The sequence below is a fragment of the Chinchilla lanigera genome, unplaced genomic scaffold, assembly GCF_000276665.1.
Source record: "Chinchilla lanigera isolate Chin_1 unplaced genomic scaffold, ChiLan1.0 scaffold00025, whole genome shotgun sequence".
In the NCBI taxonomy this organism is placed as follows: Eukaryota; Metazoa; Chordata; class Mammalia; order Rodentia; family Chinchillidae; genus Chinchilla; species Chinchilla lanigera.
In genome coordinates, this window is record NW_004955426.1 from 14,368,599 (window position 1) to 14,440,687 (window position 72,089).

Sequence of the window (72,089 nt, forward strand, 5' to 3'; positions counted from 1 at the left end):
AATGAGTCTTTGGTTGACCAGTATTGCATGTCTATATCTGTTTTCTTGAGAAGCCACTTTGAAGATATCAATATGTAATACAACCACCATTGTTAATTCCCTACCACTTTGTTTGTAACTCTGTATTGTCTGTATTGTGCTTGTGATATGTTGCAAAATGTTGTATATCTGTTACTGTTTCCCTCCTTTTATCTTTAAAATAAAAAAAAGTGTGATGTTAGTTATCAATTTAAAACAATGATTCTCTCACATTCTATAAATTATATCTGAAATGTTCTCCCAGAATGTCCTGTAGCTGAAACCCTAATCCCCAGTCCATCGCATTATTGGGAGATGGTGCTACCATTGAGAGATGGAGCCTAATGAAAGGTATGAGACTACTGGGATGTGGCTGGGAAGCAGATGTGGCTCACAGGTCTTCCTCTCTCTCTATTTTTACCTCTCCAGATACCAGGAGTCAAGAAGCTTGCCCTACCATACATTCCTTTCTTTATCAAGATATCTCACCACAGGACCAGAAAGAATAACCAATTTGGAGTGAAGCACTGAGCCCTTCAAAAAAAAACTGTGAGCCAAAAAAAACTTTACAAGGGCTGGGGATTTAGCTCAGCGGCAAAGCGCCTGCCTGGCAAGCGCAAGGTCGTGAGTTCGGTTCCTGGTACTGGAGAAAAAAAACAAAAAAAAAAAAAAACCAAAAAAAACTTTACACATTTTAAATTGGTTGTCTCAGGTATTTGTTATAGTAACAGAAAACTGGCTAGCACATATACTGTGGTGGAAATACCCTAAACTGATGTTTACCCTCTTCTCTCCTGGTATCTCTACCTTTGTGGAATTTCATCTTCATAAGTACCGAAAACACTTGTCATTTTCTCATAACAAATCTCTCAATTAGGTTATGTTATAGGGCAAAGAAAATGGATACCTCCATTTTGTTTTCATCATGCTAAATGTTATCTCAGTAAAATGTAGTGGAGTATATTATTGACTAGATACATGAAGTAAACATTAATGTCATACAAGTTCATGGAAACAGAAATGAGGGTAACTTCTAGGAACACTGAGCAGGCTCTAGGATTTTAAGGTGTTCTCCAACTAAAAGCCTGTAAAAGCAGACTGTCATGCAGGCACTTGTAAATAAACTGCCAGAACTTTGAGGGTGGAAGTAGATTCTTTCCCACACAAGCCTAGAAATGACATTATAGCCCAAATGGCACCCCAACTGTAACCTTGTCAGGGCCTGAGCAAAGCTCTTGGACTCCATATCCACCAAGAGATAATAAATACATATTTTAAGATGCTAATTTTGGGTTGTGAGGATTATAGTTAATACTCAACTGTAAATATGTGAGTGCAATAATTATTTGAATGTCTGTGTCCCTTCCAAATTCACAAATTAAAATCTAACCACCACTGTGATTTTATCTTAGGCTACTATAAATTATAACTAGTTATCATAAACAAGAGAAATGTGTTCTCACCCTTTTACTGGCTGGGAAGTCCAAGGTTAGGTAGTGAGAATCATTATCTTCTTTAGAGGACCTGCTTCCTATTCTATAGAGAGTGCTCTTATTGCTATTTTCTCACAAGTGAGAAGAAAGAGAGAGAGAAAACTCTGGCATTTCCTTTATAAGGATTCTTATCCCACTCATAAGGTCTCTACTGTCACAATACCATCATCCCTCAAAACCTCATCTCTTGATATCATCCCACTGAGTATTAGATTTTAGTGTATGAATTGGGAGGAACACAAAGAGTGCTTGTTTGCCATGAGGGTAAAACCCTCGTGGATGGGATTAGCGCCCTTATAAAAGAGACCCCTGGAGAGTTGCTTGTTACTTCCACCAATTGAGGACACAAAGAAAAAGATCTATTAATGAACTGGGAAGGTACTTTTCACCATTCACTGACTATGCAAATGTTTTGATATTTGGCTTCCCAGACTCAAGAACTGTATGAGATTAATTTTTGTTACTTAAAAGCCTTCCAGTCTATGGGACGTTGTTACAGTGACCTGAATACACTAATGTATTGTGTTTGTGCATGTATGTGTATGCACACATAAAAGTGCCAGTACAAATATATAAATATGTAGACATACAAATATAAACATAATGATGTGGGATGCACTGAACTTATCAAATAAATACATTCAATTGTATACTTAACATAGTTTTCATATCTTTCTTGACAATTAGTGCCATAAAAATGGGTTTAAAAATATTTAGCTATTTTAGATATTTTAGGCATGAAATTAACTAGGTCACAAAAACTTCAGGTCATAAAATCATGTCTATAACCTTCTGTGTTCAAATATCCTGAACACTTATAAGTCCATTTGGTGAATAAAGCAAATGGTAGGCTAGGGTAAATATTATGATCAGGATGTAGAATAGCTCCCAAAGTGTAATGTGTTCAAAGCTTGGTCCCCAGTGCAGTAATGTTTACAGGTGGTGCTTCAAGGAATTGATTGGATCCTGAGGGCTCTAATCTCATCAATGGATTAATTCATTGAGAGGAACAAAATTTATGGGCTCTTGAAAAGTGATGGAAATTTAGGAAGCAAATCCTCATGCAGGAAGTTCGTCACTGTTTGTACTGCTCCCTCTCTGAAGCAAGATGCTACCCCTCACCACAGGGCCAGAAAGAATAGAGGCATTTGGCCATGGCCATTATCCTGTGAAATCATAAAGCAAAATAAATATTTCTTCCTTGGCATTGATTTTCTCAGGTATTTTGTTACAGTGACAAGAAGTTAATGCAGGATCTAATAAATATGGAGCAAATTTAAGAAGAGTTATCAGGAACATATCCGGTAGAAAACTCAGAATTTGCTTATATCTGCAAATTAGAATCCATTCCCATCCTACTGACCTCAAGGGTACTAACTTGGAAAATTTCTGTTTGAAAAATGCTCTGAAATGTCAAATTTTATGAAACTGTCTTCATTTTCTAAACTTAAATAGATCCATGTGAGTAAGTATAAGCTTATGTTTTAAAACTTATCAAAAACAAACAGTTGTAGACTGCTAATATTGAAAACCAACTTACACAAATTGATATACATTTTTTAAAACAGAAGACTATATTGATTTTAGCATGACATATTGAGATATTCAGATATATATCTTATAGATTCTAGTCTAGTTAACTTCAATAAATTTTGAATTGCAGAAATAGGTTGTGTAATAAATATGGTTGTTCTTCAAAACAACATATATTTTATATTATGCCAGGTTGATGAGGCAATGTCTAAAAAGGTTTCAGATTCTATATATACCACAGATGTACAATGTATTATTATAGTTAACCATTAAATGACCTTTAACAAATAGTGCAATTAGAAGTTTGAAATATACTAGGGTTCAATCAATTGTCAGTGGAATGTATTTAGCAGTTTCATTGTATATTTGGTACTGTAATTTCTTGAAAGAGAACAGAACAATTGGTGAAAGACTGAGAGGAGCACACGACAAGAAAGTCATGCTAAAAACATTGCTATCCATGGCAAATTCATTTTGACTATTTACAAGTTTGTAGTTTCTCCCCAGCACACCTGGAAGTACATTTATAAAATCTACATCTATACTGATTTGCTGTCTCACTGCACCTTTTTTTGAACCTTAAAAATGATGCCAAATAACTTGAAGTTTCCTGAGTTCATTCCTTCCTACTGATGGGAATGACAATCATTTGTATAGCATAGAGGACCTCCTGAAACCTACAGCTTTCCAGATACTCTCTAGCTAGGCATTCATTCTTGAAAAGCCACAAGATTTTTAAACAATTATTTTTTTATTTTACTTATTTAAATGTTAGCTCAATACATTAAGAAAGTTTGAAAGTAACAGACTAGTTGGAAGGTCTGCATATGTCTTTGATCTTAAGGAGTATAACACAAAAGTTACATAGATGTAGAATTTGTTTAAAAATAAGCATTCTAATACAGAGATTATATTGAAATGCACTGTGATGTAATTCCTTATGTATATGTGCATGATAATTTAAATTGATCAGTGAGAGATTTGCTGGCCACTTGTGCGTGTATTGTGGGAAAAAATCCAAATCCATTTATTTATTTATTTATTTTTTTGGTTTTTCTCCGGTACCGGGAACCGAACTCACGACCTTGCACTTCCCAGGCAGGCGCTTTTGCCGCTGAGCTAAATCCCCAGCCCTCCATTTATATAAATGAATTAGGTGATTCTTTCCCCAAGGAATCAAATTCTTGGTATTTTATGGTTTCTTTGATTCACAGAAGCTGTAAAATAACAAAACATTATGAAATAATAATCTTACAGTTTCTACCTACTCCCATATTTTAAAGATTTTTTTTGTGTGTATATATATATATATATATATATATATATATATAAAACCAAAATTTCTTTATTCACTGATCAATGAATACATATGTTGATTTCATAACTTGGCTATCTTGTATTCGCTACAGGGCAGATATTTCCACAGATATCTCTTTTATTTCTTTTGTGTATATTCTATGCAGAGAGATCGCCAGGTCATATGGTTATTTTATTTTTAATTGTTCACAAACCTTCATGTCATTTCCCATAATGGTTATATAACCTTGTCAATAACACACAACACTTTACTTTTCCTTACACCATTGTAAATACTTGTTTTTTTTTAAGTTTCAATAAATCTCTTTGAAAGTTCTTACTTTGATTTGTTTATGTTTGTGATACTGGTGTGCTGCTACTGTTCTATTTCTTTGTTTCTCATTTACTACTCTTCTTAAAATAAAAAAAAAAACTACTCTGATAGATGTGAAGTGATGTTTTGTCATGGTTTTGACTTATATTTTCCTCATAATTAGTTATGTTGGGCATATTTTCACCTAACTTTCGTCAATTTTAATGTCTTCTTGAGAAACAAAGGTCCATTTTCATTTAAAGAGTCATTTATTTTAATTCTTAAATTATATAAATTCCTTATTTATTTTGACATTAACCCCCTATGAAATATACAAAACCAAATTTGCTCTCAATGGGTAGGCTCTATTTTTATTTTATTTCCTTCGCTAACTAGTACTTTTTTAAATTTGAAAAGCAGGATTTTCACATCTTGGAGATAATTAAAAGAAAATACTTCTGAGTTTGAACTAAATGAAAGCAGTGTAGGGCTGGGGCTACAGCTCAGTGGCCTGGGGCCTTCTTGGCAAGTGCCAGGTCATGAGTTTGAGTCCCAGTACGAAAAATAAATAAATAAATAAATTTGGTGTAATGTACTAATTGAGTCTTTTCATACTAACTGATTCCAGGCAGTCTACCTTAAGTGTTGGTGTTTCTTCATCTCTAAAATGCAAATAATAAGACAACATTGCCAAGCTATCACTAGGATTGTATGAGAACATGATTATAAAGTGATTCTTCAGTGTTATAATCCTCAATAACTGAGAACTAACACAACTAATCACACAAAAAGTAAATGTGATAAAAATTGAGAATTGTGGGACTAGGCTTATAAAATAACATCCAACATGGCTAATTAGAATATATAAAGTTACATAGCACATAGATAATGTACTTTTGAAACTTGTTTACATATTTTCACATGTGTTAGTATTTGATATTGAGTGTAAATTTCTTGTATCTGTTTATATATCACACTTATCTGTGAATTGTCAATTATACACGACCTCTAGGGGTTGAAGATGTCTTGTATGAACCTTATTATCTACCTTACAATCATTTACTGTACTTGCCTTAAAGATTTTGAACATTAACAAATACAATTTGTGTGAGTTTACAGTATAGACAACTTACAATTTATCCTCAGTGATATATGGACACCATAGAATGAACAAATGTATATTTCTTTCTAATTGCTTCATGGGCTATTTGAATACATTTATTCATCATATATTTTCTATCTTGTATTGATCAACCAGCACTTGTCAAAAATCTAGACAAGCACAAATTTTTGTGCCATCTGTTTTTATAGAGAAAAATACAGTAAATAGGAATTCTGTTGGCAGGAGAAGTCGATCTTCCCTTTTAGTTTATATTTTAATATCAGAAGACTGGATAAAATGAACATATTCCTGCTTACTGTTAAAATTTGATTAATATCATTTTATTTATTTCCACTAGAACCTAATTTGTGCTCTTTGGACCTTAAACAAGATTCTAAAATGAGGTATTTTAAGTAAGCTCTTATCACTCAAAATTCTCTCTCTTTCTCTCTGTCTATATAATATATATATTATATATAATATAACATATATCTAATTTTGTCCATCCACAGCATAGTATTTATAATGAAAAATAAAACTTTTATTAGTCACTAATCTTAACAAAAGACATTAAAAGACATTTTTGTAAACTGATATTTGCAATCCAATTAGATTAGAGTTGTTATGGAACTACATATTAACGTGTAAAGTGATGTAGGAACACAGCAAGTGTGATAATTTGCTCTGATTTACTACAAAGGTTCGGTAGTAAGCTAGGATGGTGGCATCTGTAGTTTCAAAACACTTGAGGCGGGGTCTGGGGCAAGAGGATTACAACTTTGAGTCTAGCCTGGCCAAATTAGTGAGACCTTGTCTCAAAGTAAAAAATAAAAAATGGGCTTCAGATGTAACTCAGTGTGAAAACCCTGGACTCAATCATTAGTACCACAAATAAAAAGAATCTAAATAATGAACTTTAGGAAACAGAAGTAATATAGAATATAAAATTATGTAATATGATACAACATATAAAAATTGAATAGTCTATCCAGAGCTTTCTCAAAGAATGTTTTAGAAACCTATACATGTCTACTTATCACATTAAAGTTCTGGACCTAAACACATTATCAGGACTTTAAGAAAGTATATGCTTTCTCCAAATTACAAGGAGAAGTGACTATAAAGAAATAAATATTTTCAAAATGATTATTTGGGTATCTCCCTACATATAATGAAAATCACAGGAATGTTGAACTATAACAAGTTTTAAAAGTCATTTCTGAGACAGCAAACTTGTTTTACTCTCCCTTGAGCTATGGTCAGTGGGAAAAAAAGTATAATAATATGAGTTTATCATAGGGAGTTACTGTTGAACATTACCTATTGCAGTAATTTGAATAATTTACGTCCCTCCTCCCTTGTTTTTCATGTGAGTTTCAACTTTGAGGTAATTCAAGTGGTCTTCTAGTACTACTTTAAGGAATAAACAAACAAAATAAGAGCAGGCTTTCCTTTTCAGAGAAACAAGGACCAAAAAATAAATAGAGTCCATAGCATTGTAAAATTAAATACATGAACAAGATTGCCAGCAATGAAGAAAATTAATGTTATTATATACATTTTTGGGGAGTTCACTTTTAATATGCATTTTAACTACTTAACAATTGCAACTTCAAAATTTAAAATATTCAACCATAAATGTATCACTAAAGATAGAAAATGAATGTAATATGAACAGCTAGTAACTTGTATTATCCTGGCCATGTAAAAATGAAATTATAAATATTCAATTTTCTCCTACTTATATATCCCGTGATATGCAGCTGTTTCACGTCTTTCCCAAATGTGGTACAATTCTTCGACTGCTATGAAGAGCTAATAGATAGCATAAATTCAGGTTTATTGCCTTTATAATACTTTTCCTTTGGTTTAATCTTGAATTCATCAATAATTTAAAAAATTAGAGGGGGAGGATTATGTAGAATCAAAAAGACAGGGAGGATCAAAATATCTCAAAAAGAGAGGGGGGATCAAAATATCATAATAAGTGCTGTTTGAATTAATTTAGGAATAGTTTTTAGTTCATTCAAATAGGGTTCCTAAATGTCCTTGCAGTCAATCCAGTGAGAAATCAAATCTGCACCCTGGTGATAGGCTACTTACGGTTGGTAAGATAGACCTGCTGTAAGGTGCTACTGTGGGCTTCGCAAAGACAAACATGAAGGAAAGGACATATTTCTCATGTCATTCCTCCTTCCAGATCTGTGGTTGGATTAGATCATCCTTTGCATATGTAAACATATACATAAGCAAGAGAACAAAAAGAAAATAGGCTACACAGATTAGTGCTTCAGTTCTCTATCTGAAAGCCAAAAATAGTGTTAGAAAAGAAATGCATCCCCCCCCACCTTGTCACCATGTAAGAATTAATAGAAGACTATAAATCTTGAGGATGAGCAGAAGAGTCTCATTTTCATAGCAAAAATTGTCCTGGTGAGTTGAACAGCTTTGTAGGGTGAGGTTCACTGTATTATATAAAGGAGAAATACTTCCTTCTAAGCCATCAAAATCTGTGTTTCCTTACCCTGGTCACTGCTGCAGGGGATTATACTTAGTTATTTCCTTGAGGTCCTAGAATACTGGGAAGGGAGTTGGAGTTTAAATAATCAGATATGCGTACATTCACATTTTATATCTGTTTTAATGTGCTAGTTTTTCATCCTCAGACAATAAATTGCTGCTTCCTGTGGTCATTGGGCGAGGTTGTTGCATCTTTGAATTCAGATGTGTTGGTTTGTAATGGCAACAAGGAACAGCGCAATTTGACACTGATTTATGATCTCACAGTTCTGTAGCTCAGAAATCTGAGAAGGCTCAGTGGCTTCTCTGCATGGTGTCTTGCAGACGAGATAAAGGTAAAAGCCAAGTTGCTGGTATCTCAATTCTGAGGCAGAATCTACTTGCAATTCATGCTAGTTAATTGTCGAATTCACTTCTGTGAATTTATGAGACTGAGGCCAAGTGACTTGGTAGCTGTCAGGAGCCAACCTTACCTCTTGAAGAATGCTGCATTTAATAGCACATGAGCCCCTTCATCACAAGATAACAATAGTACTTCTATTTTTAATTTCATTTCTATCTCCAGCAAATGCAAATCCTCTAAGTGCTAAGGTGATTAATTCAGGACCATCTGAATAACGCAGTACAGTGTCAGTGTTTTGAAATACAGTGACTAGTAACCTTAATTATGTCTGCAACTTTTGTTGGCTATGAAACATGAATTATCCTAGGAATGCTATCTCATCATATGTACAGTGCCCTGCTCAAGATTAGCATGTGAAATCTTCAGGGGAGGTTGCATTTTTAGAACTGCCTGCCACAGAAGAATTTGAATCAATGTTCCCATACTCAGTCCTGTAAATTTTCTTTGTTTACAGGTTAGTTTTCTTTTCAATAGAACTGGGATTCTCCGGGTTTTGAAATATCAGCTTACTTTCCTGAGATGGTTCATTTCCAGAGACGTAGGTGTTTACTTTCTCAGTTCTGCTGCATCAGTTACTATGGTTTCACTTAATATTCACTCTAGAACATTAATGAGATCTACATCTACCTCTGCATTGCCTATGTTTCCATTTCCTTTGTTCTTTTGTATATTCTTGTGGTGCAGAGTACTTGGTCTCAAAATGGTGTCAGAGATGAAGACATTATTGAGTCCATTATATTGCAATAGATATCAGCATCATTTGTCCCAGTTCGCAGTGCATAATCAAAAAAGTATACAGACAATGGTGAACATAAAGTCAAATACATTTGCTTTTTTTACAGTCATCTTAATCCATTAGTATCTTTCAAAGAAATAACAATCTGGTGAAAATGTGTAAAATGTTCAGAGGTATTTGATATAGGATTACTGAAAGGAAGAGACTGAAGGTTTGAATCATACAACATGTATCAGTGAATTGCCAGACAGAAAGAAATAAAAAGGAAGGATAGAAAGTGTAGACCATATATCTCTTTGTCCTAGCTCATTCCACATCCTTGTACCTGTTCTACCTTTTTCTCCTGCCTTCCATCCTCTCTGCTTTTTCCAGCCTAGTCATAGGCCCAAATCATCCAAATATGCATCTTCCCAAAATAGGATCTATTCAGCTGTGCATATGTACTCTCATCATATCTCCTTTTTAATATTTTTCATTAAAATATCTCATTTAAAATTTTTGATGAAGCATATCTTTATCAAGATAGTATAATTTTACATTTTTAAAAAATTTAAAATCATCTTACCTAATGCATAAAAAACATGAAAATTTTCTCTTTTTAGGATACTATGTGATGATTTGATTACTTGTATATTTTGCAATGTTTAAATCAGAACATATTTGGATATCTGCATATGTATCTTCAATATTTATCATTTCTTGTGGTGAAAATAAAATAATCTTTCTTGAAACATGAAATGCATTATTATTAGACACAGGCACTGCTGTTACTTAAATCTTGAATGTTCTTAGAAGATCTTTGTGTTTAAGATTTGCTGCCAGATTGTGTCACAGTATTTGTGAATAGTGAAACCTTAGTGAGTTAGAAAGAAGTTAGGTCACGGGAGGTATTCATCTGAAGGGGATTGGATTTTAATACCACATTTATCGCTTTGCATCCCAGCTACATTAAGGTTAGCAGACATTCCTTACCAAAGACTCCCACCATGAAATATGGGTCACCACACACCCAAAGTAACAGGCCCAAGTGGCCATGGAGTGATGCTTCTGACACCATGACTAAAGTCAACCTATTCAATATTTATATTGATTATCCCAGGGTCTTTGTAACAGTGACAGCATGCTGACTAACATATCACCTTAATGTGTAGTAGCACAGCATCATGACTTACTCTTTTCTAACTATGATTCTTACCCATTAATGAGCTCTGTCCATCCTTTCCTGCTTCCACCCCCATCTTGCCAGCCTTTGGTAATCACTATTTTACTTTCAATTTCAAGGAGATCAAATGTTGTAGATTCCACACATAAGTGAGATCATACAGTACTGTCTCTTTCTGTCCCTGCGTAGGTCACTGCACACAGTGCTTTTTAGGTTTTTTTCTAGCTGTTTTCAAGAAAATCATTGGTACTTCTATGGATTACTTAAGCTCTGCAGATAATTTTGCATATTATTGATATTTAAAAGTACTCTTTCTTCCAATAAACGAAGACACATTATTATTCTGCTTCTTATGTCCTCTTCAATTTCTTTTATCAGTGTTTCATAGATCTCACTGAAGAAATTTTATTCCTTTCATTTAATTTTTTATCATTTATAGATGTATTGTGGGATTATATTGCTGATTGTTTCTCTCATTTGCTGTTGCCATATCCCACTGCTGAGTTTTGCATATTAATTTTTATATTCTATGACTGCTTGTTGATTACTCCTAAATTTTTCAGTACTATCTTTGAAATTTTGTATATAAAATCATGTCATTTGAAAATAGTGATATTTTGACAATCTCTATTCTAGTTTGAATATTCTTCATTTATTCCTTTTCCTTTTCTAATCGTTCTGGTTATGAATTCCAGAACTGAATAAAAGTGGTTAAAGTGAGCATTTATGTCTCATTCCAGAACCCAAAGAGAAAACTTTCAGAATGTTACCATTTAATATAATGCTCACTCCAGGCTCATTATAAGTGTCCTTTATTATATGGAGGTACATTCCTTCTGTACCTAATTTGTTAGGCATTTCTATAAAGAGATATTAATTTTTATCAAATTCTTCTTTGGCTATCAGGATGATTCTCTTTTTGTGATCATATTTATTGATTTCCATAAGTTGAACCATCTTGGCCTCCTATGGATAAATATCCTGGATCATGAAAAATAGAACTTTTAATATTGTTTTGTATTTAGGTTTCTTTTGAAACTTCATTAAGGATTTTTTGAATCAACATTCATTCAGGTTAGTAGGCATCCTTTGCATATGCTGACCTATATATTTCTTTTTTTGTGTCATTTAGATAATTCATTGTCATTTAAATAATTCTACTTTTAGTATATGAATTTGGAAGAACTCTCTCCTTTTCTTTTTTGTTGAATAACCTAAGAATTGATATTAGTTCATCTTTATTTGCATTGAAATTAGCAGGGAAGCCATCTGCTTTTAGACTGCTCATTGATGAGAGAGTTTTGTCAATCTCACTACTTGCTATTCATTGACTCAGGTGTCATTTTCAGAGTCTCTTCATTTTGGATCTTCTGCATTTGTGTATTCTCTCTTCCCCTTTTTCTGTCAAATTGTTTACATTTTTGTCCTTTTTGAAAAATTATTTCATTGATTTTTTAAGATTTATTTCATTAATTTCTATTATAATCCTCATTTTTTTTCTTCTACTAATTTTGTATTTGGTTCATTCTCATTTTTCTAGTTCCTTGAGATGCTCTGATAAGTTTTTTGATGAGTTCTATTTTTATGTATATACTGATTACTATTAATTTCAATTTGATAATTCGTTTTCCATACCACAAAGGATTTTCATAGGTGGCATCTCCAACCATTTTTATTTATTTTAATTATTATTTCCTTTTAATTTTCTTCCTAATTTCTCCCATGATTCTTTGGTTATTCAACAGTCTATTGTTAAATTTCCATACTATTATCGAGAGAGTTATTACACTTTGTGATAAAAGGAGAAAGCCAAGAAAGGAAACAAGCTTAAGATTTTGAAGTGACATCAGAAAGATAGCATGCTAAAATTATCTGATATACTCAAATGAGATAAATCTGTACCACATTTTCTTGGTAGCAAACATTATTCTAGGAATTTCTGAGGTGGTTTCCATAATCAATATTCCTCAGTATTCTCAGTCCATTTTCAAAATGAACCTTCCTTTCATCTTTCCAGGCTATTCCTCAGCCAAGACCCTCTATCAGTTTCCCCCACATTATCCAATTTATATCTGCTAAAAATGTTGCCACCTTGGGTTATATATCAACAGTTTAATTAAAAGAACAAATTAAATATGACAGACTAAAAATATGAAATTGACCTTCATAAAGCTACATCATATTGGTGCCAAATATTACTATATTTTTCTGCAACTGAATACCTATGACTTCATGTATCGTCTATGTAAGGTTTACAGAAATCAGAAATATTATTCCCAGTCATTAACAGTGCTTCCCTAAATAGGTTTCTTTATGAGTTTATTATTCCACTGTCTCATCTCTGGATCCAATATATACATATGAATATAAAACTTAAAGGAGAAAGAATTTAATTTGGCTTACTTTTCAGAAGGTTCAGTCCATGATAGTTAGCTCCAAAGCAGATCTTAGTGGAAGAGTACAATGGAACAAAGTTGCGTAGTTCGTGATGACTGGGAAGAAAAGCAGGGGAAAAATTCCAGAGCAGACTCAGAGACTAGAGAAGCACACAAGGTCATGATTCCATGATGCACACCCAGAAGTGTGCTCTAATAAGCCTCTAGGTTGTTCCTTAGCCAAATGAGTTGACCATCAAATTACTCATCAGAATGGCATTGACTGAGAAAGTCTCAGGAGGAGTTAACTCAACAGTTATTTCTTTTGCCTTTTGTGTAAATTCTTTAACAAATTTAGACTACAATTTTTAACTTCTCTCTCTCTCTCTCTCTCTCTTTTTTTTTTTTTTTTTCATCTTTTTGAGACAGGGTGTCACTATGTAGTTCTGACTGGCCTTGAGCTCACTTTGTAGCTCAGGCTGGTCTCCAACTCACAACAATCCTCCTGCTTCAGCCTCTTGAGTGATGAGATTACAGGCATGTGCCACCATACCCGGCATTTATCTTCTCTTAAGATTAATTTATTAGTATATATAGAATGTATTTACTGACATGTAGAAGTGGTGGATTTTTTTTTTATAGACTGTATGGACTTTGAAGGAATTATAGTAATGATAACATCAATAATAAGAGAAAAGCAATCTTTTCAGAAACCACTTATTATTATCAAATATGCTCCTGAGCATTTTACATGCATTTTGACAGTGTTTGGATTTTCACATTTCATGTTTTGATGAAACTGAGTTTACATAAATTCATCAATTGGTTAAAAGTTAAAATCCAGAGTGAGTTTGACGCTAACCTGGGTCCATCACAAAATTGATCTTCTTGGGTGATATAGTTTTCTGAAATATAGTCAGCCAAGTTAGCCATATTTATGAGTCTTTCACCATATGCTTAGAGTTCAATTTCATGTATAACTTAGGGAAACACTTAGAAAATGAGAAGAAAAGACACAGGATAAAGTATTACTTAAAAAACTATATGGTTTATCTACATTGTACTATTCAATAAAGCCTCTACATTTTTGAGAAAATCATGTATGTTAAGAATATACAATGGAATTGGGTAAGGTAGATTTTGGGTATATAATACATTTTAGCAGGTAAAAGGTCTGAATTGCCACAACAGAAATCTTTATGAAGAAGACATTTACCCAGTTGGGATGATGGGGTGTCAGTGGTAAAACAGTTTGGACGAGGGTGAAGGAATAATAGAATAATCTTGGATTCTACCAAATTTCTTGTAGTATATGTCATCTTAGTATCAATTATCTATTCTCATTCTGTATTGCTAATAGAACCATCTGTTAAAAGGTTACTTATATCTTCAGTTTCACTGAAAATCATGGATCATTAGATCAAGCAACCTTTTCCCCTTTCTAATGACTGACTGATTTTGCCAGAAGTACATTCCCTAAATCTTGACTTGAAGAAAACAAATCAGATATTTTGTGTGGATGTGCCCTCTGGGAAAGGGCTCTTTCTCCGGCAACACACAACATAAATTGGACCCTTCAATACCCAAAACTATTTTGAACCCTAGTGTGTGTCAGTCTAATGTAAAAACGAGAATGCAAAACATAAGAAAGCTGAAGTACTGCATCTTTAAGAATATTGTTGGAAGGCTCATGCGATTAGGCATATTTATTCCTTATTTCACCATATTCTAATGCACAATGCACTTCTTTCAATTTAAGCTGCTTATATTAGCATTACTTAAACTTGTGGCCACAACATGACATATGATACTTTTTTAATTTGTATTTGAACAGTTACAATATGAATATTCATCATGAGGTATTGGTACATTTACATATCACATCTTCATATTTTTCTTTCCCCTTCTCCTTACTCCCTTCTGTCTACTCACATCCACAGATACTCTTGCAAGTAAGTTTTCCCCAACTTAGATGTCTAAAATGCCAATGTGCTCTGTAATTTCAAGTAAAAATGTTATAAGTAACCGGATTTCTCAAAAAGAAACAAAAACACAAAGGTAGCCGGGAACGTGAGAGGAGCTGGAATGTGCTAACGTGACTGCTCTAACTCAACAATAGGTCCGCAATTAGCTGCTTACAGCATATGGATTTGCATAGCGAATTTATGAACTAGACTTTGCTGGTTAACCAAAGTTGCCTTTTAAGGTCTCAGTGATTTGTTCCTTTTCAAATTGGTTTTAAAGTAAATCAAAGAAGTAAGGACTAACCCCATTAAATACTTATCAATAAAAAAGAAGCAAGTGAAAGAACATTTCAATTCTTCTCTCCTATTCCCTGTGCCCTTTGATCTCTATTTTATTGACATGTTCCCTGTTTCCTTTGACTGAAACGGAGCTTATTAGATGTTCTTCTTTCATAGAATAAAAATAAACATTATGGGAATCAAAACCTTTTAGTACAAAATTGATAAGTTTTATTCCCTTGATTCAAGCTAAGCAAAGTTTAATCTAATGTTATTTCAATAGATACATTTGCATGAATTTTTGGTCACATTATGGATTCATCATATGACAAATATTAATTTCATATCTATTTTTATTCCAGGTAACCTTATATGTACTCAAAGTACTATTACCAGTAAAGAAAATTGGGGAAAGATATAACATTGAACTAATATCTGAAACAGGAGAAAACTTTTTAAGTAAATATATTAAGAATGAATTTAAGCAAAAAACAAAGAGAGAAAAGCATAAAAGAGAACTGGCTACATTTATGTAAACTGACACTGAAGGCTAACATTTTATAAATGAGGTCCAGAGAAGTCATCACTATTAAGGCGACAGAAATCATGTAACAGAAATCATGGAACAGAAATCATGTAAATACCTGTTCCAAGTCAATTCTAAGCAGCCAGATGCAATTGCTGAGGTCTTGATATAGAATTTATTTGACATAGCCTAACAGTGCCACCAAGGCTAAAATAAAATGAAACCTGCTATTTCCCAAGGGAATTTGATCATAGAGGTAGAAGTTCAGATGTTGTAGACTATTGTACACAACTTCAAAGATGTTGGTTTTTAATTAGAGACCAGAAACCATTTGATGGGTCTTAAGAAGTTTGACATATTTAAGAATAGAATTTCATAATGAGATTTGCGGCAGGATAATGCTTTGTTACAAGGAGCTCTCACAGCCTGGGTTCGCCAGCTTCCCCCCGCTGTGACAATGAATGACACCAACAAATATGTCTCCAAATTCTTGCCCCATATCATCAGGGAAGGACAAATCGCTCTAGTTAAAAACCAATACTGTGATAAGATCACACTGACTGCTTTAAGAGGAAAAACCCTTAGGAAAACTATAAAAGATCAAGGAAATTCAGTATCAGCTTTTGTTAATAATCAAAGAACATTCTGTTGGGTGCTGAGCCTTCTTAATAGTGGATACAGCAAAGAGTGGCTATGTTTTGGACACCTTTTAAAGACAGAAACTATAAGATTTGTTAATGTGGGACAAAAGAAGAAAAAAAAGAGTAAAATAATTTCACATTTCTGCTTCAGTACTAATAGCATAGGTGTAATTTATTAAGGTTGGAAAGGCAGAATTAAAATAGTTATGGGTTGTCTATGTAAATGAGCACTCCTGTTATGGACTTAATAAAATTAATATGCTTATCATTAATCATATTGTATTTATCATACTAAAACTAGGTTAGATTGATATGCTTATTATTAACCACATTAGATTATTAGATCTGCAAGCAGTGATGTTCAATAGGGACTTGTGTAAAGGAGTATAAATTTCAGTAGGGTATTTCATAATTGGAATCATACATTTGGAAGTCATCAATATAAATATTAAAACTTGTGACTGGATCAGATAAATCTTCAAATGAATGTGGCTAGCACTGAAGTCAGAAGTATTCAAGTACTAAGAACATAGAAAGACACAGAGAGAAAGTAGAGGAACAGAAGGAAAAACAGCCAGAAGGAATATGAGCAGACGAATCACAAATCTACTTGAAACCCGTGAAGAAGTTGTCAAAACACAACTATTTGCTGAGGAGAAACAATACTCATTCTATGGCGTGAAGATTATGTGTCATCCACAGAGCTGTTTCGGTAGGTTTCCATGATACTCATCCATGACAGTATTCTCCAAACAGAACATAAAGCGAGGTTAGACAAAGAGGATGTGATCCATTAATTTAAAAAGCTTTACCGTAAAAGGGTGATGGCAACTGAAGAGAAGCAGAAGAAAGAGCACCAGCCTTTGGGTATTTGTTTTGTTCACAAATGAGTGACATTAGAACTAGTTCGCAGGCTACAGTGATTCAGTTAGAAGTGCATAGTGTGTGTAAGAAAGACAGTTGTGGTAGTGATATACTTTCTTAAGCTGAAGGAAATCCAATCTGACGCTGGTAGGAAGTGCTGGCTAAGAGGCTGAGGAGTTCATCTCACTGATGAGAGGTAAAATGATGCCGGTTAGCTGATTAATGCAATTCAACAACTCCTGATGAATGGCAACCTTACTGGGGCCAGTGTGAGAACAAACCATTTTAAATAAAAGCTTTAAAGGCTTTGGTGACCCACTGAAAAGGGAGGAGGACGTAACGTGAGCAAGGATCAGTGATATTTCAAAAGTTGTATCTTAAAACTACTATTCACTAACTCATTAAATTAAACATGAAGTATTAATTAACATATTTAATTGAGCCATATAAAAATATGCATTGATTAATAGAAAGAATGATAAAAATAAGACAGATATTTCTTGGATACCTGGATACCTCTGAAATTTTAACACCTAGGTATGTGCAATATCAACTTCATAAACAAATATGTTGTGATGAGATGTTTAAAATTTTTATGCTATTTTTCATGAATTGATTTTAGTTGATCATTAGGAAAGATTAAAGCCCACATTTCCTTTACTCCTCCAGATTCTTCAATTTATAATTTTACTTAAGTATGTTATACTTTTTAATTTCTAAATCCCACAGTGCCATAGACTAAAAAAGAGCAGTTACTGAAGTAAAGCCTAGAGCATGCCAAGCTGTATTTTTCCTATTATCTCTACACTGACAGAGCCAAACTTTTTGAGTAGTAAATCCCTTATCTACGAGAGGGTTAGAGTCTGATCTGGCAGTTCATGTACTAAATCCAATAGCAGCAAATTAAATAAACTCAGAAAATTAAAAAATCACTTTACAATGAACATTCTTTATCATGAAGCATAGCCATGATAAATAACTAGCCATGTCTGTACGATTGTAAAGAATTACACATATTAAGTGGAGAAAATCAATTCCAATGAGACTCATGACTTCCTTTCCCCTGATGAGAGTAGTATAAACTGAAAAGCTTTTGGCAATAGTTGAATATTTTTAAATCACTGCACTAAATAGCATCAGATTCTATTTACATCTTTAAATCACTAACAACACTAACATTGCCAAAAAATAAATATGTTAGTGAGGATTTATTTCCTTATATATTTGCATGGAAACAGTCGGCTGCATGTTTTACCTTCCCAAACAGTCTAAGCTAAATTTGATTTAAGTTATAATCAGGATATGGTAGAACATTTGCTATAAAAATTCCTTTTCAAATAACAATAAAATAAAAAGGAAGACTTTTGATTATAACAATGAAATATAGTTTGCATTTTACTAACATTTTGTGCTAACAAATTTAATATTTTCCAGTACACAAAAAAATCAGTTTTTAAACCAACATAAAATAGAATGAGTTCTCTATTAGTCAGTTTCTAACCACGATGACAAACTATCTGAGATAACTTCAAAATAGGAAAGGTTTACTTTGTCTGAAGGTTTCAGAGGTTTTAGTCCATGGTTGGGTGATTCTGCTGTTTTTAAGCCTGTGGTGACACAAAATATCGTGACCAAAGGATATTGCGGGGGAAAGTCGCTCACTGTATGACAGCCAGGAAGCAGAGAGGGACAGAGCCAGGCAGAAAGGAGCCAGGGACTCGGATTGTCCAAAATTATACTTCCGCGGTGTCTTCCTCCACCAGGCACCACCTCCTTTTCCTACCACTTCTCAACAAGGCTCTCAAGTTATGATTTCAGTAGTGGATCGATGTAGTGCTGAAATCAGAGTCCTCATAATCCAGGCAGGTCCCAAAGCCCATCAGCTGGCCTTCGGAGAACAGCACAGACCAACGGACTGAGCTGAAACTAAGAATTGCTCCAGGAAGAAAAAAAAAAAAATTAATTTAAATCATATCAAATTTTTTTTCTGACAACCAAAGAAACTAAGATGCACATATACACACAGACACATACACAGGAACATGTACACATGAATGAGACTGCTCAGAACTGCTTAGGAAAAAGAATATTTGATTAATGTATTTTATCGCTTATTATCTATGTGCTCACTGCACTCAACTGATAATTATTAAAATTTAATGTTATTTATACATTGATGATTATATACTAGTATACTATTAGGCTTCTATTTTTATTTGTACAGCATGGTTTGATTTTCATATTTTGTTTTCAATGAATAGTCATAATTTCATTGGCAAAATTCAGATAAAAGGACAATGAAATTTAGAAAGCAACTCACATTCCCTTGGACTTGGAAATAGTTCTTCCTAATTGAACATGTTTCCAACATATGCATATGTTCTGAAAAACTGACTAGAAGTTTTTTTAATACCTGGGAAGGATACAGGAAATGCTCTAAAAATCTTTTCCTACACCATGCAATCGTGTTAACCATGGAATAGTTTATTGAGATGAGGCACTGAACATATCTTGGCTATGAATTGTGATTGCTCTGTGTGTGTGTGTGTGTGTGTGTGAGAGAGAGAGAGAGAGAGAGAGACAGAGAGAAACCGAGAGAGAGAGACAGAGAGAGAGAGACAGAGAGAGACAGAGAGGCAGTGAGAGACTGAGTTTCTACTTAAAGCTGGAAAATGTGAAATATAAAGCAATAGATATGAGTTAAAGACCTCATTATAGTCCAGGCTCAAAGTCAGGCGTGGTCGTGCATGCTTGTAACCCCAGCACTAGGGAGGCTGAGGCAGCAGGATTCTTGCAAGTTCGAGACCAGCCTGAGCTACAAAGTGAGCTCAAGGACAGCCTGAACTGCATAGTGAGAGCTTGTCTCAAAAACACACAAAAAGAAAAAGAAAAAAGAAAAAAATCCATACTCAATCACTCATATTTTCTTGCATATTAACTTCCTTGTCCCTGCAGAACCTCTAAAGTAATGGTCATAACATCGTGGAGTAAAGTAGTGTTTATATGCAGTCAAATTTTCTAACAGATTAACCATTCTATGGAAGTTCAGACATGAAATTTGGAAATTTGGAACTCTGATGTTAAAGCTTATTTTCAAATTGAAGTGCAGTTGTGGCAGGCTCATTAATAAAATACTAAATTACTATTGTTCTTGCTGAAGTTCTCTCTTCCTCATTTTCAAAAAGCAGTAATTTGTGTTCCTTTGTCTTCTAGGTTTGTGGAGGGATCCTGCCCACTGTTATAAAGCAATTGGAGAGAAGGAAGCAGAGGAACTGGGGCAGTTACTACAAGGAGAGAAATCTGACAATAAAAGCTATGGAAAGACTAAGAACAATAATTCCCAGCAGTTATGATGACAGAACTGTAACTTCTGTTGTACCTAAAAATTTGGTAAAGCGAGGAGTGGTGGTACATGCCTACAAACCCACCACTCGGGAGGCTGAGACAGGAGGATTTCCATGAGTTCAAGGGTAGCCTGGGCTACACAACGGAGTTCAGAGCCAGTCTGCACTACATAGTGAGACACTGTCTCAAAGAAACAAACACCCAAAACAAAACACAACAACAACAAACATGGTGAGAACTCAAATGGTTAAATGGTAAACCCAGGGATGTTGGACTCTAAACTCAGCCAGCCTTATTGGAAATATTTAAGTCTTTTTTATAACACTGAAACCAAAGAATAAACATGTAAATTTTTCCATAATAACTTGATGTAAAGCAAGAAAGAGGAAAATTGCAATAATATGGCATTACAATAAGTGGAACTTTTCAGTAGCTCAATATGAGGAATTTACTTTGACAAAGAATAGATGGGCAGCCGTAAAAAAGCAGAAAAATGACAAAGGAAAGATTCCAATATATTTTGCACCATGTAGCCTTAGAAGCAGATTTCTTCCCATAACATATTATTTAGTTTTAAACAATCAATAATGCTAAAGTATTTTGTCCTAATTAAGTGTGCATTTGCTTTTGTTCTTTTAAGGAACTTTTGTGTCTGTTCAATTGGTTTCATGTTTTGAAACAGACGTTTTAGTAGTATGAAATAAATCTGCCCCTAAATGCCCTCCCCATGACCATGATATTTCAAGTATGAACTGGAAGGCCAAACATCTATGGATTATCACATTTACCACACTAAAGTAGGGGACAAAAATAATTTATTTTCTGGTATAAATCCTTTCTGTCTCATTTTATTTTTCTTTCTCCTGCTTAGCATATTTTTGTCCCATTTCACAGATATCCATACTTTATTCTTGCATCGCACTACCTGCTGGGGAAGAAAGGATCATTTCTGCCTGGGAAGCAAAAATATCCCCTGCCTAAGGAAGAGGGCGGTTAGAGAGATGCAAAGTTAGTGGCTACAAAAGCTGTCCATTTTAATGTAATGAGGTAAGAATCAGAAATATGATGTACTACCTCATGAACTCTTTCAGACTAAGCATTTTATAAATATTAAGTATGAAAGTCACAAGGAAATTTTGTCAATACTGCTATAAGCAGAAGCCTATAGATTAGATGTGCTCTCAATTATGACTTTTTCTGAAATCTAGATTACTTACATATTTTTATTTGATAATTCTGCAAAAGAAAGAAATCAATTCCAGATTGTGTATGTTTATATAAGTGTCATCTACATATATATGCATTAATAGTATGCATATGCACAATCAAAAATTCACAGTTCATTCTTGTTATAGTTTTAGTCATTTTGGGCAAAAAGAAAGAATTTTATTTTGAAGAAATTGTCTCTCTGACTTCAAGTGACATACAAGAGAACTAATTAAGAATTAATTAGCTAAAAAGTATTTGAAACTTTCCCTTTATACTCTTTTTTTTAATCTATACATGACAGCTTTCAAAAACTTGAAAAGGCATTTGTAAGTAGGTAGGTCCCTCTCTTGCCAAAATAAGCAAGTGTTGTTTGCCAGCTAAAATTTCTTCTATGTTCCAGTTTTTTTTTAAGTGTGAGAGAAATCTTTGTTGAAAGAAGTTCCATTCTCATTTGCAGATCACAAACTATTTTCGCTCCTTGTCCATTCTCACATTTGGATAAAACCACTTTGTTTCTGAATGCATGCATGAGCCACCTGGCTTGCTTTCATCCTCAGCCTAATGGGTGAAGGGAATGAGGCTGCCGCAGCTTGAAGCAAATCTAGAAAGGGCTGTTCTGACAATTTCCAACTCCTGAAAATACCACGCTGCCTTTCTGATACTGAATTCAATTTATTTACTTTGTTGTGCTGAAGGAAATCATTTTTCCTTCCGTTGCTTTTCTGATGATTTTCAACTTCTTTTACTATTTGAATAGATTCACTGATTCTTGGATCCCCAATGCCCTCCTAAGTACAAATTTAAAAGTAGATTATTTTCCTAAAGATGAGGCTTTTAAAACTGTAACAAATCACACTTAATTCTACATACAATAATTATTAATATACATACCTGAAAACGTGGATATTTTTGCAACTGGAGAAACATTGGTTACAGCTATGCAGCTGCCCTTGTGAATTCTCTTTGAGGAATTTGAAACAAACAATTGTTGTAGACATTCTAACTCCTAGAAGTAAAAAGAAAAATGAAAATCCATCAATTTTTCTCTACATTTTTGCCATGTAATTATTTACTGAGGTAGAAACATGAATAAGTGTTTTAAAATATTGAAATCTCAGAATTAATGCATGAAGATCTTACCATCAGTTTTAAAATTCCTGATGATAATACAATCAAATTATAAGCTTAGAGGAAAGCAAATTACACTCCTAATGAAAGGAGCTTCCTGTTCACATTTACTAAAAGCTGTTCTGAAGGATTAGAATAATACTGTCCTCATTTTCTATTCTATTGCCAAAAATGCATGCTTAATTTAAATATGTAAATGTTTTTATTGTCTTATTTAACACAAGCTAATTAAATATTGAAATATAATAATAAAGACATAGAAGGAACAATAAAGACAACATTTTGTACCATCATCTAGACTTAAGAACATTTTATAGATAGAACTTCGGTTGAGTTTGATCTACAAAGTGAGGAAAGATGTAGAATCCTTCAATGGAGACTGCTACCTTATTCATCAAAAAATGCTGCAACACGCCTGATACTCCCATGAATATTAAATTCTTCACTAAGTCTCAGGATTCAGACATTTCTGCTTAATTTTATTCCTTCAACTTATTCTGAGTGCTTTACTACAAAATCAAAGCCTGAAAAAAACTCAATAAATGCTTACACTTTTATACTTACTAGCAAAAATCTCCAAATTTAGAAAAGTGTAATTATAAACTGCCCTTACCAGGGCTAGGATAATCCTAAACAGCTTGTAAGGTATGAAGAATACTTATGAAGGAATGTATAATGCTGAGTTTGAAATAGAGACACAAGTTAAAACATTCTACCCTCACATGATGGAACTCAAAATCATAATGCTTTTTTTATTCAATATATCTGAACTGATTACCTCCAGGAAAGGTATCCACTACTTACTTTAATGAACATTACTGTTTTAGTCCCTATACAGGATCAATTCTACCCTGACTTGTTTCCAAAGCACGACTGAAACTGTTCAAAATAAGAGATCTGACTTCAAAACAAGAGTATCTGACTTCAGGGATAGTAACACGTTTTGATTTGCTGTCCTCTAGCCAGACCTCAAATTAGAATCATATTAGAATGTCTAAGGTTCACTCTCAGAGCTCTAATTTAATCATCCTGGTGTAGGGTGCAGTGAATTGGGTATTTTTAAAAAGTGACCATAGTGATTTTAATAAGATTCACCATGTTAAACCAATCAGTTCCAGCTTACCAGGAAATTAAAACAGGTCTAGAGAGAAAGCTCCAGGCTCATAAACAGAATAGATCAATTCGTTTTCTTAAAGTTTTCAGATTTAGAGTCAACTATTCATTTACACTGCAATTTTTTTTTCCTGAAAGTTTTGAGAGAGAGAGAGAGAGAGAGAGATCTAGCTATGAAAATGGAGAGATAAATTTTCTAACATCAGAGCAGTGAGAAAAATTACATCCCAATAGAGGAACTGAGATATGCAAGGGCTAACTCATAAAAATAAAACAAAACCCTAGAAGTTTACAAAACACAGCATTCTTACTTGAGTAAATCACTAATATAGAAAAGTGTAAGAAGTGGATTTAGTCTGAACAGATACAGGTCCCTGTTGCTTTCCTAAGTCTGCTTTCACACATAGCAAGTCAAAATTTCTTCACCTTGGGAGATAGAGTAAGTGTGGTATTGGGAATGGAGAAGTATGCAGAAATTCTGTTTCTGGCTGTTGCATCCATTTGGAATTTATTGATGAATCAGCCAAATAAAAGGGATTTATAAAGCAACGGATCCAACTACCAAAGACTCAATAAAAAAATGTTTCACAGTGGAGACAGTAGCATGCAACTTGATGGTGCTTTCTCTGGAACTAGACATTAGTAATGATGAGGCCTGGGAAATGCCCTTTCCTGAAGAAAGCAGAAAGCACGAAATTGATTCTCATTAGTTTCTGTGATGTTCAAACAAATATCTTTTCTCTCCTATGAATATAAAATTACATGAATTCAGAAATGTTCTCACTGTGCTCAAAGTCATAAAATCTAAACTTGATTAAATAAGCTTGCAAGGTCTTTAATCTTTTTATAATTTCTTTCAAGAAGAATAAATTTAAAATAATTACACTTTTAGTGCTTTTTCATACATAGTAAGAATACTTGGGGATAAAATAAACTCCAATATATTTCTCTACACAAAATTTTTATAAACTCAACAAATTTAAGAAAATAGGAATTGATGGCTTCTGAATTTTATTTTTAGTTGAAAAGAAAGCAATATGCCCTATTTGGACATAGTTTTCCAATATAAATATTGAAAATTAAACACTTTTTTTAGTTTGCATTTAAAAATAGAGCCACTAAGCCAAGCCTGCAATACTGAGATAAACCAATTTAAACACACTAAAATTTTATTTTGAACATATGAGAATTCTTCAAATTAATCTGATTTAAAGCCAAACAACTGTGCAGCATAATACAAATATATTTCTAGTAAGCTCTCATGGATGTACAATGGTGAAATGTCTATACAGATGGTATGGAGAAGAGATAAAAGTGTGTGCATGAATGAATTACAAAATAATTAAAGATTTTAAAAAATGCTTTTGAAATTCACCTCTGTCTCAAATGGGATGATTTTTCTCATATGTTGAGATTCAGACAGCAAAAGCAGCAACAAGAAAAACCTATGAACTGATTAAAATGGGGAAAGGCACTTGAGTTATTAGCAGCAGAAAAATGGAATGCATCCAGATTAGAGGGGCCAAGATATGAAGTACATTCCTCCTTATCACTGTAATACTTAAAATTGAAATCCTATCTATCACACCAACTTCTACTGACCTGAGAATAGGAACAGGATAAAAATAGGAACAGGATTAAAATAAATAATATTTAAGGAAGCTAACACTGAAACCAGATAAATACTCTAGGTACCATACTGCCTTAGTCAAAAGGCTAATATGGAAAAATGGTAGCAAATAGTGCTGGAGAGAAACTAGGTATAGGAAAGATGAGTTAAGGCTCAAGGGTCAAAGTGAAATCAGACATTTGTACATAGAAAATAAATATATTTCTCACTTCAGTCTAGTACTAAAGAATTTTATCTGTCAAAAAAATAAATAATATCAATAGTTTCTCCTCTCCCCTAGGGCACAGCACGTCATGTTTCGGTCCTTGAGGGTGTGCATATGTAGAGGAGTGTGAGGTGTGGTCTGAGTACATGTGCAGTTCTGAGAATCTTCCTTATTTATCCTGTCACAACTTTCCAGTTTCGTAAGCTGTTCCTTTCATTTGACAAAAACTCTGTTTTCCTTTGAGGATGTTCAGAAGTTCCCTGTAGTGATACCCCATTTCTTAGATACAGTAGAAGGTAACAAAGATTAATTGTCAACTTGATTGGCTTGGGAGCCACAGAGGGGATTAGCAAAAGGGAACTACCTGTGTGGCTGGGTGTGTCATGGAGGTGTAAACTTGGGTGCTATATATAACTCTGATCCCTTCCTCCATGCTATGCTTCTCACCTACTACTAACTTAACAGGTTTAGTCTGCCACATCTGTTATGCTTTAGATCTACAATATTCCAGAAAGGACTCTTGTGTTTAGAAAGTGAATCACTAGAAATGCCTTTTTTTCTGCCAGGTGACTTCGGCAGCTGAATGTCGTATTAGGACATGTGGCTTAGCAGAAGGAGGTTCACTGGAACTGTGACCTCGAAGGATGCATTCTTGTCCCTGGCTCCTCTTGGCTTCCTGGCTACCATGCAATGAGCATCATACCACTCCACCTTGTTGTTTTTTCCCATCAGTCAAAGGACCAGGGACTGAATCCACTGAAACCACAAGCCAAAATAAATCTTTTTCCTTTAAACAGTAGATGTCAGGTATTTTGTTGCAGCTATGAGAAAGCTAACTATTACAGCACCTTTCCACCATAATGATTCTGCATGGAGCCAGCAGATCATGGACTGAATCCTGTGAGAATGAGCCAAATCATTTCCTCACTGATGTCATGGACACTGAATATTTGGTTCCAGCGATTGGAAAATTAATTTCCACATTTTTGAAGGTGGCCCTATTTGAGAAGAATGAAGTTGTATAATTTGTAAGAAAGTGGGCAGAACTGGAGATCATTATAATACCTGGAAAAGTAAATCTCAGAATTCTTTTCTCTCAGATGTAGAATCCAGGTTAGGAAAAAGAAAATGATGACAAGAAAGTAAATGGGAAACTGTTGGAGCAAAGAAATTGGTTCCAACAGAAAGTGAATCCAGGAAGACAGAAGGTAGCCAGGAGGGTGAATACATCAAAGCACACATGGATATAAGGAAATGTCACAATTAAACAAAATATTTTAAAATTTAATATGTACTAATAGTTATAATACATTTTTAAGGTTTATTGAATAAGAGTAGATTATGTATCATATATCTTGATAAAATAAATCATATCAGTCAATGTGTACTTGTTAAAACTATAAAAATGTGCAATATTTCTTCTTACTGTTTCCACTATGTTTTGAGTAATGAGAAGAATAACAGAATACCTGTTTTCTACAAAGAACATGTGCTTAGTAAAACTTATTTTACTTAGAGATATTTGAACTCTTATTTCTTCAGTGGATTTTTAAGTACTGATGATTTTACAGTTATCTTGACTGCTCCTGTAACTGGGGCAGAAGGGCAATTTCTGTATCATCAGGCATGACATAAACTAGCTTAAGTGCTGTTGGTATCTGATTTAACAAATACATAGTTTAAAGTGTCCATCTTCTTTGTAGTAAAATAGTGTTTCTACGAGAATACAGGGATAAAGTGTACATAATTTTTTAAAGTTTTTAGTGGATTTTTAAGGAATCATAAATATTCTATAATTTGTGAATCATATTTTTATTTGTTTTTATGTAATAGGAAAAAATAATATTTGAAGCTTTATACATGAAAAGTCCTGACATTGTCTGTTGAGAAATAATATTTCAGATCTTAATTACATATATAACAATATTTATGAAAATACTTGTCACTATTTAGCAAGATATTATAATGAAAAGCAAGCATTTGTTTACATAATATGATTGAGAAGAATTTAATAATATGGTAAAAAGTCAAAGTAGACACACACACTTGTTTCTGAGCTACAACTTGCTTGTAATAACTTTATAATAGTAAATTTTCACAGTTAATTGCCATAAAATAAATTTACAAGTAAAATACAATGATATAAGACATTTTATTAAGAAAATATGAGGTAGATATAATAGTAATCACAATAGTAATTATTTATGAATATGATTTGTTTAAAAGAATCTCAAAATATAATCACTGGCCAACTGATACAAAATTTCAAGTAACAATGAGGAAATATCTTTTGAAGTTTTTTTTGTATCTGATTCTGAGATAAGTGCATTGCATTGATTACCAAGTATAATGTTGAATACAGTCCTACACAAAGATATTAGTCTAATTATTTTACAATTGGACACAGAAAGTCAATTTTCCATCAATAAGAAGGGGTGTCAGCATTTTTTTCAGCATTGCAAGACTTTAATTTTAGTCATTATTATATCACTTTCTTTCTGTATATTTGTCATTGCATAGACATATAAGGATAAATGTATTTTCAACTTATTATTTAGTCAAATTTACTTCATGTTAGAGCAAAGAGTATTAAACTGATTTATGTTACTATGGAGGTGTTATGGTTTGTGTCTGGATGCCACCCCGAAGCTTCATGCAGTCATGGCATGGGCTTCTAGAGTTTATGATTCATTCATGGTCCAGTGTTGGAATTGTGGGTGTATGTGCTACACCCTCCCTGGGGTGGATAGCTTGTATACAATATAAAGGAAGGAAAGAGGTTTTTTGCTGATGCTCTTCCCTTTTGCTGTTATTCTTTTTGCTGTCTCCTGCCACCATGAACTGTTGTCCTCTGCCATGTACCACTCTGCCTTGGAGCCAGCAGAGTATGGACTGAAACCTCCACAAACTGTGAGCTAAATAAATCTTTCTTTTTGTAATTCTGAGCATCGGGTATTTTGTCTCAACAATGAGGGAAAAGTAACTAAGACAGGCGGTAAAGCAATTTTGGCTTCCAAATTCTAGATTTCATAACAAAAGTAAGCACAGAAAGTTCTCCTCCTTTGTCAGGAAAGCACCTGAAGCCTGAAGTGAGTGGATGCTATCAGTGCTATCAAAACTGAATAAAAACTTGAGAGGGCAGAACAATTTTATAAGAACAGTCCAATTTAAGAGCCATTAAGCAAGGAGACTTTCTTTGGTATGATTTTTATGATAACTGTCATTGACTGTGAAGGATCATAGATTAAGAAATGTGATCAAAGGAGGGAGTTTATTAATCATATGTCTTGTTGACTTCTCTACAGTTACCTGGAGATCAGTGGAGATAATCCACAGATCTCTGCAAAGTTTCACCATAGGTGCCAGGAAATCTTTATTGTGGTGATAAAAAAGCTTGACAGATACACAAGTGAATGAACCAAGTAAAATAACATTTGGTTATTTTATTCCTCAATATTAACAGAATGAAATTTGCAATCTGTAACATGACATACACATTCTATGAAATGTGATAATCCTTTTAATGATTCCTTAAATATTCCTTGAAAAGCATAATTTAAATCACTGTTTATAAGAAAATATATATTTTCCTATCATTGTATTCATTGACCAATTGCAATAATAACAATACTAATAATAACTAATAACTTTATTTTGAAATCTTGAAGATGAATGGGATCACATACTATGCAGTTTGTTCTGCTAAACTTTCCCAAAATTAAAGAAAAGAAAAATTGTTTTTTCATGTGTTGTGTACATTTATAGTAAATTATTAATGGTGTGTTCTATACCACCTATATCTTTTAAGTAGCAAAGAATATACTGTATATGTATACTAACACCAAGAGAAAGTAAATTTCTTCTTTACTTTCTCTTTTCCTTACATGCTTAACTGAAGATTTGCAAATGGTACATAAAATAAAACCATATATACTGAAATAAATTAACTTCTCATTTATGATATGAAGGTACTTGTTATTTAAAAATATGCTAGGTTTAAATAGACTGCTTACTTACAAAAATAATGAGCTTTATACTTAACATGTGGTTTATATGAGTGACTATACCACATTTCTATTTCCAACTCTCCACATCTGTTAGACAGATGTTTTTCACTATTTCTATAGGGTGGGAAATGGAAGGTACATGTTCAAACAAATTTTGACTGGTCCGATTCATGACCATAAATATTTTTGTTCATGCTTAACTTACACAATGATTTAAATAACTTCTTGGAGGTCTTTAGCTTAATTGTAGTGTTTCTCCTATTAGGTAGTCACCTTCATTTAACAGTTAGTACTTGATATGTGTTACTCAGTTTTGCTAAAATAATTGCCTTGTATCTTTAACATCTGATTTTGACTGTATTATAAAAGTTTTTGCAGTATGTAAAAGGAAAAAATACAATCAATACTTGCACTTTAACGTGGAATAACTTCTGCTTAGGTAGAAGTTTTCTTGTTTCAGCTATGTATGAGATATATCTTGGACACATAAGGTATACAATAGTCACTTTATCTAGGATCTCTTTGAGGAAATTGTGTGTGTGTGTGTATGTGGCATGATTATGTGTCTATATGTGTGTGTTTATGATTACTGAGGATGAAGCCAAGTGGTGTTCTACCACTTAGCAATATCCCCACTCTTTTTAATATTTTGATTAGAGATGAGGTTTTTCTAAGTTTTTCAGGCTTTCCTTTAACTTGAGAACTTCCTGACTCAACCTCCAAACTAGTTAATGTTATAGACATGAGTCAGTTTGGAGATAGGATTTGAATAGTTGTAACAGATGAATGATTTAGATCACAACTTCAAGATATGTTGACAAAAGAGACAAGTTAGATTGTTTTATTACAATATTGACAATCTCATGTTTAAGAGCCATATCTTTTAACACTTACTGACTTTTCATGTATAAAAGTAGAAATATAGGTTCAGGAATTCTTTCATAAAAGTAGCAATTGTCACTGGAAATCAATGGCTTGATAAGTATGTTTATTTAATAATTTCTCTCCTTTGAATGACAATTATCAACTGAATTTTTTAGGTAACTGATAAAATATGGAAACATTTTCTACTCATTCTTATCTATTACTTATTAGTCTTTTATAAATTATACTTTGTTTCTTAGTGTGTCCTATCAAATATCAAATGCCCACTTCTAGAAAGTTGATATTTTTAGGAGAAATGGTGTGAAAATTTGCAAGGAAAGGTACAATAAATTTTAATGAGGAATCAAAGACTATCTGAACTTTATATTTAAACTCTTTTGCATTGGTCAACAAGAAGCTTTTAGTGTCACTCTGATAGAAGCCTGTTATCCTTACTAATTTTATTTATTTTTCCCCACCTCTCACTGTAGATTAAAAGAAAGTTTGTTGGAAGCCAAATGAGTGAAATTTGCTTGCTTGTGATAGGCTCTTTCCTTTTTTCCTCATCTCTTCTACAATTCATGAAGTGCCTTTCGAATTTCATAAGACAGTTTTCAGATCAGTTGGAAGTCAGCAAAAATTTAGCTTTAATGAGTTCATTTCCACAAAAATTGGCTTATTACCATGCAGACTTCCAGTGTTATGTGCTACTGATTTTATAGTCACTTTCTCTATTCATTTATAAAGTTATTCTTTCACCTGCCACATGTGCAAATAATGAGACCAGTAAGACAGCCACTATTTAAAAAGTAACTCCAAGAAAAACATCATTTTAATAATAGTAATTTAAATAAAGTAAAAATTGTAGAAAAAACTATATCTGCTGGACATATAAAGTTTATTAACCTTATTGATTTGTAAATAAATATCAGAAAGGTGATACCATTAAAATTAAAATATCAAATTTAGAGGTTTATGCATAAATGGAAATCTAGATAATCATGAATATGATTAAAGAATGATTAAAATCACAAATAAATGTAACTATGTTAGATATTATGTAAGAATATTATGTGGTAAGAATATATAAATATATACAATATAGATTTCCAAATATAAATTTTACATTCAAATAGTATTAAAGATCAACTGATGAATATTATATAATTTGTGTTTTTCTACTATAAACATGTCAAGATTTGTAAGACTGTATATGAATTAATGAGTACTTTCTAGTTTTCTTTTTATTGTCTTTCCTTAATATGCCAAAAAGCAAAATAAATGACACTTTTTATTTTTCAATGTAGGAGAAATATCTGATAAAATGTACCTGAAGCTCACACAGTGAAAATTATAAAATACAGCTGATAAAAACTAAAGAAATGTGTATCAATATAGTTACACCAGGCTTATGGGACAGAAGCATCAAAACATTATAATATAAAAAAAATCATTCAACAAATATACAAATTTAAAATGATCTCAACCAAAATCCCATCACACTCTTTTGGAGCAATTAAAACATTGATTCATAAAACTTAATGTGGAAATATAGACTTGGAATAATTTTAAATTTCAAAAGTAAAAGGAAGTTGAGGGACTAATCCATTTGTATTTTATGATTTATTATAAAGCTACAGTAATCCATATGACTTATTACTTCTGGAAATATTGACATATAGTCATTAGAACAGAGTAGATAATATAAGAGTAGATAACACAGGAATATACTCACATCTAACATGAACTAACCTCACCTCATATATTTTGTCTGTTTTCTGCAATTTCTAAAACCTTTCAGAGGTGGTCCAATATATTGTGAGTTTTTCTTTCTTCTTCTGCAAGTAAGGTCCATCAGACTTCTTAGTTGCTACCAGGGAGCTGTGAAGCTGTCAAATATTTTAGGCCCATTGGTAAGTAACTTTTGTTCAAAAGCATAAACACGAACATTAGCCAAGGTGCTCACTAGATTCATATCCTCTTTTTTAAAGAAGTCCTTGGATTTATTGTTAGAAAACCCCTTCAGAATTTCTAATTTAGGGACTACCAGAAGTATCAGATGACAAGGTACAGGCGAAAAACAATGAAGAAAAAAGGAAAAAGTTTTTCCTCCAAAATTTAACTTGATACTGTAGTGTAGATTTAGAGTGCATATATAATATAATCCTTCAGAAGGAATATAAGCAACATGAGGGCATCAAGCAATGTATGGAATGTTTGCGTTCAGAAACAGAAAAGGTGGCAGTAGTTTACCCATACAAGGACTCATGTACACGCCTTGGGTGAGTTACTTAACTCTGCATCTCAGTTCTCTCCTCTTGTTCAAGCCTATTCAGTGCACGATTACAAAAGTCACATGGGATAACTGGCATTTAGTACCAGGCCTGGGCAAATTCCTCAATAAAATTAAGTCAAAATAAAAATTTTTCTACCTTACATACTACATTATAAATAGCAGAGGTTAATTAATAAGTATATTTGTTATTAAATAGAATAACTACTTCATGAAACTTTATAATGAAGTGTTACAGGCAGCTGAGTTAGAGAGAAATATTATAGGTAGTCAGACAGGGCCAGACCCTCAAAGGAGCCAGTGCAGAAGATGGGATACCTTGCAAATGGAGAGACAGGCACTTCTGCTGTAAGCCAGACCTCAAGACAAAAGATAAAACAGATGTGCCCATCTACTTCCCTAGGGATGGACATCAAGGATGATATTCTAAATAGGTAGCAATCACCTTAAAAAAGCCAGGAAGAGTCATTAACCCAACCCCCTACAAGAAAGGCCCTTGTTCTGTATTCATATCTGCTTGCTATATGAATCCCTTCCTTATTTGATCTCAATTTAATCAATTTCCCTGAACAATTATAGTTGTAATCTCATTAGCTGACCATAGCTTTGTCCCACCTCATGCCCACCTTGTGATTTCCCATTTCTCCCCTACCTTGAACCCTCCTCACCTCCTGATTTTGCTTTTTAAAATTCCTGAGAATAGCAAGGTTTTTGGCAACCCACGGGGCCCCCTTCTGTCCCTCTCTCGAACAGAACCTTTCTTTCTCTCAGTAGATATATTTTGCTCTTTACCTCCATTGTTCCTAAAGTTCATTCTTCGATTTTAGACAACACGAACTCATCTCAGATATCATTCAAGTTGGGAGTTTCTCTCCCTTATGTCAGAAGTACATTATATATAATTTGTAGTTTCAATGAATGACCCACTTTAAGAGAACTGTATTGGGCATTTCAAGAGCTCATTTCAGTGAGTAATAAAGATTTTAATATTGTAAAATATTTTATAAGAAATACACAAGTTTCAATTAATGCCATGTAAATTTCACAACACTGTATAATGCTGTGTGAGTCATATTTATTGCTTCTAAATGGGTCCTACATGTGTCTTCCATGATAAAAATTTAAGTATTGTTCTATGAAAAGATCTACTTACTTGGTGGAATAGTGCTTCAGTGGTTTTCATTGTAACAAAAATTACCCAAAACTGAGTCAGTTTAAAATGTGTATTATAAATTCTGTTCCTAAGGTACAAAATTATATGATCAAGTATTGCATAAGATTAGTCCTTCATTACATAATTTTTGCAAAGTATATATCAAAAATTATTGTCCTCATTATTAAAGGAGCTGCACTTGACATTCCTGGAAGAGATTATCATCTACACTTCATTAACTTATTTGATAATCATCTATTTCACATGTTTAAACTCCTTAGTGTGAAAAGAATTTTATAGTAGCAGCAGACTAAAATGCTTACTTTTCTAAGGGAGTATGGATTGTAATGTAGCAGGATACCCTAGAGCCTGAAAAATAAAATCAACAACAATTGGTATATTTTTTTCTGAGTAAATTACTCTGTATTCCAGCAAAGCTAAGCAGAAAACAGGGAAAAAACACTCCTCCTAAGTATTTTATGGGAAAATATGTTCTCATTGTCTCAGGAATAAAACAAAGTAATATAAATCTATAAATAAAAATAATATTTCTTGCTTGCTATAGAAAGTCTTGTACATAATCCTTTCTTATTATGACTCACCTTTTTTGCATATATTTAATCATGCTTTCCACAGTGAGTTTTCAACTTGCTTTTCGATTAAGTTTTTTAAACTTTACTCAGGCTTATTTATCAGAAGTGAACATGTTTTAACTATATCATTAGATGGGCTTGAATGAACACATATGTGTCCAATAATCCCAGTGAATGTGCTAGAGTGCAGTACTGTCTTCCCTGAATGTGACTAAGTCATAGTGGAAGGTGTTCTAAACTGCTCCACTGCAAAATAGGCCCCCTTGTCATGAAAAAGGTGGTGAGGTAAAATAACTTAAAAATAAAGAAAAAACAGAAGGTTTAAGATTGCTCTGAACTTAGTTTTGCTTATTAAAAGCAGAAGTCAAAATTTCTATGAGAAGAAATTAAATGCAAATAATACTCTTATCCAAACCGGACTCTGAGTGAAGGAAAAATCCTTGCAAACCACCTTTATGTCTTAGCCACTTCTTTTCAAATTAGCTAACTAAGCCCAAGAGCCTTTGCCTTATTGTATTTTCACTTTTTGCTGCACTTTGTCCTATTCAGCATGTAAATGTAGAACTTAACTGCTTCTTTGAGTATTGCTTACTGAAGAAGTCTCTTGTGTCAGATTAAACCTGCAATAAATAAACATCTGCTTTCTCCTGTTGAACTGTCTTATGCCAATTAAATTCTTAGATCTATCTGAAAAATAAACTAACAGAGGTAGTGTTGCTTCCCTTCTATGCTTGGTCTATAGCCCACCCCACCCCCCACTTGTTTTACATCATAGACGGATTTCTCTTTTCCTGTCTTATCAAGTAAAATGAAGTCATACATATTATTTTGTTTATATGACTTTCTGTTCATTATTTTACAGATGGTCCTTCTCTTCATTTTTGCCTAAATAATTTGAATTTTTAATCACTGACTAGCATGCAAGTGGATGGATTTAAAGAAAAAAAACATGCTTCCAGCTACTTGTTCAAGAACTTGAGTGGATATGTTTTTGATTTTCATAATTAACACTATGTATAGTCACATACAACTATTGCCTATAGACATGTTTTTATTTCTCCTGAAATAATGCCCGGGAGTGGATTTATTAATATTATAAGTATGACTTTAACTTTAAAACATTTCTACTACGTTATTGCAACACTATAAGCCCTCAGCTGCAAGCTGATTTGAGGTTCAAATCAATTCCTATTCTGGACAACATTTGAAGTTATTATTGCTTTTAATTTTTATCATTACAGTGTATGTTTAATTTTGTATATCTTTGTGGTTTTACTTTTCATTTTGTTGGTGTATAATGTGTTTCTTTATGCTTAAATTGGCTGTAAATGTCATACTACATGAAATATATACTCTAATAGTTTGTCCTAATTTTTTATTGTTTTATTCTTTATTAGGATGTGGAATATACAATTATATGTACTCTGGATACAATGATTATTCCCGTTACATGCATGGCTGATATCTTCTTCAAAGAATGGATTGAACTGTTAAATTTTACATCCATACATTTATAATGATATTTAATGTTACACTGATATAAGTTTAATGCTATAATACAAAACATGAAATTTTAACATTTTTCCTGGTGATGATGTTTTGTGACTTTGGGTGTTATATCAAGTATATTGGCCAACTATCCTGTTACAAATATTTTCTTATTAAGTTGTACTTTAACAACTTTTGTGTGTTTTGTTTTGTAAGAGTCAAGTACAATTTCTTTTAAGTATCAATGACAAGTGGTCATTATCTACTATAAAATAAAACTGTATTCAGTATATATTGTTTGTTTTGCCTAAATATACAAGCCCCTCTGTGTGACACAGCAAGCAAGTTCAATAACAGAGGCACTCTGCCTCCCCGCATAAAAACCCAAAAGGCAGGAATGATGAAAGCTTTATTGAACCAGCTGATGGACAGTCTCTAACCAGAAGCCAGAGATGTCTATCTTGATCTGGGTCTCACCTGCAGTTTCAGTAAATTTTAGGTTTTCATAATAACCATTACCTCATTTTTGAGAATCTTACAAGAATGTCAAACAATTATTACAAATTTACTTCTCCCAGAAGCTGCCAGATTCCAGATGACCATTGCAGTTTAACTTTTAGCCTACTTTCTAATTTTTCCTGTTTGTTTTGTTCCGATTTTATGACTCTGCTCTCCTTTAAGTGGGTTGATAACTAATCAAGGGGACTGGGATGAAGAGTGAGGTCAAGTATAGCTTAAGTGAACGTAAGGGATTTTTCTTAATATGGAGTTAGAAAAAGAAAATGGAGTCTCTCCTGCTCTATCACTTCCCCCTGCAGGACATATTTATCTTTCTTCAAGACATATATAGTCCTTCACACATTGGGGATCTGGTCTCCATTTTATAACTGGTATTCTCCTTTAGAACCATCATTTGTGTTTGGTTCACACTGCTTTGGATTCTATTTTTAACCAATTAATTATGCACGACCCAAAAGAAAGGACCCTGCAGTAATCACCAGGTGCCCTGTGATCCCAGCAATTAGGGTGGTTAATCGCGGGCCCCAGTTGAAGAGACTTTCATATCACCTTTGGTGGCTGTAATATGTCTTTCTCCTCTCCTTTGCTTCTCTATCCAACCTGTCAAGTGTTTCTATGATGTCCCCAGAGTGGTTTTTATAAAAGCAGCATTCTTCCTTAGGAGCAACACAAAGCCCTCCTTGTTCTATAAAAAGTAAATTGAGTCCTCTTTTATTCAGTCATGCTATTTATGCCAAGGAATTAAACTGGTCACATAAGTGCCTGACCACATTATGAGCTCCTTTCATATTTGCCTCCCATGATTTTTGGGCACCCACAGAGTCCCCACTATACTAAGTCTGTGTAATCATTATCCCTTCTAATTGCTTTTTACTGAACCTCACATGTGGGGAAAGGGTAAATCTCATGATTGGCTTTGTCTCCCCACCTGTGGGGGTTCCAAAACTTACATACAGGGATTATAAATATAACATTTTGTTAGTCACATGGGAGATGAAGTGAGGCCAGCTCAGCTCACCAAAGGTGAATAAAGTCCACCCCGGGGGTGCACAGTGGTGTAATTATAAAGGTGCTCGCCGAGTCCATCAAGAGTCCTTATCTCCTCTAGTCCTTCTAAGATGGACAAAAGCAGGAGAGGCCTCTCCAAGCAGGATCTTAAATGGAGTGAACCAATTCCAGCATGGGGTGCATCAAGATATCAGCAAGGCCATGGGAAGCATAGTCATCCAGTTTGACCCAGTCTCTTGGCATAGCTTGGCTAGGGTAGATTTCAAGTCCAATTCACATAGACAGTGTGTAGCTTCCATTTTATCCCTAAGGCTGTGGAAAGGCTCTAAACCACCCATGAAGTCAGGCCCGTTATCTGAATCCACAGTCATTGGAAGCCCATACCATGGAATAATTAGCTCCATCAGAGCTTTTGCTAGCTCTCCAGATGTCTCAGTTCTTGTGGGGATGGCCTCCACCCAGCCTAAAGAGGTGCAAATGAGTACAACAAATACTTCTGTTCCAAAGGGTGGGTTTGATTTCAGTGAAATCCATCTCAGTGTCCTCAAAAGGTAGTGTTCCTTATCTGCAGACTCTGGATGGTTTCTGTGGATGAGAAACTGGATTGTTGTGAGCACAAGCCATGTGTCTGCCTGCCACAGATGCACACAGAGTCCAAAATCTAGAGATAAAGAAATGGCAGCCAAGCAGCTCAGTCACAGCTGTCTTTCCCAAGTGAGTATGGCTATGCAGCTCCTGGAACACAAATCCTCCTATTACCTCAGGAAGGAACACCCTCCCTACCGACAAAATTTGCCATCCATTTTGTGCTGTAGGTCCTTCTGTAGTGTCATACTTAAGTTCTGCTTCTGAATATTTGGGTGACTTGAGGAGCAGGGCCACTAGAGCCCAGGCCACAGGGTGTGAGTCTCCAGCAGCAGCTTGTTTGACTGATAAATCAGCTGCTCAGTGTCCTTGGGCCTCTAAGGAATTTCCTTATGAGGGCCCAGACAATGAATCACAACTACCTTAGGGGGGAGCAGCACCACCTGTAATAAGTTCAATATCTCTTGAGAGTTTTTAATGTCCTTTCCCCCCCGGACTCAGGAGACCTTTTTCCTGGTAGATGGCACCATGTACATGCAAAGTGGCACAGGTATACCTGGAGTCATCGTAAATATTTACTGTTTTATCCTTCCCTATTTCCAAAGCCCAAGTAAAAGTCATCAGCTTGGTCTTTTGTGCTGACATTCCAGGAGGCAAAGCCTTAGGTCAGACAGTCTGCTCAAGCATGACAACTGCTCTTCCTGTCCCCTGAACCCCACTGATTACCATGCTGCTGCCATCTGAGAACGGTGTAATGTCAGGGTTCTGGTGAGTAGTGTCCTGTAGGTCTGGTCTGGCTGAGCAACTGCCTCAATTGTTTTCACCTACTTGTGCTCAGGTGGCTCCAATGATGTCAGTGAAAGGGATGCAGGGTTGAGGGCCATCAGGTTACCTTAGTAAAGTACATTTTCAGCAACCCCCATCATCTCATTCAAAAGCAAATAACTCTTGGGATGCAACAGACAAAGGAATAGAGAAAAGAAAAAAAAAAATTTTTTTAACTTCAACACAGTATACCAAGTCCAAGTAGATGGGAGTTGACTGAGCAAGGTATACAGGTTGAGGATAGTAAAGTGAAGCATTATAGCTAGATGTTTATCTTCTGCAAGTCCTGGACTGGGTGGTAGCCATTTGTCCCAGGCTTGTGAGCCAGCAAAAAGGAGTATTCCCAGAAGACTGATACTTTTCAGGGGGCTAGGGCCATATTGGTTATCCCTTTAGCGCATCTATCTTTTTAATTTTCGGTCTCCAAACTTCAGTTGCTGAACATCCAGAAGAGCCTTGAAACATAAAGTATACCCAGAGAAGTGTTACTTCTTACCAAGCACGAGTATTGTAGTAGGCGAATCCCTGCAGAATGTTAACAGACAGCAATTACATAGTTTTACAGAGAAAATTTAAACATAGTATTATAACATACAGTCTTGATGACAGTCTTGTAATACATTTAAACCTCCATTTTGGAATAAAATTGTGTTTTAGTCAATTATGCCTACCTAATACAAAAGAAGCTTTTACCTAATTTGCTGTACTTCTGTCATTGAAGATTGTAACATTGCCTGGGCTGTTATTAATTTTATCAGTTTACATAACTGGTTGATTTTTCCTAGACACACTATGTGTTCCTTTTAAGTAGGGACGTTTCATGCTTTCAAATTTCTAATATAGTGTCTGATCATACATCTGTATATGCAAGTGCTTGTGAAGGAAAAGACACCCTGGGAAGTACCAAAAAAGGTCAGTTCATTCAATACATAATTTCTATTTTTTTTTTATTTTTATTTTTTTCCAGTACCAGGAATCGAACTCATGATTTGCGCTTGCCAGGCAGGCACTGTGCCGCTGAGCTAAATCCCCAGACCTAATACATAATTTCAACAGATGAACACGAAAGGTCTGGAGAAGGTAAGTAAAGTTATTTGTGTCAAAACCACAAAAATTTACCACTCTGAAAGCCCAAATACCATGTGTCCATGTGCAATTTAACAAGAGAAAATATGAAGATATTATGTCAATGGCTAAGAAAATAGATAAATTAATTATGGTAATAAATGAATGCTAAACTTATATAATACTCATAGTCAAACAGGATCTACATAGCAGGCGTATTTTACAGAATTCTGCCATTATTGTGAGAAGCTTATCTAAACAGAGCCATACTCCAAATAAGCACTATGTACATTAACTAATATAGTAGCAATATTATTTTTAATATACTGAAAAATAGGACTTATCAGTTTACGAAGGATTGTTTAAGAAGTCTTTAAATTGTGTATACATGACACAAAAATAAAAGAAAATATTTAAGCATACCAAAATGTAACATAAAAGCACTTCAACATAAGTAAAAAGGCAAGGTATTATGAAAATTAAACAAGTATAGAGTAATAAAGACATAAAGCAAAATCAAAGTTAATAGTGAATTACCTCTAAAATTACTCATGAAAGAGAGCTATAACACTTTGAAAAGACCAGATGCAAATCTTTCTAGGTCATCATGTTTCATCTTAAATTAGTGTTAATAAAAACTCAGATGGTTTTCATTATTAATTTTCATTTGACTGATGGTATCATATTGAATTGACATGAACCTCTTATCACAAATATCTGAAGCACAAAGAAAGGCAGATGTCTGAATCTGAAAGAAAATGTCCATCACTATAAACAATCCCATTTTTATATTTTAGGATACTGTACATTTGGAAGGCATAAATACATTTAGTATACCATAAAATTAACAATAACAAATTTTCATTATTTTGTTTCTTAGTTTAATTTTATGCCAATAGTACATTTTAATCAGAAAACCTTGTCTTATTTTGAAAACTTAACCTTCTAATAATGGCCAACATAAACATAACACAGTCATATATTTTGAACAATATCTCTTGGGGTGTCTCCCATAAGGCTATGGAGATTATTGGGGCTCCTTATTAATGAACAAAAACCAGTTAATATTATTTCAGGCAGCTGCTTTTCATTCATCAGAGTCCTCTTTAAAAATCTCTACCCACCTTAAGAGATTTCTGTATAATTATTTTAACAAATTTTTGATATTCCATGAAAACATGATCTCAATACTTAATACAAAAAATTTGAATGAGAGACTCTCAAATCATAATGCATAAACAACAATAAGCACTATATTTATAAAACCAATTGTAACATCATTTTAACCAGCTAACAACTTTTTGTGGAAGCATACCTTTAATTTAGATGATGCTTGTCTCTAAGCCAAATTAAAGTTTAAAAAATTGTTTCACAATTACAAAAAAATACAAAAAGAAAAAAAAATTTATTGAGCCGAAACAAAACAGTTGTTTACAGATTAGACAGAGAGACAAACAAATAAAAAACACGGAAGACAATTTGCTTATAAAATCAGAGTGCACACAAACATATTTTGGCCAAATTGAATTATAATAATTTCTTTTGACATAGGAATGGGGCTATTGGCTGAGTAACTTTCTGTACACATGTGCCAGTATCCATTAAAAATCTAACAGGTTTTTCCCCTGTATTGGCAGTTAGCATGGTTTCCCTGGGGCCAAGAGACAGAGATCCATGATCCCATCAATCTGAAACTTCCTCTGATTCCATCACAAATAATTTCCTTTTCTCTCTTTTCTCCTTTTCTATCAGCTTTGTTCATTCCTGTTTGTAATATCCCTTTTCCTTGTGACAGGCACACTGGTCTGGATCTAGGGGAGTGTGATGATCTCCTCCCAGTTTGCGTCTTTTCTTAGCTCTTGATTGGGCCTCCTTCTTGTAAGCTGCCAAAATTATCTTTCTCTTTTCATGCTTAAATCTCCATTATGCATCCTCTCTGCTATGAAACAATCTCTGAACCACCTCTACCGCTGGGACAAGTTCATCCCTGCAATACTTTCTGATTTCTGCAGCTTGTAGTGGAGATCGAGGGTCAACGCTTTTGCCACCTTATATAGGTCAGTGGAGCAAGAAGCCACAGAAAGAAGCCCTTTCCTGAAAGTCCAATGGTTTTTGTTTTTGTCTTTGAAAATATGTAGCCACTCCTCAATGTTGTGACCCCAGTTGGGGTTTCTTTGTCCTGTGTACTTTTCCACATATCTAACTTCATTTTGTTTCTAAGCCACCTTTAAAATTCTTTCCCTCCCATCTGAAGAAAACAATGTTAACATTATCTGTTGACAATCACGTCAGGTGAGGCAGTGAGGCCTAAATACCAATTCCAGCAAAGTAATCGAAGCCCAAAGGGGGATAGTGAGTTCTCCAATTGTAGAATGAGGATTTCCTCCTAGCTCCATCACAGTAACTTACTAGAGAGGCAAGACTGGGACCAAACCTGAGAAAAAGGCTTCCTTATCTGAATCTGTTATAGACTCAGGAAAAGGTTGCCTGTGGCAGTGAGAAGAACAGAAAGCCACAGGGTCAGTGTCACAGCTGAGGAAGGATCTCCCACTGAGGCAAGCAGTAGGGAAGATGTGCAGCTGAGGTGGGTGACAAAAGGGAGGATCATCTTCCTCAGATGTTGAGGGTAAAACAGGGGGTTTCTGCTTAGAGGACCTTTTCTTAATTACCAGAACTCCATCTTAGAATCCACAGACACACATCACTTTTAAATTTGTCAAAATTCTTAATCATGCATAAACCAGAACAGTGGGCTTACTGTCTTCCAAGCACATGATAGCACAATTTAGAACAAAGAAAGAACAGTTTACCTCTGGAGGTCTTTCCTCCCCGACTCAACCAACAATCCAAATAAGAGCCTGAGGCTGTGGCAACCTGGAATCACAGATGCATATGGGAAAACACAAAATACACACAAAGGAACAAAGACTAGTTCCAGTGTTATTTACCACTCCTGGTTATCAATTTGGAAAAATAAAATTTAGAGTCCAGAAGCAGCCAAATCCAAACCAAACTGGGAGACAAACTCTGACCAAATTCAGAGATAAACTCTGATGCCAAATTCAGAGACAAAGCTTGGCACAAATTCTCAGCTATGCTGAGACCACATGGTTACCACATCTGGAGCCTGGGCCCATCAGGTTGTCAGTCTGTTAAAAGAACCCAAAGGCAAACAACAGAATCCAATTTTAAATCTTACCTAGGTCAGAAAGCAGAGCCTGGCCATTCTACCTGTGCAGCCTCAGCGACCAGGCATGAAGTCCTCCTCAGGTGGCCAGCTGAAATCAGCCATGGTGCCCTTCAACCTGGAGAGTGGTGGGTGAAACTGGGAGGCACAGGGGTCTTTTCCTCATGAAGCCAATCTTGTACTCAAGGCCTCCAGATGATATGGCAAGCAAATTCAACATGACAGGCACTCACAAGAATACCAAAAAGGTGGGAATGAAGAAGGATCTCTTGAGTCAGCTGATGGACAGTCTCTAATCAGGAACCAAGGAAGATGTCCACCCCAATCTTGGTCTCACCTGCAGTTTAAGTACATTTTAGGTATCCATAGTAAAAATTGCCTCAATTTGGGGAATCTTACAAGAATATCACACAATCATCACAAAGCTTGCTTCTCCCAGAAGCTGTCAGAAATCCAGATTCCAGATGACCACTGCAATTTAACTTTTAGCCTGGTTCCCAAATTGTCCTGCTTGGTTTGTTCCCATTTTATGACTGCTCTCCTTTAAGTGAGTTGATAACTAACCAGGGGGACTGGAGTGAAGAGTAGGGTCAACTACAGCTTAAGTGAACTTAAGTGGCTTCTCTAATATGGAGTTTAAAAATGGAGTCTTTCTTACCCTGTTGCATTGACCACCACAACCGGGTTATGCAATTACTTATTTTCCAAAAATATTACCTTGTTCCAATTGGTAATCTGTGTCTCCCAATACAACCAGCTTTAGACAAACAATAATCTACCTGTTATTTTTATAAACTTCTAAATGTTTGCAGATAAAGAGTTACAGGAAATATGTTTGCTCTTGCATTCTCTTTCCCAGTGTTATGCCTTTTAGGTTCATTCATGTCATTAATTTCATTAGTAGCCCAATACTTTTAGTTTAGCTTAATCTTCATTGAAATATCAAATTATACATACTCATGATTAATAGTTTATTACATTTTGTTTCTGAGTATTATTCCGTATATGGTAATATACACCTTTTATCTCCTTGCACACTGATGATCTTTTACATTTTCCAGTCTTGCTTTTGCACATATTGCTCCTGTAAACATTTGTGCAAATGTCTTTTGTTGTTATTGCTTTGCAGTGCAAGGGATGAACTTAGCACCTCATGTATTGTGGGCAAGTGCTCTACCACTGAGTTACAGCCCCAGCCCTGTGCCTGTTCACCTGATTCATATCCTTGTCTCTGTTCTCCTAGGGACTCCTTTGTACAGAGGCACATGTCCAGTATTTCATTTTACAAGGTGTTCATATGGAAGAACATGAGTCCCTTCCCCAAATTTATTTTCATCTTATACTTTCATTTCTTGCATAGAATTTTTGTAGTTTTATTACTGATTAATTTTTCATGGAAGCAAAGAGATTTGGGCAAATCACATTTCATTTCATTCTCTTGACTGGAAGAATTTTCAAGGATATAGCTTTACAGAGATTGAAAATTAATTATCAGGTTTCATAAAATAAAGCATTGTTTCCTGCCTGTCATATTTTCTAAAAATATAAGATTTGTAGAAAGGTATTCATCATATGTTTTATAGAGTTCATCAGTTTAGCCATCTGTGGCTGGAGATATTTTGAGGTCAGTATGTAATTTACAAATTTAATTTTAATTTTTATAAGAATATCCAAATTATCCACTTCTTAACTCAGTATTGCTTTTAAAATGTTCTTTACAGGGGCTGGGGATTTAGCTCAGCTGCAAAAGCGCCTGCCTGGCAAGTGCAAGGTCGTGAGTTCGGTTGCTGGTACCGGAGAAAAACCAAAAAAAAAAAAAAATGTTCTTTACAGGTCTTTATAACATTTCAAAATGTAACATCTCAATAGTAGCTACTTTATTGACCCTGGTAATTTTGAGGAGTAGACTTGTTTTTTTTATTTAAAGCTATTGCAGATTGTTATAGCATGAATTCATATTACTTGCGGGCTACTTTTAGATTTTCAGTCATTTATGTTTAATGTTTGTCACTTAGTGTTGAAAGAATTCTATTAAATAAAAGGTTCCTCCTCCTCCACAAGATGTCCACCTACTAATTCCTGCAACTGTGAGTATGTTATCTTATATGGTAAGTGGAGTGGAAAAAATTTAGGGATTAAAGTCAAGGTTGCTAACTGATTAACCTTAAAAAAGATTTTCCTGGATTATCAAGTAAGCCCAGTTTAAGTATGAGGATTCAATAAAGTAAAAGAGAGAGGAAGAAAGATAGGCATATGTTTTGGGAAATTGGCCAACGGGCCACTGCTGTCTTTGATGATCCAACAGACAAAGAACTGTAGAATGTAGGCAGCCCTCAGAAAATGTCAAGGAAACACATTCTGTCCTAGAGACTCTAAAAAGGTCCCTGGGCTTAGTACCATGAAACCCACTCCAAATTTCATACTTTCAGAGCTATAACATATTACATGTGTGTCATTCTGAAGCACTAAATACTTGATAGTTTGCTATAGCAGCAATTGATAACTAATATAGATACTTCACTATAGCTTCAGATGATCACTGACACTAAAGCTTTGGGAGTCTAGAGTCGTTACTGAAGATCCAGGACATTCAACAGTGCATCTCCTATCTGACTCTTGGTTGAGTGTTTCCCCACTTGTGTATCTTTGGGGATGTGTTTTCACATATTAGCTCCTAAAGAGTTGTACTTAACACTGTCAGTTTTTCTTAGTGAGGATTTTTGTTTGTTCTTACTCTATGAGTACATATTAGGTAGTTATCAAAAAGGAGAAAAAAGCTCGCAGGAACCCTTATTCTGTATGGTTCTTGCTGCTCCAGCATCCAGTTCTGCAGGTTACAAGTACCCAGCTTCTGGGAGTGCCAGGCTGTTTTCTCAACTGTCCAAGACCCCAGTACTCCCTCTCTTGCCACAGTTCAGGAAGTTCCGCAAAAGACTGAGGAAGGTGAAAGAGTGTTTGTCTCGTTTGTTTCCTTTCCATCAAAGACAACTTTCCTGCATTTCCAATTGCTGAACGTGTGGAAAACACTTTGGCTTTTTTCCCCATCTTTTGGTGATCCCACTGCTAGAACAAGTCTGGTGTGAATTTCTCATCCCCCATGTAAGTGTAAAATATCTATTTATGATATCAAAATACAAGGTATTTGTATTTTACTTATACAAAATATGTATTTTACTTACAGTTCCATTCTGATAAGCTTATTGCATTAATTTTAGAATTTCATGTGCTCACTATTTAGACTTTCTTTAATATCACACTTACTTTTACTTTTTTTTTTTTTTTCTTTTTGGTTCTGGAAATTGAAGTCAGGACCTTACCCTTGCCAGGCAGGCACTTATGCCACTGAGCTATATCCCCAGCCCTTTATTACACTTACTTATATTTATAATTCACAACTACATTCACATTGATTTTCATTCATACATAGAAAAGTATTTTTGGATATGTGTCTTTATTCACTTTTTCAAATACTTAAGCATTGAGTATAAGTATTTTTCAGGGTTTAATAAAGAGGTAAGTCAAAAGTTAATGCAATTTTCACATCATGTGTGAATTGAGCTGATACCTTTTCGGATAGCTTATTATAGTCCTTCAAATTTAGCTCCACCAGTGCCAGATTTTAACTCCAGGAATAAAAAGTTGGGGGATTACCTGAAGGCCACATGCACAATGCACAGCCACTGTATGTGTCCTCTTCTCTGTGTCACCAAAAAATAGTGGAAAAGGGAAGATATCATCATTTGTAGGAGAATGAAGGGAGTTCTCTTTATGCTTCTTAACTCAAATTCCTTTGCTTGCACACTAGAAAAATTAAACACTTACTGTTTATTTTCCTACTTCATGTTTTTCATAACAACATAAATATAAATAATTTGTCTATAAACATCTCTTAGAAATAAATATACTATTGAAGCCAATTAATGACTCTTTTCTATGGGATTTACATAACTGAATTGATCACTAATAAATGTGTCAACTAGATGCTGAGTTCAAAAGTTGAAGCTGCAATCTGTAGCACATCGTTCAGCTTTATGGTGTGTTCCTATAGAAAGTAGAAAAACATTAGGTTATTCTGAGAAGCTAATGATGACATTATTCTTACATCATCAAGTTGTTAATATAGGGTTCTGCATTACTGCCTGCGAAATAATGCGAATGTAATTTATATGACACATAATTTATAAAGTAAAGTTTATTATTACTGAATCTGCTATTGCTCAGAAAAGCTGTAATAAGACATACTGAATTCAGGACCTCAGAAAATTTGTTATAAATTTAAATTTTAAGTCACATAACCAGTGATAAAAATATATCCACATTTTAAAATTTGAAACATCCTAATCATTTGGATTGGGCACAATTTTGTTTTCTCATAAAGCTCCTTTTACATATAGTATTTCCCCTGGAAAGTCTTAGAAACAGGAATAACTTCATTACGATTGTTTTATTAAATATATTTTATGAGTCAATGAATGAGTTATATCTTATGACTCCTGCAAACTCTATAAACAGCCTGATGCAGTTTTGGGAATATAGTAGAATTCACACGTATTAGTTTTCTAGAAGAATTTCCCATCTTTTATGGTTGAAGTATTACTAATTCACTTTTTTACTGGCTTATGTAAATATGCTTGAATTTGTTATATTTAATGTTAATAACAGCCCTACAATCTATGATAAAATTTATTATATGCAATATTTAACTTGAAAATCTCAGATGATAGGACTGTATTGCAGAATTCTGATTTTCTTTGCCCTTCTAATATCCTCTAAAAAATTATTCTAAGCCAGTCATTTACTGTAAGCCAACCACCAATAAAAACCAGCAAAAATATGTGTCCTGGGTTTGCAATTATGAATTTCAGTTTCTTTCTTGTTATCCTTCTCTCATGTGAAGTTTTTGTACAATTGCTATGTATTTTACATTATTGTAAAGCCAGAAGATTGGGCAAATATAAGTGTAATCTAAAATAAACCTATATAAACAATGAAGCATATTCAGTGGTAGTGGGGACAATCCTGTTGTCCAAATTAAACTTTCCTGAAATAAAATGTGGGAAAACATTAAATTTGAGATTTAAGAACACTTAACATAGCATCTATATTTTAAAACTTATTTATATTTACTTGGAAAAATATAATCTATCATTTTTATCTAAAGAGCAGAAAAAAGGAAGATCATTTTGTAGATGTGGGGGAAAAGGTTTAAGTTCATGAGAATTAATTATATTAAATATAATTGGGTTTAGCACATCAACAATGGATTCAGTCATTATTTGCTGAAATTTAAAGCTTAAATGTGTGATTAACTGAAGTGAAATAACAAAAATACAAAAATTACTTTTCAAAATTACACCTCCTAGTAAGAGTGTTAAAATGGAAAAAATAGTTTCACTATTTAATGATTTATTTCTCTAATTTAAAATTTACATGCAATTTATGGAAATAGTTTTTAAAGTTAATTAGGAACCCAGTGTGTATTTTCTCACCAAGCCAAATATTTGAAAATTTTTATTCTTATTATCTCCTCAGTAAAGTGTAAAATGAACTAATTTTGTTGTCTTTTTAGACTCTATTCTTTCTGTTAGAAATTGTGCAATTTACTTTATATTTAAACTTACATTAAGTTAAATGTAAGTTAGGTTTTTGTTTTTGTGCAATTAGTTAATTATATTAAAAATAAAGACCCCTTGACTGCAGTAACTATACTAGATTAAAACTAACTAGATTTTGTAAGGTCTTTCTTTTTACTAGTTTCATTAACTTTTACTATCCTTAGAAGTATGGGTGATGATTTGCATTCCAAAAGATACTTTCAAATGTTATCATGGATTTAACTTGAAACATAAAACCCAAGAAACTTAAACTCGTAGTAAATTTTGTTATAATCTGCATTAACACTGGGCTATGTTTTAAAATGTGTGTATTTTTCATTTATAATACTTTCTAATAGAGTTGTCCAAGGGTTCGGAGAAATTGAATCCCTGCTTAAACCTCAAGGTTTCAGGAGTTTTATAGGACATTTTGTTCATCTGTAACTATCTCTCTACAGCTAACTTTGAACTGTCCTGTTAACTGATTGTTTCTCATATTTAGTAATATTCAATATAAAACTTACTGTGGCTGGTGCTTATTTGTTCAGGACCCAGAGATGCAGATCATGGCAGTTTGAGTTAATAATTCTTACTGTGTGAAGAGGAAGGCACACACATAACCTCATCAATTATATTTCTGCTGTAAATACTTGGAAGAAGATACTTATGGGGAGCGGCTGAAGCTGGAGATCAGTTCAGGCCAGTCTCAAGAACACAGCATGCCTGAGACAAGCCACATAGATAAGGTATCAGGCACAGAGGGTTCACGTGATAGTCAACCTCTCAGATGTATAAATCAATACAGTGCAGCCTCGGAATCTCTTCTCCTCCTCTTCTTTTTCCTTCTTCCCTCCTGCCTTCCCATCTGGAGAGAGGGCTCCATCTGGCCTCAGTTTTTTGTATGCCAATTCTTGTCCTTTTCTCTCCATCCTCTCGCTGTCCTCACCCTGAGAACATCAAGATCCGTGTGACATGCAGCAGCTACTCCTAATGAGAGGTTCAGAAATAGCTAGGGTAGACTTGGGAAAGGTATATGTGATACAGGAGGAATAATATAATGCTCAACCAGCTAGAAGTCAGATGCACCAATCTTGTATTCCCCAATATCGAAGAATGAATTCTGAGGAACAACAGAGGTTAAGAGTAGGAAAAAAATTGAGAAAGATAGCTCTTGAAGGACAGAAGGGGACTTGACATTGCATTTCCACAGATCCCACTTCATGGAGGAAGTTTTATTGAGCAAAATCACAAGGTGGGTACAACGTGGGTCAAAACTATGATCAACGTATAAAATTACAAAGATAGCTTCTTAGGTAATATTGATCCAATGGAGAAGCAGATCATGCAGCAAATGTGCATGGAAAGAGCAAAGACTTTTTAGAGAAGAGATGGATCAGGAGGTCTTGTCACTTACCTGAGTGACTGATGTTTATCTAGACTTTATTTGACCAGCTGGTATCAAATATAGCGTAGTTGGTAATGTATTGCTTATACCTTGGGGAGGTATGGAGGCTTGGTCATTCTGTCTTTGTCTTGATGCCTGGCCTTTGCCAGGTGAGCCTTCATCCACAAATGTATTCTCATCTTCTGCCCTGACTCCATGGAAGGCCTAGCCTTGTCTGACTGCCTACAATATTTCTCCCTGACTTAGCTCTCTATCATAGATTGAACATAAGGTTTGAAGATTTCTTGCAAAAGACAAAAACCAGAAGAAAACTATTTGATACACAAATGAGAAGCAGTGGAGAAACAGAACTTCCAGGAACAGGGACGTAGCTTGTCCTCACAGGGTCACCTCTCCTGCAGTGGCAGTGCAAGGGACAGCAAGTAAATGAAACTGCTTTGTATTTGCTGCATGCTTCCCTTGTGAGCCAGAGGGCCTTAACCTCTTCCTTAGGTAGGCTGAACTTTCCAAAGGTTTCTTCCTGACTTTGAGCCCCTGACATCTCTTTTCTTGGGGCATTTATTTAAGAAAACCTTAGGATTTAAATCCTTCCCTGGCCCTTTGAGATGTAAATCTTCCAGCCATTGGTCAGTTTTATAGCCTTACCAATGATTTTCTCAATGACTTGGGAGATATCTTTTTGAAGGGTAATTTTTGGAAAGGATAAGGCCTTATTTCTCAGTCTCTCTGGATGGTAGAAATCTAACTTGAAAGCCTCCAATTAGCAATGTCAAGTGGCCTAATCACACTGACTAATCCCCCAGTAGTCTGGAGTACTTTCCCACTGTTTTACCCCAGATCTTAACATTCCCTGGATTTTTGTTTCAGCAGAGCTCAGTTCTCTTTCTCTTCTCTACTGTAGTAGTAATATAGTCCTCCTTACCTGTTCACCTCCATCTTGTACAAGTTTTGTTTGAGAGTTCCAAGGTAAAACTAATTGCCTCATGAACCAAATTTGGAGTAAACACATGAATTCACTCATACTCAGGGAGAAAATAACAATTTTTAAAATTGATTTTCTAATGTGCTTTTCTATCCAGAAAAAAAGTAATCAGTAATTTTGGTTTTAGTTGAAAACAAAAATTGAGACATTAAGCATACACTAGGATTCTTTAGCTATTTTTTGAAATTTTAGCCTAACTATGCATTATTAATATATTTTCTAATAATGTAAAAGACTAGTAATTTACCTTGACTCCTAAAAATGCTATTAATCTCTTTTCCTTGCTCTAATGAGCCATAATTTTTCATAAAGTGATTAAAATTTTTTAATGTGGCAATGACAGTATAAATACATTGTAGTCTCTGCTGAAAGCAAAAGAGTATTTCAGCAAGTGCTTGATCTGCATAACCAACATGCACTAATATGTGAAGTATCATCCAATTATTATAACACAAATAAATTTATCATTAGAAAATCTCTAACCTTAACATAAAATTATAATTCAAGAAGATACCACTAAAGAAAGCAACACAATAATCACACTTTCAGTGACTGATTCCTACTTTGCCAACTGAAATTATATAAATTAGCTATTATTAAATGTATTTCTGTATTATTACAGGCAACTAAGTTAGATAAAAAATATTATAGGCAATCAGATAGGGGTAGGCCCTCAAAGGAGCCAATGCAGAAGACAAGATACCTTACAACTGTGGAAGAGAAAGACACCTCCTCTATGGGTCAGACCTCAAGACAAAAGATAAAACAATTGTATCCACACACTTCCTAAGGATAAACATCCAGAACTGATACTCTAAATAGGTATCTATCACTTTGAGAAAGCCAGGAAGAGCCACTAACCCAACCTACTACAGGAAAATCTCCTGTTCTATATTCATGCCCACTGATACATGACTTGCTTCCCCATTTGATCCTGAATTAATCAATTTTACCTGAGAAATTATACTCATCATCTTGCTGTTTGATCATTGTTTTGTCCCACCTCATGCTCACTTGTTGATTTCCCATGTGTCCTACCTTGGGCTTATCTCACATAGTGAATTTGTTCTATAAAAATCCCTAGAAGAGACAGGGTCTTTGGCAACCCCCTCAAGACGCCTTCTGTCTCTCTTTTTGAGAGAAACTTTCTTTCCTCAATGAATATATTCTGCTCTAACCTCCACTGTTCCTAAAATTCATTCTTCGATTTTAGAGAACATGAACTTGTACCAGACACCCTGCAGTTCGAAGTTTCTTTCCTCTATATCATTTGGACTGATACTACTTCCAAAATGGATGAGGGGATCTACAACTGAAAATAATATACAGCAAAATCTTTAACTTCAAAGTGGATAGAAAAATTCATTTGCTTCTGTATTTGTGATATATATATATATATATATATATATATATATATATATATATATGCATTTAAAACCCACCACCAAGGTCAAAGCTCTGTAGAAATGACTAACATTCACTTCATTTCTTAATTATGTGAAATTACTTTCTTGTAAGTGTTGGAATTATCTGGTATCTGGTCTCGTCTCTACTGTTAGAATGGTCCCTCTTAGGTTCGTTCTAAAAATAAATCTGTCCTGTATGTTAATCCTGCTTCTTTTCCTTACATCATAATAAAGTGTCACAAATACATAGTTATTAAAGTGTAACAATGTTAACCAATGTCCTGACATCACCTATGCTAAATCTTTCACTTGGCCTTTTAATAATTCTACTAAGTAAGCAAAGTAGAAGAGGAACATTTTGTTTAAGCTTAGGTTTCCTTTTCCTTTCATAAATCAAGAACACAAGATGCTTAAAGGAGAGTTTTCCCTTTAATGTCTATGACTTCCATGCATTTTAGAGTACATTTAAATGATTAGAAAGCTACCTTAAACATCTCACTGCTATCCTGGCATAATCTTGATGCGAGAAGACGTTCTCTCATTTGAAATTGGTTCAGGAAAACAAAGAGAGAAATATGATATTGAGCAAGCCTCTACTGAGAAAGAAATAGATGAGAGACATCACCTTCCCCTGCATTTTTGTGTCTGTCCTTGACTCTTCAGGTAGACTGAGGTAACTGAACCTTATCTTTGCTAATTTAAAGCTTCTTGATTGTAGGAAAGTAATGTATAACTCCCCCAAACCAGATATATAAATTAGGTATTTAGTATTCATTAATACGTAAAATGTTAATTTTTGGATAGAGGAAAAACAATACAACTTTTACTTAAATAATGACCGACTAGAATAGGTATGATTTCACTTTGCATATTATACAAAATTGAAATTTTAGTTTACTTTTTTTTTTTTTTTGTTTGTTTGTGTTTTGTTTTGTTTACCAGTACCGAAAATCGAACTCACAACCTTGCACTTGCCAGGCAGGTGCTGTGCAGCTGAGCTAAATCCCCAGCCCCTTTAGTTTACTTTTAAATCTTTTTATTAATGTATGTACGTGATAAAATTAGTTAAAATACAGCAAAATGATGAAATAATTAGGGTGAGTAAGATCATAGGGATTATTTTTATATATACTTTTTTTTGGTATATTTTGAGACAAGGTCTCACCATGCAGTTCAGGCTGGCCTTGAGCTCACAAAGGTCCTCCTGCCTCAGCCTCCTATATGCTGGGATTACAGGCATGCGCCTTGGGATTATTTTTTAATTTAGAAAGTATCCAGGTTTTAGTAACACAGAATATAGTATTACATTTATACTAAATTTAATTGATTTATACAAATTTCAACTTTTAAAAAAATTATATCAACTGTTTAATAGAAGAAATTTAAGTCATTTACATGAGTTGAAATAAACACATATATTGGTGTTAACAAATTAATATAAATTTTTCTGGCTGATGTTCAATTTTAGGCAACAAAACATATCTTATATTTCACACAAACAATCTTAATACAAATCTCGTGTAGCAATACTAATTGCTTTCTCTTCTAAAGAATTTGTAGTATTGTACATGGTTTTAAATAGAGAAAACACACACCAAAAGGCTGAATTAAGTACATGAAGACTCTATAAATAGTAAATTATCTTTAAAAAAGATATTTATTTCAAAATATTTAACCTTCACTTTAAATTTTGTATGCAAAAAGTCAACCAGAAAAAGATTGAATTACAAGAAGGAAGCAAACATTACTTTTTAAAACAAAATTCATGTGTTTTACTGTTTTTCTGTGTGTTTTATTCTTTTTCTGTGTGTTTTACTCAGAAGTAAACCCTTGGCCTTCTCACTAGGCTAATTCCCCATCATTTTTATATTTTGAGACACAATCTTATTAAAATGCTAAATTGTTCAGGCTAAAATTCCCTTGCCTCAGCCTGTCAAACTGCTGAGATTATAGATATTTTCTGTTTGCACATAAATTTGAGAAATATGAAAATTAAAATATATATCTTACAATCATGAAATTACAGTAATTTGGTAATATTTTATTGCTCCTTTAGAAACTTCTATGACTTAATTTTAAAGCATGACCATTGGGCGGGAATATAGCTCAGCAGGCACAGTGCTGAGGTTGAAAGTTCAATTCCCGGTAGCGAATTCAAAGTTCAAGAGTTCAAAACTCCAAAAAACAAAAAGCATGACTATTCGGTATGCAGGATTAATTCTGGATGCTATAAGTCAGATGCTAGTCTATAGACCTTATCCTTCGAATATTTCTGAAATGTACATTTATTCGATTCTTCTCCATTTGAGCTAGTGCTGTTTAGCCAGTATCTAGCAGATTACCATGTGCTTCAGCAACTTTTCTACAGTAATCAAGGTTATCCCATGTCAAACACCAAGACTACAAATGACAGAGAATTTGAAAGAGATCAGGTTATGTACACATTATCATTAGTTCCAATTTTTTATTTTAAAAATAAAAGAGCGAACACATATGAACATGTAATACAGCAACCATTGTTAATTTCCTATCACCTTAGTGCTAGTTTTTTCTTTGCTGTTTAGTCAGTTCTCCTTTGTGAGACAGAACACCTCCCATAAACCATTTCAATGGAAAGAAAATTTGTCTGTCGTCATTTCCTAGGCTGTTATCCATGGTCACCTGGCTCCAGGGCACGAATCTTGTAGTTGAAGAAATGTGAGAGCAAAACTGCTCACCTCGCAGCAGTGAGAAAACAGAGAAAAAGGGAGACTGAGAGAGATAAACCTTAAAGCACAATCCCAGGGGCTTATTTTCCCTAACTACCCCGTCTCTTAACAGTCGATTCCACTAAGGAACTGATTAGTAGGTTAAGCCAGAGATGAGGTTAGTACCTCCATGATTGACTCACTTTCTTAAAACATGAACTCTGGACATATGAGACCCTAAATCATAACAGCAGTTAACTGGAGGTGTGCTCAATATCTTGGAAGGTTAGAAATTTCACAGGAATATATTTAAAATCCTTTGCAAGTATGACTTGAAAATTGTTTTTTGCATCTCTTGATCATCTGTCTACCTATCATCTATCTATCTATCTATCTATCTATCTATCTATTTATCATCTACCTACATTCTAAAACAATGTTTCCCAACACAGAATTAATTAAAATAAACAACTAATCATTTCAATCTATACATATTCATTTTAATTTCTCTTCTAACTGTGAGTAGTCCAAAGCAGGGAGATGATGACATTTGCTTTCAGGCTGTTCTCTAATTCTCTAATGATGTAGAATCCTAAATGCCAAAGAAAAATTAACATTCATGCATTTCTTTTTCCCTACATTCAGTGCATCTTTATGAAGAGCGGAGTGTGGGTTAAGCACTATGCTGTCTGTTTGGAATACAATAATGAGAATGAAAGAAGTAGACTCTAACACCTTGGCTCCTTCATTTGAACAGTGCATGCAGACACAGGAGCACAAGCCTGAAGTTTGTGATGTGCTGGTGATGACAGGTAGCAGGTTATCAGAAGAAACTCTTGATTGTTCAAATACTAGTAACACTGCAAGGATGTTACAGATTTACATATGTGATATTATTTGAAATCAACCATGATGTGAGTGTGACTCACGGCACAAAGAGCCGAGACCAGTGGAGACAAAAGGCTTGTGTAAAGGCAATGTGGTGTGGAATTTATTGCACCAGGGTGCAGGCAGACAGAGGGCAGAAAGGTTATGTATAGGGAGCAAAGAGAAATGGCATGCTTTTATAACTGAAAGAAGGCAGCGTTGAAAGAATATTAGGCAGGAAGGTTTTAATAAACATCTTAGTCATAGTTCTCATGCTGTCCTGCATCTCAGTGAGAAAAGTTCCTGAAGCATTTACAGAAAATTTTTGGGTATCTCCAGATGTCCTGGGACTCACAAAATTCCTTGTCCTGTCTTCTTTGTAACATGTGTGCTTGCTGATGACCGTTGTAGTCCTGAGCTGACTTCCCTGCTGAGAATAGTGCTTCTGTTGGCAAGCAGGTGGGGGCTGGGAGAGTCATGTCTGGTTCAAGACTTACAATGAGGGGCTGGGGATTTAGCTCAGCGGCAAGAGCGCCTGCCTGGCAAGCGCAAGGTCGTGAGTTCGGTTCCCGGTACCGGCGAAAAACCAAAAAAAAAAAAAAAAAAAAGATTTACAATGACTATGTGACTCATCAAAATCAATAAACACTAAGATAAAAATATTTTTATTTTCCTCATTAAAGCTGCTTTTAAATATTTTAATCCTATCATCTCTTGAAATGTGAAATAAGAATCTGGAGAAAGTTTAGACAAAGTCTCCAAAAAGAAGCGATGTTTGCTTTGTAGTGATAGAAACAAAAAATAGATTTTGGTAGAGAGAAAAGAGTTCCTCATAAATAAAAGAGCACAAAAGTTACATAGAAAAGGGTGCAATATATTAACTGTGATGCAGAAACTTCTATATGATTTAAATTGGAAAAAATAGTAGCCGAAAAAGGAGAATGGCAGAAATTGAAGATGGAGAAATGGACTGAGAAATTGTCATGTTAACATTTCCCAACCTCAATACTAAGCATATTTCACCACTCTTCTTTCTTCATATATGCCAATATATCCTTCACCCAATAAAATCACACGGCCAACCCAGTGGATGTGTGAAAGAATTACATGTAGGTTTGGTCTCCAGGACACAGGGTGCAATCAAGACTTTCTTCTAACAAAATACTGCAGACCTCAGTGATCAAATACATGGTAAACTAGCTGTAAAGTTGGAAAAGGGAAGGCTACAATGTGAATAAGTTCAAATGACAATGAAAAGTTATGTAAATGGCAAACACAAAGAAGGAGGAGAGTGTAGTAAGGAGACATGGAGAGACTAGGCAGGAGGCAGAAAAAAAAGGCTCTGATATTCAAGACAGAGCTTACAGATAGAGGCTCTAGATTTCTCCCAACATCAGTCCAGGACTGATACCTTGGTAAGGCAGACTTGTGTTTTGGCCTGTTAGCTTTACGGTGTTCCTGAGGTGAGGCATACCCCCAGGGATTGCGTAGGTCCCGGCACCTGAGACATTTATGCTGAACCTAGCTTACCATGAGCCTTTGTGGGCAAGGAACTCCTTTAGCAAGTCCGCCCAAGCTCTAGCAAAATTTCTATCCTTAGGCCAGTGAATACAGATGAAGCTTCTAGACCTGCTCTGGCACAGAGAGATGTGCAGTCCAGGGGGAGTACACTTGTGTTTCAACAAGTATCACTGCTGTGCTGGCATGGATCTGAGTGCATTCCAATATGCTGAAGATCTTTGCAATCATGAGGATCTGATGTGACCACAATTGCCTCCAGTTTTAGCATCCAAGGGACTCCTTTCACTAACACTACTTCAACTTTGGGACATGTATTGCCTGGAAAGACTTTTGCTGACAGGAACACAGAGCAAAAGAGTTTGCATTTGAATTTAGCATTGAGTTGGAGATACCTAACAATGGGTGGATTTGAATCACCATTGCACCCACAGCAATTCCCATAAATGAAGCTCTGGCACAGTCCCGGTGACAAGTGGAGTTGCATGCTCCCAGGCCACTGGATTTCTAACCATTGTCACCTGTACTGGGAATCAATAGTCTTGGATTGAGACTGATGATGAATCATTCTCAGCAGCCCATTTTAGCTCAGGCTATGCCATGTTGTGGGATGGGGATAAGATAATTTTATGATACTGAGAGAATTGGTATGGGATCCTGGAAAGGGTCCCTTTGTGATTATTTTCTTCAGAGCCTGGAAGAACTCTTCAGTGCTTGATGTGAAAATAATTACTAAGGACAAGGTATTTGGTTTTGTGGGGACAGACTACCATTTTCAGGGGCTCTCCTAGTTGATGCTAAAAATCTATCAACTATGGTTTGTGACAGACTTGGTCTTGGGTCATCCTGTAGTGCTGAAACAGTGATATAACTTTATCAGCAGTTTTGGAGCAAACCTGGATGAGGGGCACCATCTATGGCTGACATAGTGCCAGTGAGTAGCCTGTTTAGATCTTCTGGTAAGAAGTTCACCTGAAAAGTCAGATTGTAAAGAATGAAGTAAATATTTAATTCTTAATGACCAGATGGCATCATACACCAATAAGCATCAAGAAAATTCAAGTAAACACTAACTTATAAACCAGTCAGAATAAACTTGTAGACATTAATTGCGTAGTAACTAACATGGGTACATTCTCGAATGGAGAATGTAAGTAGCTGTCTTGAGAGACTCAATGATCTTTAAGAAACCACAGGGAATGATTTCCTACTGTAAAACACAAACTTTACAGAAAGATGGAGGTAATTTAAAACATCGAATTGCAACCTTTGAGTTGAAAATATACTACTACAAACCCTGAAAATGAAATAAAAGTCTACAGCTGATGAATAGACCAAACAGAAGAATGAAAAAGTGATCCCTGTGGCAGTCTATTGGAAAAATAGGCAGTTGGAAAAGCAAAATAAGCGAGAAAGAAGAGAACAAAAGACATCTACAGGAACTATTAAACAGCATTAAATAAACAAATATTTACATCATTTGAGTTCAAGAAGTACTTTTCAATGCCAAAATGGTAAACACCTCTTTAAAATAATAAAAAAAAGTTTCAAACCTAGTAAAAGTTGCTACCATCAGGCACAAGAAAGTCAAAGGTAACTAGTCAGATTCAACTCAAAGAAGTTTATGCCAAGACATAATCATCCTCCCAAAGGTTAAAGGTCAAATGATAATATAGCACGAAAAGAGAAACAAATAACACAAAATGGTGTTCCAATAAACCTTACAGCATGCTTCTCAGCAGAAACCTAGCAGGCCAAAAAACAGTGGCATAAGATTTTTCAAAAGACCGAAAGAAAGAAAGAAAAGCCAGTCAAGATTGCTATATCAGGCAAAGATATTCTGGAAAGATAAAGAATTCCAAAATAAACAAGAACTGAGGGCATATCTCTCAACTAGACCTATCACATGGGAAATGCAAAAGTGAGTTTATGTTAACTGACTGTTTATCACTGTGACAAAACAGCTGAGACACAGCAACATGCAAAGGAAGATGTATTTTGACTCAAGGCTATGGTTCAGTCCATGTCCCCTTGGCCCCGTTGCTTCAGGTTTGTGGCAGGTAGTAAGGTGGGGAATACACCGTGCAGCAAAGATGCTCACGTTGTGGCAGGCAGGAAAGATAGTCAGAAGAGATCCAATATACTCTTCAAGGGTACCCACAATGACCACTTTCCTTCAACTAGTCCCTTCCTCCTCCAGTTTACACCTCCTTCCAAATTTGCCACAGCCTGGAGCCTAAGCTTTCAGCATGCAAACTTTGGGGGTCTATTTCAGATCTAATTCCCAGCTGAAGTTTTCAAAGAAAAATCAGTACTAATTAACCAGGAAAAAAAAACATAATGAAATGTATAAACCTCACTGGAAAGGGTAACTATACAAACTATAGAAACAAAATCAGAATGCTCTAATGTTATAAATATAGTACATAAATCATTCATAATTTTAGCACAAAAACTATAAAAAGAAACAATTACAATAACTAAATTATTATGCTATGAGTAGGCAGTATTTAAAGTTGTAAAATAGAATATCAAAATTCAAAATGTGGGGATCAAGGACGTTTTTGTCATGTAAAAATATGCTATAGGTAACCACTTATAAAGGAATGAATAAAATCAAACTCCAAGATTAACTCATTTAACCACAGGGAAGATTGTAAGAGGAGAAAGAACCAAAGGAAAAAAACCTGGAAGACCTTACCTGTCCATACTTATCTTGAATGAAAATGGATTAAAATATCCAATAAAAAGATGTAGCATAACTGAAGGGAAAAAAGAAAATACCCAACTTGCAGTTTCTTTGGAGAATTGACTTCATCTCGAAAGACAGAAATAGGAGTTCATCTTGCCTAGTGAAACTTTGTATTATCTCTATTGTTTTATAGAAGAATTATTTTCTTATTCCCTATAATAGTTTGAGCAATCTTTCATTCTTACATCTGGTAATCTGAGCAATGTAGTTGAGGATAGAGATATGTAATGTAACAAGCATTGTTGAATCATATGATTTTGTCTTGAGACTCTGTATCACTTTGAATGTTCTTGCTTTGATTTGTTTATGTTTGTGATACTGGTATGCTGCTACTTACTATTCTATTTCTTTGTTTCTCATTTACTACTCTGTTTAAAAATAGAAAAAAATGAAAGAAAGTAGGATGAAAGTTGTGGGATGAAATAAGATATTCCTTGCAAACAGAATCTCAATGAAAGTCTAATCACATTTCCTTTGTAAATAAACATCTTTAAGTCAAAAGCAGTAAAAAAAAAAATGCCCTATGGTCATATTACGATAAGAGGTCAATTAAACTAGAGGAAGCAGACATTCTAAATATATATTTACTTAATACTAGGACACTCAAACATATGAAACAGTTGTTAATATACCAGAAAGAAGAGACAGAGAGTGAGAGAGGGGAAGTCTGTAATACAAAAACACTAGATTTTAACACCTAGCATTCAGCAATGAACAGATCATCCCAGGCTCCTCCCCATGAGGTCAGTGAAGAAATAGTAAAAGAAAATTGAACCCTAAACCAAATAGACTTAACTGATACTGCCATAACCTTCCTTCCAACAACTGCAAAACACAATATTCTCAGTGTATCAGTGTATATCATGTTCTCCAGGCTCTACTATATCATATGTCACAAAGGATATCTAATATCTAATATGTGTATATATATATACACACACATATATATAAATCATAGTGTATGTATTTTATGGATACAATGAACTAACAAATCAATAACAGTGATGCTAAAAAATTAGGAACTGATACATGATATTTAAAAAACTTATTTCAGAATAATGAATGCATTGAGGAAGAATAAAAACAACTTAAAAATTTCTTAGAAGAAATCAATTGAAATATAAGCAAAATGTTACTAAGTGATGATTATTTCAATGGATACTTAATAAAGAGTTGTAAACATATTAACACTGCAAAAAAATTGCTGGATAAACGCGCATAATCCAAATCCAGAAATAGTACGAGGAAAAGAATAGTAAAAACCAGCAGAGAATAGAGACAAAAATATAAAATATTTGCAAAAGAATGAGCTCTTTCTTCAGAGGACATGCAAACCCTCATCTAGACATAATGCACAAAAAAGATAATACAGTACTCAAACAAATCAGAGATGGAATGGAGAACATTGTACTTAATGTCACAGAAATTGAAAGCATCATTCAAGATTATCATAAATAAGTTCATGTCATCAAATTTAATAGCCTACAAAAACTGAAGAAATTCTTAAACATTTATCTTACAAAACTGAATCTTAAAAAAAAGGAAATTTAAACAAAACACAACAGGTAATAATATTGACTTAGTAATAAATCTTCTTAGTTGGGGAAAAGCATACCAGGAATTCTGGGTTCTACCAAACACTTACAGAAGACAATGCCAGTTCTCCTTGTTATTTTAAAAAGTGGAGGAAATAGTACAAATACATTTTAAAAGATCTTCATGACCCTTACACAAAAAGTAGATGAGGTCACAATAAAGAACAAAGCTTCAGGCCAAAATCTTTGATGCAAACAGATGCAAAACTTCTCAATGAAATACTAGAAAATTGAATTCAACAGTACATTAAAATATTACTGCCAATAATCAAATAAGACCCATTCTGGGGATGCAACAATGTTTACATATATGCAAATCAACATAATGACCACATTGACAGAATGAAGAAACAAAATCATAGCATCATCTCCGAAGGTGTACAAAGGTATGTGACAAAATGTAAACCCTTTCATAAGAATGCTGAAAAAGTTCAGCACAGAATAAATAAATCTCAACGTGATAAAAGTTATACATAGTAAGCCGACAGTTATCTGTGTACTGAAGGCGATCATGTAAAAACTTGTCTCATAAATATCTGGAGCAAGACAAGTGTGCCAAGTGTCACCACATTACATAGTTATGAAAGTTCAAGTCAGAATAAAACAAGCGACACTTAAGATATTTTAATTTTTTTGCAGATGATGACCTTATGCAAACAATACTTGAAAAACTTCTTCAAAACAGTATAGAGACAAATCAACTAGTTCATCAAGCTCATCTCCACAAAGTCCTCAGTAGCTTTGCCAAAAGCCAATAGACAGCTATTTGAAATATTAACCCAGAAAGCAATCCCATGTAATAGCTAAACAAACAAACAGATAAATACAAATACCATGCAATAGCTGAACAAATAAATAAATAAATGCAAGTGCCTGGTAATTTCAACCAAAAAAAGTGAAGGACCTTTACCAGAAAACTACAACCAGTGATTAAAAAGTGGGATTTGTTATAAAAGTGGAAATACATCAACTTATTGGAAAGATCAGCATTGCTAAAATTGTGCGTACTCAAAACAACGAATAGAATCAATATAATTCCTTTTGAAAACCAATGATTCTTCATAATGATCTCCACACATGTAGATGAAGTCAGGGACGAAAAGGTGGCTTCTCCCAGGGTTACTGAGTTTTCCACAGCAGACGCCTGAATCCCATTAGCTCTCCACTGGTCTTACAGGCATCTCCATGACATACGAGGTAAAGTTCTCAAAGATTGCAGTGCTACCAGGCCACATTCGGAGATGCGTGATGCCTTGGCTTCCTCTGTCCATCCCACCTATGGTTCTGCAAGAAGAACACTGTAGCGGCCAGGAAAGTCTACAAACCTGCTGTGATTTTTCTCGATTGTACGGCTATCTGCTCACCCTGCTGCCTCCCAGGAGCCTGCTAGCATCTCGCTGGATCCCACCTCTACTGGAGGCTTGCTCCCATCCTGCGCCATGATTTTCTCGCCTACAACTGCCACATCCTCATGCATATCTCTACCCATGTGCTTTTTAATTACTGTACACAAAGACATGGCTAGAATTGTAATGATTAGCAGGAAAAAGTACTGATAATATCCAGAATGGGGCTAGTGAGTGATTATGAACCCCAGGAAAGTGGGTGCACAGAGCTCCTTACTGGCATCAATGCCTGGTTCAGAATCTTAGAGGATGTACGGGAACCCTTTCTTGTCTGTTTTTTCAAACCTCCTTTTAGAAGGACAGAGGGCCTATTTTAAAAAATGTGTACATTTCACAAAATTGTGGATAAATCCACATCTACCCCTAAAATATCACCCTTTATGAGCCGATTTTGAAAAACTGACACTGTTGTAAAAAAGAGAACTTAGAAGAATGGTGGATTTTCTCTCTATTTCTTTTTCTTTTTAAATAGTTTATTTTTGCAATATATGAGCAATACATTCCCATGGGCGAATTGTTACACATCACATGTCCATCTTTTGTGTTAATCTTCTACTGTAAATGTAGATAAAAGAGTGAAAAGCCATAACCTCACATTGGTTTTGTAACAAGGAGAAAGTTGGACAGGAATACAATCTAGCAAGATGCAACCCCTCTCTTCCCCCCTTCTGACTCCTCATTGATTTAATTCTACAACATTGTAGTTACTGGAATAACCTAAAAATATTTCACTTAGTATTTGCTTAAAACCAAAAAGTGCAACTTGGTACCTCCTAGCAAGAATTCTAACCAACTAGTCTATTTTTGTTATAAATGAAAACTAAGAAAAAAGCATTATAGCAATCCATCACAGACAATGCTCATGAAAGAGCACACTCCTTCAACTTACTTTTTTTTTTTAAGAGTTTGCTTTTATTTATTGATCATTAAATTACATTGGGTAATCATAATTGTCATTCTTGTTTGCCTCTGCTTGCACCTTTCATAAATCACCTTATGATTTTTCTTTAAAGGAGTGTTTTATTCCTGTGGACAAAGTTTTGTACTTCTATTTTATATAACTTACATTTAGGCTCATTTGAACTGTTTGACTTATGAGTGCTATTGTTTTATTTATTTATTTATTTATTTTAAAGAGAGAAAAAAGGAAAATAAGATAACAAAGACAAACCAAAAAGCACAACACAAAAAACAATAAAAATGGTACAGGATTTGAAAATAGGATGATAGGAAATTAACAATGGTTGTTATATTACATATTGTTATCTTCAGCGAAGTTGCTCAGATTACCAGATGTAAGAATGCAAAATTAATCAAACAATTAAACATTAACCATTCCTTTCAATAAATTACTAGGAATTAGCAGTACAATTATCTTAACTATTGTATATATATCACTTCCTTTTCTCCTTTCCCCCATCCCACTTGGTCTTTCCTTTTAAAAAAGATAAAAATAACAATGAAGCTGAGTTTCAAAACAAGTTACAATAGTTAATACATTGTATTGTCATCTTCCTAGTAATTACTCAGAATAGAAGATATATGTATGCTATCTTGCTATAGAATATTAGCATAAGACTTTCTTTTTCATGAACTAAGAGAAATTAGCTATAAAATAATCTTATCTAGTAAATACATTTTTCCTTTTTCCTTTCTTCATTTCTTCTTTTCCAATCAGTTCGTCTTTTCTTTTGAACAGTTTCTTCCCAATTTGCAATATCTATTGTACATTTTAGATCTTATTTACTTGTTTGTTTTATCACACTAGTAAGACAATGCAGTTTACACATATGGTTTGGATCTATTTCACTTATGAGTATGGTCTCGAGTTTCATCCATTTAGCTACAAAAGTCTTGAGTTTATCTTTCTTTATAGCTTAGTAATACCCCGTTGAACAAAAATACCACATCTTCTTTGATCTATTCCTCAGCGGATGGGCATTTGGGTTGTTTCCAAGCTTTAGCTACGACAAATTGCACTCCTATAAACATGGGTGCACAGATATCACTGTGGTATGATGTTTTCAGTTCTGGAAAAGTACCTAAAAAGGGAATAGCTGGATTGAATGGCACCTCTAATCCTAGGTTTTAAGGAATCTCCACATTGATTTCCACAGTGGCTGTACCAGCCTACACTCCCACCAACAGTGGAGAAGGGTTTCCTTGACCCCACAGCCCCTCCAACATTTGTTATTCATTCAGAGTACTTGTCTTATATGTCATATTTTTTGTCCCTCTGCCTTATAATCTATTTACATGATAAGTGGGTAAGACATCTACAGCTGTTCCATTTTAAAATATTTTGACATTATGTTAGTTTCTTTTCTTTTCCTACTTACAAACATCTTGTACTATTGGGGATTTTATAATTTTTTTTTGTACCAAGAATCGAACTCAGGACATTGTATTTGCCAGGCAGGCACTTCTGCCACTGAGCTATATTCCCAGCCCCACTAATGGGGATTTTACCCAAACAAATACAAACCAAAAGCCAGTAAAAGCAACAAGAACAAAAGCAACTATACAGACACATATCCAGGGATACAACTCACATAAGACACTAAAGGAGGATGAATATTCCTAGGATCAATGTTTACATCAAACTTGCACAAATGAATCTTAAAATTTGATAATATAAAGTTTATAAGTGATCTTACATAATAAATGCATGCTTATGTGCTTGATTACATGTTTATGCGTTTGGCTACATGTTATCCCTCAGAAATTCTATTTAATATGGCTTATCATTAAGTAGACACTCATATAACTAGAACAAGTGACTTTTTCACATGGTTTTATAAACTAGTTAATTCAGTTGGTAGAATCACAAAAGTAAAAATGTTTTTAAAGTTTTTAACACACATTTTGCCTAGGTTATTAGCCACTCTGGATAATATGTATTTTGTTAAAACTTCATGTTACAGTGTCCATTACTTTGGATATTTCATGTGGAAGGAATTTTAGGGTTCTGCTTTGGTTAAACATATATTCTTAAGGTTTGGATCTAGAATGTCCCCCAAATGATTGGTAAGTTCAGAGATAGGGCTTTTAGCATGTGATTGGGCCATGGGTCACTATACTAATTAGTGATTTAAACCACTGATAAATTCATAACTGAATAGAGGCTGAGGGAAGTGGGGCATGTCAGAAGACGAGGTTCACTGTGACCATAAACTGGAGAAGTTTATCTCTATCCCCACATCCTCCCCTATCTTTCTGCTTCCTGACTTCCCTGACACGAGCAGATTCCCTACAGTTTGCCATGAATGCCCATACTGTCTGTCAAGGAACCAACTGACCATGAATGTAACCATGAGCCAAAATAAACCTGTCTTCACTTGAGTCGTGGGTGTTAGTTATTTAGTTTCAGTGACAAGGAAATTGACTAAAGATTTTAGTATCCAGAGTGAGGTTGTCCACATGGCTGTACCTGACCACGCATATAGTTTAGAAGACTTTGCATCTGGATCATGATGGAGTTTGGATAGGTTTGTGCTGCCTAGAGAAGCACCAGAATGCTATGAGACAAGCCTGATAGGAGAGGTTGGCTGGAGCTCAGAAGATTGAAATCCTGAAAGAAATGCACACAGCTATAGCCAGGCTTAGGAGGTTCATTTAGGAACAAGGGCTCCATTAGTAGCTGCTCCATTAGTAACTTGAGGCCATGTGCTTTATGTACTGGCTGTGAATTTGCCTACATTTTGCCCATATCCTGAGACTTTGCAGAAGACTGAGACAAAAGGGCAGTAGACTAGTTGACCTGTAAGAATATGAGATCAAAGTCTTGTGGAGGAAATTGAGATAGAATAGAAAAAATAAAGATAGGTAGAAAGACCATAAGAAAGCCCCTAATTTTAGAATTTTTGCAAATAAGAAAAGTGACAGTCATTCAAATTTAAAATGTTTTTTCTGTTACAGGAAAGTCACTAAAGATTGTTAAGTTTTAAAGATTAAAAAGGATGTAAATTGGAAGTGTGTACTTTTCACTCATAAGTCATGCTTTTAAATTGTACTTTTCCACATGTGGAAAGCTTAGCTACTTTTCCTATGAAATGTACCTTTCTCCTATGAAAGGGTCATCACCACTCACCTATAGAAATGGCCATTGCGGGTCTGGGGATTTAGCTCAGCGGCAAAGCGCCTGCCTAGCAAACTCAAGGTCGTGAGTTTGGTTCCCGGTACCGGAAAAAAACAAAAACAAACAAACTAAAAAAAGAAATGGCCATCGCATTTCACCTGTAAATTTAATCTGATTCACAAATTACATATTTGCACTTCTAAATATCACAGATTGGCACCCTACAATTTATCATAGCTAAATCTTAGAAACATCCCAAATGCCCATTAACTGCTAAATGGATAAAAAAGATGTGGTATTTTCATACAATGGAGTATTATTCAACTGTAAAGAATGATAATCTTGAGGCTTTTATAGGTAAATGGATGCAAGTAGAGACCATACTCATAAGTGAAATAAATCAGACCCAGATGTGTAAACACCATATTGTCTCCCTAGTGAAAAAAACTGAAAGAGTAAATAAAATCCAAAAGGTACAATAGGTATTGTGAAAGGGTAAGAAACTTGTCAAAAAGTGAGAACTTGGATAGGGAAAAGGAGAAAAGAAAGGGAGGGAGAAAAAAAAATACATATACACATATACACAAGATAGTTAATAAAATTGTACTACTAATTTCTATTGGTCTATTGAAAGCAAAAGTTACTGTTAATTGTTTCATTGATTTTGCATGCCTATATCTGGTAATCTGAATATCTACTTTGAAGATAACAATAGCCAATATAGCAACCATTATTATTTTCCTATCATCTTGCTTTGAAATTGTTTATTATTTTTATTGTTTTTTCTTTAAAATAAAAATAGAATAAAAAACATAATAAATGTGTGAAGAGATAGATATTTACCCTGAGTTAATCATTGCAGAAAGTTTAGATGTATTGAAACATCACATGGCATCCAACAAATGTATAAAATTTTTATAATTTTGTAAAATTGTTGAAAAAACAGACACAAAATTTAAAAATGTATATGACATAAGGTTATCTGTAGAACTATCATTTTGCTGAAATTTATTTTTAGACAAGTAATAGTTTTCAATTTGTAATAATTTGTTCTCACTTCATTATTCTTAAGATCTGAATATGTTCTTGGTTTTCCTTTCAATGATATTGTATTAACATATTCCATACATTCATACTTTAATATCTGTTATTTGAGTGTAACTTGGGTAGCTATATTCAATCATGAGAAATATACTTGATTTAAAATATCTTAATCATTTTCATTAAGTGAAATACTTTTTTTCAATTTAATTACCTAATGGAATAAATGATGCTATATAGGAAGCTTTTAAAATTTTACATTATTCTGGAATGCAGTTTCTTTAATTAGATATATTCAAACCTCAAATGTTTATTAAAATGTGATGATTTAAGGTATTAAGCAATATACATCTATATTATTAATATCTTCTAATAGACAATGGTCTTTAAAAGTATTTGTCTCATATATTTTAAAATATAATAATACATTTTCTCATATATTTTTCCAAAATGTATTATAATATCCCAAATAAGTCTTTCATTGTAGAAGTCATGTGCATAATAAAACAGTTAACCCAGACAAGCATTTTATGTTTATTTAAATATAAAACTGCTAATATCTAAAGGAATTGTGCTGAATCAACTGTATTATGTGGGATATTGAAGCCTTTTCACAATAGAAGGTTGTGCCATTTCCTCTGCATGATAATGTGAGCCTTTATGTTGTTAAAGAAAATTCTCAGAGCATTAAAGAAAGTAAAAACTCTTATTATTCAAGAAGTAAGGTGGAATAAATGTGATGACTCTTACTTCAATAAAAGACAAGTTTTATTCCAAACAGTAGATACATTTTTATTAGACACTCTACATTTTTATGGTAATTGCCAGTACAGTTTATGCATGAAAATCTGAACTATGGACCAATATAAGTTTCATTCTTTTCTGTAGAAAAATAAAGTAAGCTAAAGGCATCTCATCTCAGAGACTGATACAATTTTTGATTTAGATTTCTCACAATATACTCTAGATATACTTAAGTGTAGAAAATTTATAAAAACCCAAAATTTAGACCATTTGTTGTATTAGTCACAAGTATGTGGATTCTTCATTCTTTGTGTTTTTGAAATTTCATCATAATTTTAAGTCGCTTTAAAGGTTTTATATCATGCTATTTCTAAAATTCCAGTTAAATCTATGCATAAATCTGCTGCTACCTCCACGCAACTTTCTTTAAAAATTATTTTTCCTTGAAAGCAATTACATTCCCTTGCAGCAGTGTTTGCTTAGCACCTATCACATGCCACACATTGTTCATGGCAGGAAGGAAGAAACAGCATTTGATAAAGGTCTTGTGTTGTTCACTATTTGATTAGGTCATGTTTTAAAATTATATATAAAATATTAAGTAGCCATTCTTAATCGGTGACTACATATTAATGGTAGCACATTTTATGCTGTCCTTAAGAGACATTTCAGCACGATGGTGATGGCTTTTTGTCTTCAGATCTGTTGCTGGTGTAGCCATACACAAGCATGCGGAGGGAGAGTGCTGGGACGGATGATGAGGATTTGTACTGCAGCAGAAGGCTGTGCTATGGTTTACATTTCATAATAGAGATTACGTATTTTAATGTAAATTCAATGACTAGGCTTGGAGAATGTAATGATACTAAATAACATAATTCAAACTGTGCTATCAAAGTCACTTTAAAAGAAAGAATAAGGCATTTAGAGCATATGATAGAAACCCAGATGAAGAAAGTAGGGGAGCATCATCCCTTATATTATCGGCATCAGTACATTAGATGAGCGAAGAGCAGCGTCCTGAAACTTAGAAAGCATAGTTACTTGGGGGCAAGCTAAGTATGTGTCCGTCAATAGGGGTACTAAAACAGAGGGAATTGTTCAAAAAGCAACACTAAAGAAAATTTACATTACTGAATTGGTGACATTCTCACAAAACTGTAATTTTTTTTAAAAAGCCCTTCCTTAAAATGTTGAGAAAAATGTTATCAACCTAGAATCTTATTACCCTGAGAAATAATTCGATCTAGGTACACACCTATATTTCCAGAAATACATGTGACTTAAGGCTGAAGGCAAACAAGCAACAAGAACTACAGATGACGGCATTTCAATGGGATCCACACTGAATCCAGACAGGAGAAATATGATGTCATAAGAATTTTGGGAAAAAGAAATTACTCATATTGGCATACTTGTAAAGCTTTTACTATATGTCTGGAGGTGGATATAATCAAATATGAAAATGAGGAAGAAGTGAATCTTGTCTTCCTCCTAATTGTTGACAAGGTCATTTTGTGCCTGCATTTAGCACCATGTTTCCAAATTAATTGAGTATAAAATACCCTATGAGAGTGGTGGAGAACCTATGGCACACATGCCGCAGCAGGCATGCAGAGCCCTCTCCATCTGAACGAGAGAGTCAAGTTGCCCCAGCAGCTAAGCGTTGAATATCAGTTGTGCTTTTTATTTTACTTTAAACCTCAGGATTCAAGTTTAATTGTAGTGTTGGCACTTTGTTATAAATAAGTAGGTTTTGGGTTGCAATATTGGGCACTTGGTCTCTAAAAGGTTTGCCATCACTGCCGTAAGATAAACCACAGTGGGTAAGTTTTAGGGGAAATACAGCAGTATTAGAGACTTGCTGGACATTCTATGAAAATATTCACTCTTATTGATAGCATCCTCTCAATGGCATTATATTTTCTTCAAGGTTTCTTTATTTTAAAAAAGTGAAGAGCAAATAACAATGTAGAAGAGAAAAGGAAAGCTAGTTTCCAGAAAAGGAAAACTAGTTTCCAGGCAGAGCCTGCTTTAAACACTGAGCTACATTCAATATGTTCAACTGACATGATCTATATTTATGATTTGTTTTGTATTATTTTTGGTAATGTAACAAATGCAATATGAAAGCAACACACTGTAGTTACTGATCTCATGTAACAACAAACTTACTTAAGAATTAAAAAATAAAATGTCCTTTTCAATTTGTGGGTTTAAAAAGTCAACATTAACTTTTTTATATATAAATACTTTGAATTCTGATGACATGCACTAATTAATAGAATATAATTTTATGTGCTTTCATCAAGATTAAAATTTAATTTTAAAAATGATCTCAAAGCACACTGAAAGTTTGAAAACATCTGAAAGAGTAAATAAGTCATTCAAGACACTACAGAACTGAGTGAAGTTTCCAAAGTTAAACATCTAGCACATCAAGGACTGATGGATTGAACTTAAGATTTTTTATTTCTGTGCTCACTTCAGCAGCACATACACTAAAATATTTGATTTCTGAGCCTGTGATTTTAGTCCATCGTGTTAAAAATATGTGAAAATATGGATATTT